The following is a 72,089-nucleotide window of genomic DNA, read 5'->3' as shown; positions in this document are numbered from 1 at the left end:
GACTTAAAAGAGTTTTTCTTAAGACCAAACATCTTCCCATAGTGGAACGCTTCTTGGATGAAAGGATAATAATGTTTAGCACACCCCTTAGAGAGCAAAGAGTATGTATTATGATAAAAATATGGATACGTATCGAGCTGATTGTTATCAATGAGCTCTACATTGTTCCAAAATTTGAGGTGTAGTAATTTGTATAAGGGATTGATTTCACCATAGTATAAACATGGATATATATCGAGCTGATTGTTATCAATGAGCTCTACATTGTTCTAAATTTGAGGTGTAGTAATTTGTATAGGGGATCGATTTCACCATAATATATAAGCATGCTTAGTTTTTTAAAAATGACACTACTCTATAAGGTAACCTCAAGGACATGCAACTGCTTACAAATTGCAACCTAGGGCGGAAAACAACGCAGAATCTTACCGTTTTAGGTCAAATTAGTAAGGCGTCCGTTGCTCCGTTGAAAGCACACCAAACGGATCTCGAGGATATGGTAGGCCATATCCAGAATGCGTGGGTTGTTGAGGGTGCATCCTTGACAGCTGTCGGTTGACGTTCTGCGTCCCAGCTTGAGATCAAACGAAAGGTGACTCCACACCTTATTTACACTAGACTGAAAAAAGCTTACGAATGATGCTACTTTCATATCCCTCTTTTGCAGACTTATCTGCATAAAATAATAACGTCTTTGACTGCGCAACTTGTTTGAAATGATGGGGTTCTGTTGTGGCCCAATGCCACCATGCACGAGATCTATGTAAAGTTCTAGTTAATTTTCGTCTAGAGAGACGATGGGGATCCTTGAATAGGTATGAGCACGCAGACTCCAGAGAGATGATGCATATCTATGACCATATCTATGATGATGTAAAATGTCAATGGCGCCTGTAAAACTCCCACCTTAACATGGGAAATTTTCAATATTTCCCATTGTGGTAAAACTCTTCTACATACATGGATACATGCACTACATAGTAAGTTACTGCTATAGTACTAGTATTAGAGTAAAGGTGTCATCATTCATACACATACTACACGGTAAAATATCAGTAGTAGTATGTTAAACTTTAGTATGTATGTTTGGAAATGGCATATCCATCCCTTTCAACTAGTATTAATTAAATGCCCACCAGCCACCACCAAGCGATGCTTGAGAATTCAACACCTACACGGTCTGGTCAGCTAACCCCAGCCGCCCACCTCCTCCACACACCCATCCTTTTCTCGCAAAAGTTAGTTTGAAAGTAATGATGCCATCGATTGTGCTGCTCCTCTGTAGGCGCCCCCCACAGAGTGCAGGATCGTGCACTTTCAGGATGCTTCAATCATGCCCGCCTTCCCCTCCTCCTTTTTGCAAGGGAAGGGAGCTTTGATTTCTAGACCCACACACAACCCTCCGCTTGGCCTATATATGTAGAGCAGACCCCCTCCTCTTAGCCTCAAGGAATTCAGACTCCTTCCTCTTAGTTTTTCGTTTCTCTTCTCTCATCTCTTGCTGTATTGTGCTTCAATTTGCTTCATTCCAAGCACTTCATTAGTACAACTGCTGGCTGAGGTCATGACTCATAACTCATGATGAGTCGGCGGCTGCCAAAGCTACGACTAAAAGCACGAATAAGGCTATCATCACCATCACGCTCTATCTTGCTGCAGAAGAGAGAGAGCACAGCCCTAACATACCGTTCTGCTTACTGCAGCGGTTCCCTGCCCAGTCATGTCAATTACGGTAATTAGGGCTGTGTTCCCTCTCTTCTGCCGCAAGCACTAGCGCTTCTGGCTATTGCTGGTTTCGACTAGACATTAACAACTTCTGTGCAGCCGACGGTTAACTATGAGGTTTTATTTCTTGGTTCCTATTTGCCCCTTCGCCTGCAGCATGGTATCTACTCATCTAGCTGCGTTGTTTCCCGCTAGGGTTTGTCTCTATGTGGTTCTGATTTGGTTTATGTCTTCCTTCGTCTCTGCAACGTCTTACCTAAGCGGGTCTACAGTCCTGTTCGAACACTCCAAGGAGCCGCAAAGGAGACTCGCTACGCCGACACCGTTAGCTAGCAGTCCTGTATCTCTGCAGACGACGATGTGGTATCGTATCTCTAACATGGCGCATGCTTTAGTCCTAACCCGTGAAGTACGTTATCTAGATTCCTTCCACCTTATGGCACGCTCTGGTACATTCCTAGTCATTTAAATCAATTATTTTTTCTAACCATACCCTCTCTCCGAGTGTATGAAAACGAAGCATGTGGTTTTTTCGCCACGCGCCAGCAGGCAACCTAACATCGCTCTACGAGCTTTGGCGGGATATGGACAATGAAACGAGCTCTAGGTGGACTCTGTCGGAAGACGTGACTCTTTCATCAACAAGGCCAACTGCAAGGTTTTAACAGTAGTGTGTAGTCAGGGCTCGTTATACACATGTTGAAGCATGCGACTCGTTTCTCACCCGATACCGGTCTAAACCTCTTAAGCATGTCGTGCTTGTAATTACTGCGTAATTCTTAGCTGTGTGAAGTATTTCCACAAATGAATGTTCTTTTTCGAGGTTCGGAGTACAGTGATACTTTCTAAAATAAAGACGTCGATTAATGCTGATGGTTTGTTGACTCGGTAGTATGATATGTTTGTGTAAGTTCAGTTTTTTAGGGTTACTTTGCTCTGGCTCTGAGTTGTAAGGGCCCATCCTTGTTAGCGGTAGTTTTTTTAGAACTTATCTTATGATGTTAATTCTACTGCATATCATTCGAGATCTACGATTATTAGAAATCTCAGATTCAAACTCTGCATATCATTAGAGATCTTGGATTGAAAACCTGTGCACATTGATCTTTCAAAACCTGTGCACCTTGATATAGTTGAGCCCTAGCGTAGTTTTGTAGAACATGTCATATGATGTTATTTCTACTGCTGATTATTAGAGATCTAAGATTCAAAACATGTGCACATTGATCTAGATGAGGCCTCGTCCCCTGATGCCTCCTTTACATATTGTAGCAAAAGGTTTTGAGAGAAGGTGATTAATTTCATAGAATATACCTTGGAGAAGTATTCTCTCTTCCCAACTTCAGGCGTCAAAGCCATATGAGTGTATTTTAGACCTGCAAAGGGACGACAAAGCCATTGAACCTGTCTAATTACTTTCCATTATATCTATACAGTCACGCTATGTTTCCACAAAGGGATCACTAAGTTTCCACAACCTCTCTTCTGATCACGGTATGTTTCCACAAAAGGACCACTAGCCGCTCAACCAATCTAATCAGAGTTTGATAGTACATGTACAATCTAGCTATGGTTTTTGCTTTTGCACAAGCTGCATAAATTGCAACGTCTGATTTAGCTTTTGCTTGCAGCCTTCAATAGTACAAGTTCATATGTTTTAATAGGGCAAATAGTTACTTTGATAAAATCCCATCACATTACATTAACTATTACGTACATCTCTACGTACATCTGTCTCGTCTTCGGTGTCACTCCGTACAATGTGACGATATTAAGTCACAAAATGTGCTACTAAGTCGTAATTTACTTTTGTCGTGTCTCTCAAGCTTTAGTGTCTTCTATTCTAGATTGTAACTTTTCTGTCTCCACTTTAGAGTTCGATTTTGGAATGCAAGGAATATTTGGTCTTAATCTAGGTATAGAAAAAATGGTGTGTGTGGTAGTGTGCGTGCTCACATGTGTGCAAGGAAATTAAGTAAATTGCACACACTGTTTTCTGGAGTTTTCTAATGCTTCTGTTTAAATGTTCTCTATTGCGCCTTTTCTTTTAATGTTTTCTAGGTTTTGTAATGCTTTTCTTTCATTCTTTCTTTAAATGTTCTCTAGAGTTTCCTATTGCTTTTGTCAGAATATGCATGTCTCTAAGAGACTTGATTTAGAAATGGAATCATGTTGTTATATTGTGGAGGGTTGGGCTATGATCAATAAAGATTTCAAGTTAACTTTTTGGAAAGTTAGGGCACATACGTAGCATTTCTTTGGAGAAAGATATGAAACTACTAGCAGTAGGACCTGTCTATAAATATTCAACTTCTTTAGCAAAAGAGGGGTACACATCTTTTGTTGGTTCATACATAACAGTTTTTTTCGAGAAAGACATGAACTACCATCTGTAGGTTATGTCTATAAATATTTAACTTCTTTAGCAAAGAGGTGTACATATTGTTTGTTGGTTTTATGAGTTAAGAATCTTGTTGTAGTACTCAATATTTACAAAAGAAGTTAATAAGTTGATATTTTATTTGACTACAAATGGTAAGCCAATCACATGATTCCACTTGAGATTTAAAAAAGATCATTCTTGGTATATGGTAATCTTCTTAGTTTGTTAATGCTATAGTTGGAGAGGGAGTGGCTCAAACAGGCTTGATTTTCAAATGTAATGAGGTTGTTGCTATCTAAGAGTCAATTTAAATTACCAATTGTAATACCTATAAGTGCTTGAATTCCTATATTTGCCATCTATAAGATCTATTTGTCAATGGTTAAATAGAGTGTGTGGCTCACAGAAGCTTGGATTTGAAATGTAACGAGGTTGTTATCATTTGAGAGTCAATTTTGTACTACCATTTGTAAAACCCATCTATGAGTGCTTGATTTTTATATTGCCATATGTAAGATCTATTTGTCAATGGTTAAATGGTTACAATTTGTAAGACCTATCTACCCTTTTATTACCATTTGTTAGGAGTGTTTAACTAGTTGGTTTTATGAATGTATGAATTTGAGTTTCCATTTGTATGAATCTTTAACTCTTATAGTAAAAATATTTACACATATTTTTTGTCTTGTTGGTTTAGTGAGGCTAAAGAATATTTGTGAGTGTTTGGACTAGTCAATGGTTAAATGGTTATGATTTCTGTAAGACCTATCTATGAGCGCTTGACTCTTTTAATTACATTTGAAAGATATATTTGGGAGTGTTTGGACTAGTTTATTAAAGTGTGTTGACACATCTTTAATGACTTGTTGATTTTATGAGTGAACTTGAATGTCCATTTGTAGGACCTATCTATGGATGTTTGCTTGATGTAATAAAAATCACATATTTTTCTTTGTCTTGTTGGTTTAGTGAGTCAAAAGTTGTGTTGTTTAAGTCTATTACAAGGAATATATATGGTGGTGTTATGATTTTATTCTATTTGACTACAACTAGTAAGTACAATAAGGTTGGGTAGATGTGGGTTTGATGTGATTTATCCAATACTAGGATTTCTAAATGTTTGTATGGATTGAGTGTAAGGTTAGTAAAGGTTTGTACGGATTGAGCATAAGGTTAGTAACGGTTTGCACTAGTTGTACCTTAATCACCCATGTTTATTTTCTACATAATCATTATGGTCCTTAAGAAATTCCAATGCTAAACTTATGTACACAACTTGTGAATTTACAAGCTCTTTTGAAATAAGTTCTTTAAGAATTAAAGCATCTAACACACTAATTGTGTTTAAAATGGCACACTCCATGCCTTTTAAATTTACACACGAGGTAATTAAACTATTCCTTTTGATCATTAGATAGTACTATGCAACATGACTTTTTATGATCTATCTTGTCTACACTCTTTATGATCCATCGTTATCCCCAATCTATACACAAGATTGGTAGGGTCAAGCCCATGGAAATTAACTGCGTAATTTAGAGTGATGAGGGGTAGTGCTGCAAGAAGTGGTTATCGTGTGCTATGAACACGATTTTACAAGTGGTTATTTATGTGGCTGTATGCATGGTTATACATGTAGCACTATCATCTTGATTTATTAGCCACAGTTGTAGAATCAAAATCATGGGAGAATCTCCCAAACCCAAGAACATAGCTGTGAAACCCTGGAATGATCTCCCAAACTTCAAAGCAAAGAGCAAGGTTTTAAGCAATACATGACACTTATTACTACACAAATTCTACTTAAATTTTTCAAGCCAAAAATTACTAAAAGTTATATAACAATGAAATAAATTTAATGAACATTAGTTTAGGTTTCGTGTCATGGATTGTATCTTGAATCAAATCCGTACATGCCAATGAGTCTTCTGTCCATATCCATGGCCATAATATCAACTATAGAGTCTATTCCACTAGTGGATTATAATCCTACACATCGCTAGCATATTATGATGCGTTTGCTTCATCATCTTGAACGTGGTACTTGATTGGTAATAGGTGGTATCTCATGTTCTCCAACTTCATCCACTAGCTCGTCCTCCATGAACTCCACAAGCTCCTCGTTTTGAAATATCATTCTTGACCGAGGAGAAATTTGTATGATATACCACCACTTGACATCATTTAGGTTCGGTTGAAGCATACCCTAGTTAGAGGATCATGAAGATCTTTGGTTACATATACATACAGAATGTTTATTAGAACCTTCACTTGAAATTTGTTTGATCATCTTTAGTCAATCACTAATTTCCTCTTTCCTTCCTCTATATTCACTCTATCCTTCCTCTATATTTCCTCTTTCCTTCCTCTATATTCACTCTCAATCCCCTCTTCCCTCTTCCTTCCACAAGTAAGCAACAAATCGTATACCTTCCTTCCCCTCTCTTATCTAATCCCCCCCCCACTCCCCTCTTATTCTCTCCTATCTAATCCCCCTCCACTCTATCAAGAAAGCAAGTAAGATCCATCAAGCAATCATAAGAGCAAGGCAAGCACTTAAAGATTTCCTCTCCATTATAGATCTATGCATCCCTATATGTATGTACAAATAGAGAATACATAGTACATACATAGCATGCATTGAGCATAGAGCATAGAACATACATGGCATGCATAGAGAATAGAGAATAGAGCATAGAGCATAGAGCATAGATAACTCTATGTATGCTCCATATATGTATAAATAGAACATACATAGAATGCTATGTAGAGCATACATAGAGCTATGCATTGCTCTATTTATATGTCTATTTATTGGACAAACACATAGATGGCAAAAAGTATCAAGAAGTTCTTATCTCTCTACATGGTCCTTATGTTTATGCATGAGTAGATGGCAAACAACCTACAGTGAGATGTTGCACATGAAGGAGGAGTAGATATCCCTACAATTTTTGTAAGTATATTACATCAAACAACCTATAGTGAGATGTTGCACATGAAGTAGATATCCCTACAATTTTTGTAAGTATATTACATCAAATTAGAGTTTATCTTTTTTTTTAAATATTATTTTATAACAACTTAAAATTAATTAATGTTCATTTGAACATATTGCTTGTAGCTAGAAGCAGTGGAGACTAGGCCCCTTTGCACTTTATTATTTTGTGCCTCCTCCTCCTCTTTCTCATGCTCGTCCTCACCCTCTTATTCTTCTACCTCTTTTTCCTACTGTGTATAATAACCCTCCTAAATACTCATGGATTTTATCTATGGTTTTCATAAAGAGTCTTAGTTTAGGTTAGCTCTTGCTCACATCATTAACAATGTTTGTGTAAGTACTTGAAGGAATAACCACCTGAATGATGAACTTGAACGCAGACAAAAACATAATACTACATGGTTGATCTAAAGATAATTGTGAAGCTCAAAAAAGTTGGGAAAAGTGGAGCTTCCTACATGTACGTGTGGTAAGAAGGTATAATAGAAGTAATAAATCTAAGCTTATTAGAAGTAATGATCCTCTTTATGAATAATGCAACGAGAAATATGAGCTTGATAATTGAAAAGTCAATGAGTGGGGAGTGAGCAAGAACAGAGTGAAGAAGAAGAAGAAGACAATTCATGTCGTATTGATTGTTTCTTCATGTCACTAAAGAAGAAGATGTTAATAAAGATGAAAAAGAAAGAATAAGGTACAAGAGATCTCTTCTTTTTCTTCTTCTTCTACTTCATAATGAGATTAATAATTTCAAAATCAATGAAGGGGAGTGATAAAGAACAAAGACAAGAAGACAATTCATGCCATACTAATTTTTTCTTCATGTCACCAAGAAGAAGATGTTAATAGAGATGAAAAAGCAAGATGAGGGTATAAGAGATCTCTTCTTTTTCTTCTTCTTCTACTTCATGACTCAATTTTCTTCTTGTTCTTGTCATTATTTATGTTTCCATACTTGTACTCATCATGAGCATTCTTCAAGTTATAAATAATAAAAAATAAAGAAGAAGGATAAGAAGAAGATCCTCTTCTTGTTTTCCTTATTCTTCTTGATTATTTGTTTTATTCTTTTTCTTGGTTCATCTTCTTACACTTTTGTTTTAGGACATGAAAAAGAAAAACCATAGGAATAAGAATGAGACAATTTCACGAAGAAGATCTTCTCATTCTCCTTGTATTCATAGGAGAGGGAGAAGAAGAATCTCAACCACATTCTCCTATTACTCCACTTTATCCTCTTTACTATGTCCTTACTCCTACTCATTAGCCTCTTTCTTTTCCTAGTAACATTCTAGTATTCCTCCTCCTCATTGACCTCTTCCTTTTCCTCCCTCTCATGTTCCTCCTCTTTCTCCTCTTCCTCTTTGCTTTTCTCTTAATATTTCTCTTTCTCTTCCTCTTGTTTTTTCTCTCCCTCCTCTTCCTTCTCTTCCTCCTCCTCCTCCTCCTCCTCCTCCTCAACATCATCATCAGTACCAAAATTATTATATTGTTCCTAATAAAATAATTATCCCAAATATTTATTGGTATTTCCTTTGGTTTTAACTAAGGATATTTGTCTTCTCTTGAAAATGTTGGGGTAGTGGCCAACAAAGGTGATGCCATCATGTGGCATTCACTCATTCTTAACGTTTTTTAATTTACGTAAAGGAAGAAATTATGAATGATACACTAATAATCCATTATATTTCGTATCTTTTTTTTCTAAAACTAAGTGCACTAAAATTTAAAAATTACACTAAGTGCTCTAACTTTTGTTGGTAATGGTTAATATAAGTGGACATAAAAAAGCAATAGGTATTTATAGGGAGCTTAATTGATCTAAAGATGATTATGAAGAATCTTGAATTTAGTGGAACTTTCTAGAGTGGTGGACATGATAAGAATGATAATAGTAATAACAATAATGAATGCAATGGAAAAATGATCTTAGCAGTCAAGCACCTTTTAACAAAGATGTTATCTTTGAAAAGCTATTTGCATCAAACATATTTATATGCCCAAGATGTTGTATTTTGAAAATTAATTACATTAAACATACTCATATCCTCAAAGATGTTGCCTTTGAAAAGTTATTTGTATGTGTAATAATGTTATTGCTAGATTTCCACAAACTATAAAATAAGCTATATATCTAAGAAAGGTAATAATAGTAACTTTCTAGAGTAGACACGATAAGAAAGGTAATAATAATAACAATAAAATTGAAACTCATATCAATAGTACAATGGAAAAATGATCACTATATTGTCAATCCTATTAATCTCAAATCCAATGAGTAGGAAGTGAGATAGAAAGGATTGCATGGTGATTTTGACTTTGTTCAATCTGCATTTGTGTACCCATATAGCTCCACTGGTACACTTGCTCTGCATAATCAACAGTGGCCCTCAAGTATCGAAGTGTGCGTCACACACTGTCAAGATGTGGTTTGCATGGAACCTGCATAAACTGGCTCTCTAAAGCCAATAGTGTAGCTCAAATCTGGTCTGCTGATTGTGACATAGATTAGACTCTCCACAATCTTCCTGGACATAGTGGGATCCTCCAACACATAACCTGCATCCGTACACTAAACTTACCATTTTGATCTAATGGCACTGAGATTGGCTTACAATCAGCCATCCCATACTTGGACAACATGTCCAATGCATACTGTCTCTGTGTGATAGCCAAATACCTTTAGGTGTGCGAATGACCTTAATTCCCAAAAAATAGCGCAGATCTCCCACCAAATCCTTCATCTCAAACTTCCTTTTGAGAAGACTTTTCACATGCTCAATCCCTTCCAAGTTGTCACCTCCCCAATATCTATATATATGGTGATGATCACAATACCCTTATCACTCCTGCACACATACAAAGAGTGATCTGCATTTACTATTATATGAAAACCAATAGTGACAAGATACTCACCAATCTTGTCATGCCATGCTTGTGGAGCTTGCTTCAGCCCATACAAGGCCTTACAAAGCTTACATACATACTTTGGGTGACCTGTATCCTCAAAATCTGGTGGCTGATCCATATACACCTCTTCTTGCAAGTCACCATGCAAGAACACATTTTTGACATCCATCTAATGTAAAAACCAGCCTTTATCTGCAGCCACCGCAATCACAACTCTCACAGTTGCCATCTTTACAAACTGGGGGGCAAATGTCTTCTCATAATCAATCCCATGTGTTTGCACATATCCTTTGGCTATCAATCTAGCCTTGTACCTGCTTATGCTACCATCACTATTATATTTCACCTTATATACACGCTTATAGCCAATAGATTTCTTGCTTTCAGGCAATGGCACTAAAGCCCAAGTCTCATTTCTATACAATGCATCCATCTCCTCATCCATAGCTTTCTCCCAACACACATTTCCAATAGCCTCATCAAAACATGTGGGTTCTACAACCTGCAGAACTTTTGCCATATACGCATAGTGATGTGTCACATAACCATCATAAGGCAACCTCTGCACATGATTTTTTATTCTTCCAGATCTTCTTAACTTTGCATTCATGGCTTCCATTATAGCCTTCTTCACACCAGGTGTCCTGATTGCTGGAATCCCAAGCTCCTCATGAAGGCTCATCTCCGAGCCACTAGAATCTCCATCAACAAGAGAATGCCCTATAGAAATGTCAAGCATACCAAGGGGCTCAACCACTTTCTCTATATCTTTATGTGATGTAGCAACTACATTTTCAGGACTGGTATTATGACGTAGCTTGCCACTCAATGGTCTATCAACAGAACCGCTCGATGAGGACTCTCCTGGTCCACTCAATGACTATGATTGCTGACTTGCATTTTGTGCAACCACATTTCCACTTACATCAACCCTAATAGCATCCTTTTCAGTAGCATACCAGCTACTCATCTCATCAAATACAACATCCCTGCTTACCCTCAATTCATGTGTAGTAGGATTATAACATCTATATTCCTTTTGCTCAAGAGAATACCCAATAAACACACATTTTTCTGCTTTTGGATCCAACTTGGTACGTAACTCATCTGGCACATGCACATATGCAATACATCCAAAAACTTTCAAGTGAGATAAATCACGTTTCTTGCCAGTAAACTTCTCCTCTGGCGTTAAATCATGTATGGCTGCAGTAGGAGTCATGTTCATGATATAAACTGCTATAGACACAGCCTCAGCCCAATAGCTATGTGGCATATTCTTCTCAGCCATCAATGCTCGTGCTATCTTTGCAATGTGCCTGTTTTTTCGCTCGGCAACTCCATTTTGTTGCGGAGTGTATCTACATGTAAATTGTCTCTGAATGCCATTCTTTTTCAAGAATTCAGAGAACTCATTGGAGAAGTATTCTCCCCCTCCATCAGACCTTAGGCACTTCACATGACTTTCCTGTCTGTTTTTCAGCCATAACTCTGAAATTCTGAAAAATGAGTGAACACTTCACTCTTCTTCTTCATGAAGCACACCCACAATTTCCTTGTGTGGTCATCAATGAATGTTTCTTAGTACCTACAGCCACCCATAGACATAGTCTTCGTAGGATCCCATACATCTAAATGCACTACATCTATCACATTCCTGCTCACATTTTTGTCATGTGGAAATACATGTTTTGTTTGCTTTCCAAATCGACATGCTTCACAAACTTTCTGCATACCTTCAACTTTAAATTTAGGTAGCCCTATCACAATTTGTTTAGTCTGCATAGACTTCATTCTTTGCACATTGACATGCCCAATTCTCTTATGCCAAATGTTTGCATTTGCAACAATTCTTGAACCATTTGCAAACATTGCAATACTCACTTCAAGCATATTTACATTTAATGTAAACATTCTGCCTACTCTATTGCCTTTTGCAACCAACTTGCACTTATCTTTGAAGTCTTCTACATAACAGCCACCATCAAGGTTAAACCAAACTTGCAAACCCTGCTCAATCATTTGGCCAACAGAAACCAGATTCTTTGTAATGTTCGGAACATGAAGTACATCTGTAAGGTACTTTACTTTACCGTCCTACGTAGACAATGACACATCTCCAACATGGGCAATCGGATGAGTAGTGTCATCCCCTATTTCAACAAAACCTGGACTTTCAAGACTCTTCATTTCCTTGAACTACTCACCATGATTTGTCATGTGGTTCGAAGCACCTGAATCAACATATCATACATCATTCTTACATGTGCGGCTACATCATTTCTAGACACAGCATTAACCACATGTTGCATAACAAACAACCTCTCATTATCCTCATTATTTTTTCTAGAGGATGCATAGTTGTTTTGCTGCACTTTTCCATTTCGCATGTCACTCTACTTCTTATAGCAATCTGCCTGCACATGCCCAGGCTTACCATAGTAAAAAAAGCCTCGTGTATCATTATGCTGCCTTTGCCAATTACCATGATCTCGTTGACTCTCCTTGCCTCTAAACTAGCCTCTTCCACCTGTATGTTGTTGTTGTGAATCCTGGGATTGTTGCTACTGGCTGACCATAATTCTGATTACTTGTTCGGCCACCACCTTGGTCACGTCCATGACCTCTACCTCGCCCTCTACCTCAACTTGTGTAGAAGGCATGTTGCTCTGAATTTTTTTTGTTTTGTGAAGACTGTTGATCTTCACCCAAGTTCTTCTCTTCAATGATCAACATTGACACCAAATCTGTGAAGTTGGGAATGTTCTCCCGAGTTTGAATAGATGTCTTAAATGCCTTGTATTGTGGCTCGAGACCATGCAAACACACTTCCACCTTATCATCATCATCCCCCCATAGAAACACCAATCGATGCAAGGGATTCCACAATGCCCTTGATTTTCAAAGCATAATCATTCATGGACATATTCTTCTTCTCCACAGTATAAAGCTAATTCTTTAACTGAATTTTTCATGCCTTGGTGTTGGTTTCATACAGCTTCACCAAGGTGTCCCAAGCCTCCTTAGGTGACTTGGCATCATATATATGCCCAATCATAGTGTCCTGTATGCTGATAGAAAGCCAATACATGAATTTCCTTGCTCCTTGATTCCAATCCTTGAACTCTTTTATATTTGCAGCAGTTGGATTAATCTCCGGTATCTTCGGTGCCTCCTCATGTTCACCTTCAATGTAGTCCTAGTAACCTTTTCCCATCAGGAAATTGGTCAATTTAAACCTCCAAGCATGGAAGTTGTTCTTGTCAAGATTCTCTGCAAACAATCTGGTTTATCCCATCATTTGACATCTTTTCTACAAGATAAATTTACCAGTAATAGCACTCTTGCTTGACATGCACAAACTGTTGTATCGTCTGCACAACGGTACTATACTACACCCAAACTATCACAACCAGTGACCTTACTTTGCATACATACACCCAATGGCAACTTTGAGACCTCTTTGCAGCACACAGAGTGTCGGCACAACCAATCGCCCTTTTTGCAGTTTTAAAAATAGATTTCAGCAGAGAATCGAAACTTACCCGCAGTGCTTGTGAATGGCTGTGAACTGAAAAACGAAGGTCCAAACGCGCCCAAAACATGTTTGTAGCTCGAAAAATACTATCCAATAGGACAATATAGTTTCCCTGTAGCTTTCCTCTCATGAAGAGAGCTCCTCAATCGGAGTTTGTTTGCCGGTGCCTCCCGATGAGCTCCCGACAAGGGTGTAGTAGCCAACACAAAGAGGAAAGAGTAGATGAAGCTCTTACCCTCAGACCGCTTCCTGTGCTTCTCTTGCTTGCTGCTCAGTCCTTAGCACACGAACGTAGCTTAGATACCATGAAAAGATGCAGGGGAGAAGAAAGCTTGAGCTCTTGCAAGCACACGCACACTCACACAAACCCTAGAAGAGAGCACACAAGGTGAGAGGCTGAAAATTCTTCTTCTTCTTCACACAACAAAAGAGGTCTACAAAGAAGATAAAGTGACTAACACACATAATAGAGTATATACAAGCGGTCCATAATGTGAACATGATAAGAGGAGTGGGTAGATGTGGACTAGTCGGTGTAGTCCAACTGTAGAATCTTTGGCGAAGATGTCAGTGCCAGCTACCAAACCCGCCAGTAATATAAATGTTGAATGATCATGCAGGCACCTCGTGAGTGTCAGCTCATGTTGAGCTTGACATCTTAACAATCTCTCCTCCAATGAGTCTCTCCCTTACATAATAATAATTCACCTCAATGTTCTTTGTGTAAGCATGAAACACTAGGTTCCTCACAATGGCTAATGCACTCTGGTTTGTTAGTGAAAGATGCGGGACTACTGTCCACCAACACCAAGATCTACCAAAAGGCATCTAAACCATATATACTCCACAGTCACTATAAGAGTTTGCCTATACTCATCTTCACAGCTCGAAGTTGCCACCATTCATTTGAACTAATGTGGTATACTTACATATTTTTAGGTGAACCCCCAAGGGCCCTAACTATACAAACTGGATAGTGGTCATAATGATAAAATATCAGCATGTGGCTAAATAAGTGAAGTAACTCCACGTGAGACCACAAGCAATAAATATGTGCTCTATTGCATACATAACACTGCATCCATACAATATCCTAGTCGGCTCCATCATAGTGGCTCTATTGGAGTCGCCTCATAGTGGCTCATACAACGTCCTAGTTTTCTCCATTGTAGTTGGCCCCATTGAAATAGCCATGTCTTAGTGCTCATCACATATTACTCAAAACACCTATGGTAGTTACACCTATTACTAAAAAATGCCAACCATGTCAGTTACATACAATTAATTAGGCTCCTCATCATCATCAATCCCAACATGCCACCATATGATAGGAACAAGCATACGCACCAATAACACTACCTTAGTATGTAACATGGAATCACTCCCAATACCCCTCTTCTTGAAAACATGGATCAAGATCTCCTAAAGATAAAGTGACTTCCTAAGATGACACTAATCTAAGGTGAATAAAAATGAAGAAAACTCATGATGAGTGTGGGCTAATTAAGGTTTAGACTCAAGTACAATTAGACATCAAGATGAATTAGCTTGGATACATAAAGAGAATTCAGATAAGTCCAAGTGATATTTTGGATTGCTTGAAATGACCCCCTTTTAGATGAGGGGAGTACAATATGGATTGTGTAGCTTATGTGGGATAAATCTGGCTTGCTCACATGGCATCAAACTCCTTATCCAAGCACTCTACTCATGACTTGTCCTATCTTGTGCCCAAGGCACTGCAAATCTCAACACCCCCCCTTGGTGGCTTGATGTATAGGCTATTGTAAGGTGGTTGGATGCAAGTTACAAATGATCCATCACCCCCCCTTAGTGTACTTAAGGTGATCAGGTGTGGTGTCATAAACTGTCATCACCCCCCCTGGGTGCATAAATTTCTACTCTCAGGTGTGGTAAAGTGTGGTAAAGGAAAAAACAAAACTAGTATTCATTTGGTGACCTTTTACAACTCATGGGCTAAGGTGGTGAGGCTTGTCGATGCTGGTTTGGTTCTTAGAGAAGTGAGTCACTGGAGTTATGTTCCTTGCTCGAAGACTCCTTGGTGCTAGCTTCATGCTCCTTCTTTGGTCAGTCTCATCCATCTTATTGTGGGCTACTTCTTAGCTCTTGGTCTTTGCTCCTTAGCTTAACTCTTGGATCTTTGGGAGCTCCTTTGTTGTTTGGTGCTTCATGCTTTCTTCATTGAATTCTTTTGATGTAATATGTGTGGATCACATGCTTTGAAGTGCGCTCATCTCATACACTTGTGCTTTACACATGCTTAAGAGTATGCTTACTGCACCTTTCATATGCTTTTGATGTTTGCTCGCATACTCATGTGGTTGCGGTAATTTTACAAAGGTTGTACTCTTCTTCTCACACAGATTCATGGATGCTTGCTTATATTGGTGGCTTACAATGGTTACAATTTTTGGTGAAAATATTTTGTTAATGATGTCTTCAATGGTGCCCATGATGATTATGAACTATGCCTTGCTTGATGATTTTTATGTAAAAGTGAGATGCCCATGTGAACAACCTCTTGTTTTGGGTCCTTTTACACCAAAATTCTGTAGCTCCAAAGGTTGATTACCTTAAAAAGTAAAGATCTTATCTATTTCGGTTCCGTGGATCTGGAGATGACAATTCTTGTGCTACCCGCTACTCTTCCTTTGACTGTAGAAGCTTGCTTACGTTGCTGAAAACGGAGCTATAGTTCTACAATTCACGCTCTCTTGTTTGACTACGGATGCTATATCTATGATGCTCTTGTGCGCCATTTTTCCGCATGAAGTGTTGCTGAAACGATTACTGACTTCTTCTGCTTTGATCCCCAAGTGCTCCCCTTTGCTGCAGCAAGACCTCCGATATTTTGTTGTGTCTATCTGCTTACTACTGCTGTTTCCCTTCTTATGACTACTTGCATTGCTAGTTTTGGCTTTGTTTGGTGCGAATGTTGACCTCAACTACCATAATTGTAGCAGTAGGCATTGAAACTTTGCTTTTTGCCTAGAGGACAGAGCCTTTGCGAGCTGACTAGGGTTTTTAGCCGTTTGAAGCTACTACAAATGAGTCTATTGAGTTGAAAAATAGCCGGTTGAAAAGTTGTGTGCTTGTCTTTGTGTCTTCTTCAAGACTCTAGCAGGTGTGCCATTGTGGACATTGTTGGGCTTCTCTCTCTCACCAATGAAACTTTCAGATGCTTGTGCTCTCATAGGAAACAAACAAAAAAATCCTAAAACCTAATGAACATGATGGAGTAAAAACTTAGAATGAGAAGAAATCCTAATGACTTCCTAATGTCTACTGGAGATTAAGCTAATATATCATAGTCTTTAGCTAAGCTAGAGGAGCTAGACCTTGGCTGTGATACCATGTTGAAAACAAAGATCAAGCTCTCCTAAAAACAAAGTGACTTCCTAAGATGACACTAATCTTACACTAATGGTTGCACTAATCTAAGGTGGATAAAAATGAAGATAACTCATGGATGAGTGTGGGCAAATTAAGGTTTAGACTCAAGTACAATTAGACACCAAGATAAATTATCTTGGATACTTAAAGAGACTTGAGGTAAGTGCAAGAGATGACCCCCTTTTATATTAGGTGAGTATAATATGGCTTGTTTAGCTCATGTGGGATAAATTTAGCCTACTCATGTGGCAGCATACTCCTAATCCAAGTCCTCTACTCATGCCTTGCCTTATCTTGTGCCCAAGGCACCACAAATCTCAACACCTCTTGCTAACAAAAGTGGTAAACCATGCCACTAAAAGTCTTCCCTCTAGGTCTCATGTTTCATTTATAGTTTCCTTCTTATTGAGAAAGAGTGTTACCAATGTAACTAAGTTATGCCGAAGATAGTAGCTATTTGCAACATAGATAGTGCTAAGAAATATGGTTTATTATCATACACGATATGATGGACATCATGCCATTTTTAATGCAATCATATTTATCTTAGAAAGTGTGATCTTAAATTTATTATGCCATGCATCTAACTAATATGCAATAACCTCAAAACTCTTTTAAAGATAAAATTAAAGTTATGTATGCCATCTTTAAATACTAATTTTTTAATGAAACTTTTCATTTTCTAAATGTCACAAGTGTAGTTTTGATTTTTCTTTCATCTTAAATAAATTTTTTTGTTTCTAGGTTTTTATTGTTCTCAACATCCATTAGGTTGACTAACTCTAGGCTCTACTGTTCTTAATATCCATTAGATTGACTAAGTCTAAATCCTAGTCTTCAAGTTATGACTCTCTTAAACTATTTGCTATCTATAACATATAATTTGGATGTAGATATTTAATTACAACAATCTCTTAGTTTTTTCATTAAGTTCAATATTCTTATAGATAATTATAGTTATCTAAGGAGTCATGCTTTGAGTTTAATAAGTTTTTAGCAAAGATGATTGGATTGCTATTTATAACTAACCTTGTGGGATTTCTCACAAATTTTTAGATAGAATACAAGCTCACTAATTAAATAGTAAATGGATCAAGTTCATCTTCATCACCTTATAAAATCCTAAGTGAAAAAATATATAGGTTTATACAGGTCCAAGGAAAAAAATAGGGGCTATTTATAGCCCAATGGCTATTTTTCAAGGGTATTTAAAAACATTTGGCTATTTTACAAAAACCATCTGTCAAAAGATTCACCCAAATTTCCCCAATTTTTGGGGGTTTTGGAGAAAGATTCGCCAAAAATACACTAGAAACTACCATTTTGTGTGAAAAAAATGAAAGATTCGCCCCAAATTCTATACTTCTAGGCTTATTGGGAAGATATATTCGCCAACCCATCTACACTTAAACATTCTTGAAGGTCCCTTATTTTTTACCCTGTATAGGTCCAACTTCTAAATATAATTTTCTGGGATCAAATGTTTTAAAACAAATACATATATCTATTTAGTGCTATATATTTAGAGAAGTAAGTGATCACGAAATCATGAATAATAATACAAGGAAGGGAGACAAAGCCCAATGGTCATTCTACTATAAATTTGAAAAATGTTTAATGCCTTACAGAACGAATATACTATCTGTGTAAAGACCTAATATGGTTCTTGAGACAATAAAACTCCAAATTAAGATTAGGTTTAAATAAAACCAAAAGATAATGAAAATTTAACCTTAAATATCCAAAAGAATTAATGTAGACAAAAAGGCTATTGATGCCCCATGTACACATGTCACGAACTCTATTAAATTTCTTTGGAATTGGTTGGTGGTTGACTTCTTGCTCTTGAATTGGTTGGTGGTTGACGTCTTGCTTTGAATTAAGCTCGTAAAAGTTGAGTATTCATTTAGTTGTGGTCTCAAACTATGTAAGCTATCATAAAAATAGCTTCTTTTTATGCATTATGCATATATATTTTCTCTTGAACAATAACTGGCTACATAGAGTTTACTATTGAAGTGAGAATTTAAGAGAAAACTAGAGAGGTAAGGAAATTGAAATGCGAGGATGTAAGCTATCCTAAGCAACAAAAACTCCCAAATTATGCATAAAAAAAGCTTCTTTTTATGCATTATGCATATATTTTCTCTTGAACAATAGCAGGCTACATAGAGTTTACCATTGAGAGAAAACTAGAGAGGTAAGGAAATTGAAATGTGAGGATCAAAATTTTTCCCTTATCTTTTACTTGACATGGTGAAATAAATTTGATGCCTTTTCTTGAGTTGAGAAACCTATCGTTTGTGTAAGGCCAATAGGTGACAATATACACCAAGTCAAGTGGTTCGAGTTATGATAACATCGATCATAATTTAATTGATTTGTAGGAGTAAGCTTTTGGATGATGTAAAGAGCGAGGATGAGAAACATGGAAACCGGTGATATTTTCTTCATTTTACAGGTTCATGTCGAAACTCTATGCGAAAACCTTCTCTTTTTCTTGGCCTCCCACCTATGAAAAGATGTTTTTTTGGGGATTTTTCATACTTGAAAAATCTCAATATATAATAAATAATGTTTATATCGATACCTTAAACCTTGTGCTAATCCCAAAAGTATAATTAAGAAAACTTCTATTAATAAAAGAAAAATTTGCACCTTTTTCTTAGGAGTTGGGCTCATTGTGCTCACCAAATGCTGATGTATTTGCATATAGGAGACTTCCAAGACAAGGTTAATAAACACCCTATCAATATATATCTTAAAGAGATGCCCTATAGAAAATTTTGTTATGATGAATAACCTGCACCGTAAAAGAAATTTCATTTTTTCTCATGTGCTAAACATGTGGAAGCCTTGAGTTGAGAGTTTTACATCCTCAGTTCCGTGCCTTTGCACTTCCTTCTGTTTTGTGCAAGGGTCCTCCATAAAGCCTTCCTTTGTACTTAGCCTCATTTGCCAAGCTTTTAAATTTTCGTAATACGTTGGCTCTTATACCAATGTCAAGATCTTGGTACAAGGATAAATCTCTCATGACACACTTACTTTCAAACTAGAGGAACTAAATTTGTAAATAAATCAACTATGGTAAACCATGGTAAAGGCATGAAGAAAAATAACGTAAGACAAAGCATTGGGTGCAATCCCTCCTTCCCCTGCAACATTAATGGCTCCACTTCCCATATGTGGGTATTTTTATATCACTTCCAAAATAGCCCAAGGAGCCATGTGTATATTTTCTTACATAAATTTGGGCTTATCTTTTACAAAAATAACCATAAGTCTTGCAACTAAGATTGCAACCATAAATGATTACACTCCTAACTATATAAAATGGACAGCAGCACATGGCGCCCAAATAAATGAAGTAACTTTGCATGATACATCAAATGACAAATATGAGCTATGCACAACATGCACCCATACGGCATCCTATCAATTCTATCATAGTACTCAAAAATACTAACCATGTTAGTTACATACAATTAATTAAACTCCTCACAATCAATCCCAACACACATATAATTAATTAAACTCCTCACAATCAATCCCAACACACATATAATTAATTAAACTCCTCACAATCAATCCCAACACACATATAATTAATTAAACTCCTCATAATCAATCCCAACGTAGCATATGATAGGCACAAACATAAACACCAATAACACTAGCTCATCACCTATTACTCAACAATGCTAACCGTGTTAGTTACATACAATTAACTACACTACCCAATCCCAACATGACAACATATGATAGGCATAAACATAAACACCAATAACACTAGCTCATTAGATATCACCAAATTACATGTAATACTAGTAACATTAGCATGGCCTTAAATGTACATATACCAATAACACTAGCCCAATACTATTTAAAAGTGGAATCACCCACGATACTAACTACCAATATGGTGTTGTGGTATTTCAAGCATCCCTAAACTACCATAGAAGGGTCGAGCTAACAATCACCAGCATGGTGCAGTGGTATGCAATGGTATTTCAAGCATCCCCAATCTACCATAAAAGGATCTAGCTTACAATCACAAATGGTAGTGTAATGCTTGTAAAATAAACACCCTAAATCATGTTAATATTAGACCATCGAATTTCCCTTATAGAAGATTGAGACCCTCTTAGAAAACCTCAACCTAAGGAAAAGGAGAAAAAATAAGCTCCTACGTTTAAGAGTAAAGAGAAAATGTTAAACCTCAAGAGGTCAAATGTAAAATAGTTTTTTTAAAATAAATTGCAAGCAAAGATCATAGTGGTAAACTCATAGAACAAACAAAAACAAAACTTCAAATAAAAAAATAAACTTCAAATTGCAACTAAAGGTCTTACTAGTAAACTTGTTACGTACAATAATAGATTTCATGCAGTAGAGGATGTGAACATGGACCAAAAAAAAATAGGCACATAAAATAGATGCGAAATAGTTTGAAACATATATAGAGATGTAAACTACATTCATATGTGTTCTTATATAATATATGTTCTTGAATGAGAAATGAGAAAGAAGAACATCCCATCAATAGTCACAACATTATGGTCTCATGGTGCAAGACTTTATTGTGTATGAACATGAAGAAGATAGAAATGAGAAAGAAGAACATCTCATTAATAGTCGCAACATTATGTTCTCATGGTTCAGGACTTGATTGTGTATGATCATGAATAAGATAGAATGGTGGTGGTAATCCACTTTTATAGTCTATTATTTAATGGAGCTCAATTAAGCTTAATTATTTAATGGTGGTGGTATTCCACTTTTATAGTCTATTATTTAATGGAGCTCAATTAAGCTTAAGTAATTAATTTTTCTCAATCAATCTTTATTTAGTTATAATGAAATATGATTGATTCATGAGCCAAATTGAGCCTAGATTGAGTATCATTGGATTGAGTTCAATTGAATAAAATGAAATAGTTGATGTAAATTGAGCATAGATTGAACATCATTGAGCTTAAGTGACATTGATCAACCTCAATGAGATAAAATTTTGGCCAATCCAACAGTTTGGACATTCAATGGCCTAACTTTACTTAATTGATCTCATTTGGGACCAACTAACATTAATTGAGGTCATTGGACCTAGACCTTGTTTGGATTTATTCAATCTCAATAGAGTCATTTGGGAACACCTCATTTGTATCAATTGACATCAATGTTCTTATCAACTTTGATTAGGTTCATTTGGGCTTGCTTTTTTGTAGTTATTGACTTGAAGAATGATGATTTCATCCCATTGGGTCTAAATGGTGTTTTTTCGTCTCTGAATGAGTCGCTAAAGAAGAGACATAGGCAATAGATAGATGAGATTAACCATTTTATGTATCTAAGACCAAATTTCCTATGAGAAATATAGAGACAAGTGTCTGATTAGTTTCATATATTGACAAGTTGGGGGAAGCTCTTCTATGCTCTCTAGAAAGTTATGTGAACTTTGTTACCATGTGTACATGCTTGCCTTAATCTCTATATCTCCTATTGAGGCTATCCCATACATCTCAATCAAGGATATATTGTTGTATATTATTGATGATACTAACTAGCTTTAAATCACATATGCAATGCTAGGAGTTTCCTTAGAATCTTCCATTGGTAAGCGGGCTACAAGAATTGGTGCCATGCTATGTGGCACCCACTTATCTAGCCTAACCTATAAGTTGAGATCATATTTGTGTACCTCTACATAACATATACTATCAAAATAATGGGGAGTATGTACAACAGAAGCAATAGTTAATGGCAAGATAGAGCAACATATATGAGAGAAAGCAAGAACACAAGATGTATAGAAAGCTTCTATATTACCTTCTATTTCAGCCACCCCAAAGTTGGCTTAACCTTCACCTTCAAGTGTTGTGTTACTTGTGTTACAAAAAGTGAGGCCTCCTGCCCTTTATATAGGGTTCACCAAGGGCTAGGGTTGGGCTAACCCTAGATCCCTTTTCCACCCACATGCCCACTTTATTTGGGGTGTGTTCAAACTTACATGACCTCTTTCTCTCACCCTTTATCACTTGTACATCATATATTTCAACACCCCCTCTCAATGCCACCATGGGACAATGCCAAACATGGAGCAAGGTGAGCATTGGACATACAAGAACAAAATGACCCCCTCTCAACCATAGGATAGATGACAAGGTAGGTAGCCTTTATAGATTAGGCTTTTACAAAAGTGATGAGTTATAGAGAAATGTGGTTCACTCCTAATTCTAGCAAACATGCTTCACTCTTCAACTAGAAGAGTTGCTTATCTGGAACATTTGAGGAATTTACAAAATTCCCCTCAACCTTAGTAACATCTTTGGTACCTTCTCTTCCATAGTGGCTTTGTGTACCACCCTTGTTGATCCTTCATTTTGATGAAACCATCTTCTTGCAAAAGAAAAACTTCAAGTGGGATTTGGCTGTACCAATATTCATTACATTGGCTTCATTGGTTGCATCTTCGTGCTTCTCCAATCCTTTCTCATGGTAGACACCCTTCATATGCGTACATGTCTCCTTCCAATCATGCTAGCTTCCTTAGTCCAACTACCACATAGACTAACACAAGGCTGCCACACCCATGTTTCAATAGCTTATGCATGTGCTTCTCAATATGCTTCTTGCTTCCACCTTCCACTTCATCATGATGCATAAACACATACACCAATGTGAACATTGATTTAGGAAAGGTCTTACCACTTGTTTATTAACACAAGGGCAGTGTCTAACTCCATTATAATACGGTAGATGACTTCCATGCATATAAGTGCATCAAAAAAATTTAGGATCAGATTTCATGCTTGATGCGATTGCTTGGTTTCAAAAATTATGCATACCTTGTACTTCCCAAGCGAGAATGGCAAAAATAATTTCTTTCTTCGCTTGCCTCGAGCTTGAGAGAAATGAGGGATCTTTTGGCAATGGAAGAGAGAAAGGTTCGAAAACCTTAAGAAGGTTTTAGATAAAACCTTAGAGAAAGGGTAAAGAGAACCCTTTGAAATACAGGTAAAAGGAACCTTAAATTTTTTTTGAAAAACACAAGGGTTTTTTTTAAAACCTGCGTAACCTTTTTTTTTGTGAAAGCCTGTGTTACGTCGGCACGACGTTGCTGCTATGTGCCAAACTATCCAAGCATAGCCAAGCTTTGTAGCCAAGCTTACAAAGCTTGGCTTACCACCATACCAAGCGGCGGCAGCAGGCAGACGGATTGTTGCTTTTTTCTTTTCTACTGAGAAAACGCGCCTGCGTTTTTGTTCGCTATTGTGATGTTGCGTTGCGATGATGCGCCACGTTACTCGTTGATGGATGCGCTACTCATCACTTTGCTTTGCATGTGGTATAGCAAGCAAGGCTTGCCAAAGCACTTGGCTAGCCACCATACAAGGTGGCATCCATGATACTAGCTAGTGATGGTGAGACAGAATGTTGGACGGCGATGGAAAATGTTGTAGTGGATGGATGACAGCAAACGAAAAACTAGAAAAATTGAGATGGCGTGCTGCGTTTTTTGGATGTGCCTTTTGATGTGATGTTGCCCTCTTTGATTAAGAGAACACACCCAGCACACCTTCCACTTCTTTAAATGATCACAAAAGAATCTCCCATGCACCTTCGAAGAAGATCCATGACGAAAATATATCGACGAAATTTCTTGATGGAAAAAATAAAAAATTTACCAATTTGCTTGTGTTTTCGTCTTCTTTTTCCTCTTCTTCTTCTTCTTCTTCTTGTTGTTGATGGTGAGGATTGTCTTCTTCTTCCAAGCTTCAAGAACTTGTTGATGATGACTGAATCTTCTCTTTGATGAAACTCTTTTGTTGCCTTCCTTCTTGACACCTTTTTGTTTCTCACCTTCTTCTACCACATCCTTCTTGATAAGGATGTGAATGGCTTATAATAGTGAGAGAGAGATAAAAGGAGATTGAAGGGGAACTTAGCCTTTGCAAGGCTGTGATACCATGTCAAAATAATGGGGAGTATGCACAACGGAAGCAATAATTGATAGCAAGATAGAGCAACATATATGAGAGAGAGCAAAAACACAAGATGTATAGAAAGCTTCTATATTACCTTCTATTTCAGCCACTCCAAAGTTGGCTTAACCTTCACCTTTAAGTGTTGTGTTACTTGTGTTACAAAAAGTGAGGCTTCTTGCCCTTTATATAGGGTTCACCAATGGCTACGGTTGGTGGGCTAACCCTAGATCCCTTTTCCACCCACATGCCCACTTTATTTGGGGTGTGTTCACACCTGCATGACCCCTTTCTCTCACCCTTTATCACTTGTACATTATATATTTGAACATATACCCCCAAAGGAAGTTTTATGACTTCAAAGGATGTTTATTGTAGGCTTTGCAAAAGTAGAAAAAAATATAGTAGGTGAAAAATGATTGGATACTTCATGACACCATTGCCATTGGCATTGGGAATTGCATGTGTGCATGTGATAGATGATTTCTCATTCTTACATATATAACTTATATAGTAATTTGTGGAAATCTAGCAATAGTGTTAATAAGCATATAAATTCTCTTACAATGCATATAAGAATATGTTTAATGTAAATACATCTTTGAGAATACGAGTATTCTTAATGTAAATAACTTCTCAAAGATAACATCTTGACCATATGTTAAAATCACCATGCCATCCTTTCTACCTCAAAGAAAACATCTTTGAGAGGTTATGTTTTCATTGGGGAGTGCTGCTGTGACATGGAGCAGCAAGAAGCAGCCCATAGTTGCCTTGTTAAGTACAAAGGAGTTGCAATGGTGGCAGCATGTGAGGTAGCTTGGTTACGCAAGCTAATTGTTGATTTGGGGTTACGTGGAGAGAAAGGTTGTCATATATTGTGACAATCTTAGCAGTATACAATTGGCCAAGAACCCGATTTTCCATGCGCGAACGAAACACATTGAGGTGCATTACTACTTCATCAGGGAGAGAGTCTTGGCAGGCGACATCGACTTGGTCTACGTTAGCACATAGGATCAAGCTGGTGACATCTTCACGAAGGCCTTGGGAGCTGAGAAGCTCCACAGATTTTGAGATATGCTTGGAGTTCATGAGCTGGAGTTGAGCTTGAGGGGGAGTGTTGAGATGTCAAGCTCAATATGAGCTGACACTCACGAGGCACCTGCATGACCATTTGACATTTATATCACTAGCGGGTTTTGTAGCCGACATCGACATATGTTCGCCAGAGATTCTACAGCTGGACTACACCGACTAGTCCACATCTACCCACTCCTCTTAACGTGTTCACATTATGGACCGCCTGTATATACTCTATTATGTGTGTTAGTCACTTTATCTTCTTTGTAGACCTCTTTTGATGTGTGAAGAAGAAGAAGAATTTTTAGCCTCTCACCTTGTGTGCTCTCTTCTAGGGTTTGTGTGAGTGTGTATATACTCTATTATGTGTGTTAGTCACTATATCTTCTTTGTAGACTTCTTTTGTTATGTGAAGAAGAAGAAGAATTTTCAGCCTTTCACCTTGTGTGCTCTCTTCTAGGGTTTGTCTGAGTGTGTGTGTGCTTGCAAGAGCTCAAGCTCTCTTCTCCCCTGCATCTTTTCAGAGATTAGTTGGCTTATGTCTCTACACATGACAATGTGGTAGATATGTTCATGAAGGTTCTCTCACAAGAAGTTCAAAGCTTTTTGCAAAGCTTTGAGCTTATTTCCATTTGGGATTAATTAGCCACATGATGTATGTAGATTTTCACATCATCACTAAGGGGTGATTTTGCTTTAACAAATACACCCATGTGTTCCTTGGTGTAGTCATCGTCGATAAAAGTACAAAGTAGAGATATCCCGGATCGATGGTGTCCTTAGGAACACACATATCACTACATATCCCTATAGTCCATATTTTAGGAATGATATTCATTGTATCTTATCTAAAATACACCCTCACATGCATGTTTGATAATCTTTAGCAACTATGACACTAGCTCTTATCTTTTAAGGCTCAACAAACTACCAAAATTTAAGTGCCCAAAGTAGGCATGCCATAGCTCCACATCACTCATACCACACGTGGTAGTAATTATATGTCCCAATCTCTCATATATGTTAAACCTATAAATCTTGTGGTTTGGAGTACTAGATACCACATTCTATCACTCCATTCATGAACTATACACATATCATCAACAAATCTGACCACTAGGCCTTCCCTAGCAGTTACAAAGGCTAACCACTAGCAATGGAAAGAGTAATAGAAAGTTCTTTTTAATGTCTAAAAAAAGAAAGACTTTCGAGAGAGTGATCGTCTCACCATTTACAACAGTGAGCACAACCTTGCCAACTCCTTTCACTCGATATGAGGAGATGTTTGCACATGTGACTGTGCCTCCTTGAGGAGAAGGCTCAAGGGAGGAAATCACATTGAGAAGTAATGTGCTTGCTTGCACCACTATTAAAATACCAGACATATTGATCTATCACTGACATGGATACATCATGAGCAAAAGGGTCATAATTATAGTGCACAATCAGCATAATTCACAGACTCCATCTTTTTAACACTTGGTGCTAATTCATAAGCCATAGCCATGCCTCACTCTTTCTTTTTATCTTTCTCCATCGTTTTAGCACTTTTGGTGCTAATGCATAAGCCATAGCCATGCCTGACTCTTTCTTCTTCTCTTTCCCCAGCCTTTTCTACATTCATTGATATAATGGCTTAGCTTCTAACAATAATTACATTTCCTTTCTTCTTAGGCTTATCACCCCTCTTCTTGGTACCCTTGCCAAAGGACTGGGCTGATGGTGCCTTATAGTCATTTTGAGAAAAGGCTTTGTCTTTAGTTTTTTGATTGGAAGGGTGGATATACCTAATCCACACACATACTAGTATAGTTTTGCCAAGACCTCTTCTTGTAAGAGCACTACAACCAACTCAAATGTAAGGGTATCGGGGTTACACTTTATCATGAGTGGAAGTGTGGATGTAAAACCCTGGCATGAATCTTGTAAAGCTATGAGAACAATAGACACCAATGAACTATCCAAATGAGCCTCATTAATGCATGTAAATTGCTAGCTAAGATCTTTGATCCTTGTAATAAACTCATCCATTAGGTCTCCCTTCATATTCTTGGACTCTAACCTCTTATGCAAGTAGGCCACTCGTGTCTCATTACGTAACACCTGGTAAAGTGTAGCAAGCTTATCCCAAGCCTACTTGGTAGTTTTACATGAGTGAATATGAGTAATAATGATCCTTTTCACAAAAAGTTCCACCAATATATGTGCATGTACATGTACATGAGTGAATATGAGTAATAATGCTCCTTTCCACAAAAAGTTCCACCAATATATGTGCATGTGCATGTACATCCCTCTCATCCCACCTAACTTGTTCCACTATGGGAGATGCAAAGGCGGAGAAATAATGCAGCAGCTTCTTTTAAGGGAAAGTGCCACCAATTTATGTTTATGTGCATCCGTGCCATCCCTCTTGACTTGTTTCAATGTGGGAGGTGTGGAGGAAGATGCCACAATTATCTTTGGACTAATATCACCATCTAAAGTACATGTATTATCCTATGTTGGTGGGATAAGGCATGTCACACTACCAATAACAATATTCCAAAACCCTTTGACAACGAATACATGACACATCGTATAGGACCACAATGGGTAGTTGGTCCCATTAAGATTTTGTGGAAAGCATCCCAAATACATCACTACCTGCATTTCATCCTACAAGTAACGAATTTGTGACATAAAATACAAATGTCCCAACTACCTAGAGGTATTGTCAATGCCCCACTAGATGCAACTGCTATTATTAGTAGATCATTGATGATGAAGAAACCTGCAAAAAGTGTATACAAAATGATAGAGTATAGAGTGTAAAAATGTTATTAGCAAGAATGTAGAAATTGATGATAATGAATGTCGTTGAAGCAGTTAATGATAGCTCAAAGATAGATGCGATGTCATCCCTATCCATACACACCAAATGTTTGATGGTACAATGTAGAAAGCCTAATATTGAACAAATTCAATTCAACTTGAAATATCCTCACGATGTGTGCAGAAACCTTACAACATGCAAACGAGCCTTGAAATGTATCCAAAACGCCCCGAATGCATTAACATAATTAAATTGTAGTTAACAGCACACTATAGGGGACATCTTCTCCATCTAAGAGAATAACTCAATCTTATACAATCAAAAGAGTAGCTCAAAGAAAACAAGGGGGTGAGGGCCAAGAGAACCTTCTCTCTTATACCAATTGTTAGAGTGGTGAAAAAGGTAGCAATACACACATAGATAGTATAACACTCAAAGTAGATTAATAAAAATAAGTAAAGTACAAGTGAAGTGACATGATAAGGTAACTTACACACACTCGTAAGAGTGTGTACACACGCTTGGGAAAAAAAACTCCTAAAGAGAGAAAAAGTGTCCCAGCCCATTATTAACCTATGTCCACACATCACTACCATATAAATGGCTACACTTTGTTCTCCTTTCCTGTAGGTGGGTTTTTTCCAATGGGTCTCAATATTCTATGAGGTTATTCTTAACTTGATGGTCTAATTTCCTATAATAACAATTTGATTTAGGGTGCCTTTTTTACAAGATTTGTCTTATCATTATTATGACTCTTAATAAATCACTCCTAGTTCAAGAATTCTTTCTCTCAAGTTGACTAGAGTTAATGGGATGTAAATTCTTCTTATCCTCTAGACCTTGACCTAAGGGATGGGATTTCAAATATATTATCCATCATCAATTCATATGGTAAAGGAAAACCATACATTTTACAATGGAATCTCACTTATTTTAGACTTTCTTACTCTCAAGGAATAGGCAAAATTGGACATTTTTTGTGATACCTTTTCCTCATGCACCAAAGACATGTCTTGGGCTTTTGGTAGCAAAAAAGCTACTAGATAGTAATTCAATGCCAAATAACTCACATCCTCTATCCCATTTTCTTGGGCTTTTGGTAGAAAAAAATCTAGTAGATAGTAATTTAATGCCAAATACCTCACGTCCTCTATCTCATTTACCTTGAATTCAATGCCAAATACCTCACATCCTCTATCCCATTTTCCTTGAATTCTCATGTTTTCTTTATCCATGATCTGAAGTCATTAATTTTTAAGCTTTGAGAAATTTTGGAAACTACGAGTTTGTTAATTAAGAAATGATTTTAAATTGAAGAGTAACTAGAGGAAAAATGATAACAAACATGTGTATTGGCCTTACCTTTAGAAAACAAACATGTGTCTCAACCTTACCTTTAGAAAAGTCTACTTCATTGATTGAGCAAGGTGACTCTAGCAATGGGAGATCCATGGCACTCCCAAATTTTTCCTCCTTCAACACTTGCAATATTCCCATTAGCTTTCTCATTGCCTAGTTTGTTGCATTCTCCTTCACAATGTTTTTATTTGGATTCGATTTCTCATGACCTTTGCTTGTTTTATTCTCCTATCTTATAACTAAGGATTAGATTTCTCATGACCTTTGTTTGTTTTCTTCTCCTACCTAAGGATCCGCTTACTTTGTTCTCCTATCCTATACCTAAGGATCCACTTATTTCTCATGATCTTTATTTGTGATATTCTCGTTGTTTGAGCTTTCTCACACACCATAAATTAATAAAAGGAGGAAGTATGTGAAGCGAAGAGACACAATGTTGATTAAGAGATTTGATGGCCCTTAAAATCCATGTGGGTGGATTACTTGATGAGAGAAAGATGACAACTTTTCTAAAACATGAGAGAATCTATGTAAGGCTTGAATGGAGTATTTCAAGTGTATAAAGGTAACCATGTGAGAATATATCAAAGGCTTGAGTAGAACATTTCAAGTGTAAGGATGACTTGATCATAGAGGTAACCTTCCTCAAGTGTTGACCTACCACACCAAAGCCAACACTATTGAACTTATCTAGAAGTTAAAGATATTCGAGGGAAAAAAACTTTACATAGTAGAGGAGCTTACTCCATCACTACTAATGGAGAAACTTGCATAACTCCATCACTACTAATGGAGAATCTTGCATACCTCCACAATATCTAGGAATCTCTCTCTCTCTCTCTCTCTCTCTCTCTCTCTCTCTCTCTCTCTCTCTCTCTCTCTCTCTCGTGCATCCCCCCTTTCCTAGACGAAGTATTAGAACAAATCAAAGAGGATTCTAACTAGACTATATGTGTGTTTCATCCCTTAGCTACCCCAGTATATCTAATGAAAACATTGGTACCATCACTGCACTAAGTTATTCAACCAAGATTGTATGTTGTGGTAGCATCACCACATGTATGAGATACATTAAAATAGCTACCAGTATAGCCCTCAATTTCTAAGGGAATAGAATTTTCCTAGTTTCTATCTTAACATGCCCATGCATGACTTGAGAACTACAAATAACTTGGCATCTATCTATAGTCTCCACGCTTAATGAAAATCCATAAGGTTAAACTTTATATCTTCTTCTAGGGTTTGTATATAAATTGTGTATAGACAATGCAAGCCTATTTAATAAGGTCATTTTGATTTTTACCCATGGTTACAACATTGTTCTCATTTGTGATGGATTACATATTGCCCTCATCAAGGTTAAGCGCAACACATAGGTAAGCCTAAAGCGAGCCATGGAGAAAACTAGAAACCTTTCATTTACAAAAGCCTTGGCCTTACCAAGATCTCCCACCTCATTCAAGGAATCATATCACAAGTCAAACTCATGAAAAATGCACATACTCCAATGTGTATCGCGTACTTTGAAGAGAAGGGTTCCACATATGTCTATATGAGATATTCTATTAGTTGTAATACTTACTTTTGTATCTTTGCAAACTATAAAATTTTAAAAAACATTAAACTTTGAGCTTTTTGTTTTGTTCAATACAAGAACATTATCTATATTTGTTTTTCTATACACTAGTTTTTCTTTTGTAGTGAAGTTACTCTGTTGCCACTTCAATGAATTTTTATTCATCCTTTAACCTAAGTCTCCCTCCATTTTTCTTGCTTTTTCTTTTGCTTGTTCCCCACTACAATCACATCCATGTGAATTTTGTACATCACGCAAATGCAAAAGTTATGCCAAAAAGTCAAACAAAGAAGAGTAATTTATATTATTTGTTGTGAAAACTTAGTGAAGTGATAGTCTTGCTTGAATATCTATTTTCTAGACTAGTTTATTAGTAGAATAAATTTTACTTATTGGTTTATATGCTTCTAGTCATCATTGTTTGGATTTCATGCCATAGATAGAAAAAAGTGCATGAAATCACATCATCAACTTTTAAAAAGTACTTATTCTTTAGTAAAGAAAAATACTTAAAGACTTGAAGCATAAAATAACTTTTACCCTTTTTTATGATCATGATCTTCACAACTGTTAAATTTTGAAAGAGTTTTATTATGAGTGAAATGTTGCTGCTTATGTGTGTATGTATGCATTACAATATTGTTTCATTAAAAGTATTCATGAATCTTAATTTATAGACCTTGTCTAAGAAATAGTTTAAGCCATATTACATCCTTTTATGTTAGACCTCTCTCTCTCTCTCTCTCTCTCTCTCTCTCTCTCTCTCTCTCTCTCTCTCTCTCTCTCTCTGCATGTGCAAGCATACATATTTACATACATGCCCCTTGAATGCATGTGTGTGTATGTGCATACATGCATACATGTGTGTGTGTGTGTGTGGAAAGATAATTATCTTTTCCACCTTCATTACAGAGATGTATCCCATCTTTGAGATGAAACCACTTTTCCTAGACCTTCCCTTTACCACTATCCCTTTGTTATATTCTTTGTATCCTCAATACCTATCATTGTCTCATCAACCATATTCGACCTTGTTAGATGGTCATATATTCTCTCTCATGGCCCATCATTTATTACGTTCCATAGGTTCCTTTTTGTAGATGGTCATATATTCTCTCTCAGGGTCCATCATTGATTGGGTCTCATAGGATCTGTGTGTGTGTGTGTGTGTGTGTGTGTGTGCACATGCAGGTGTGTCTCTATGCATGTATGTGCATAGTTATGGCATATGCGAGAGATCTAAATAGGTTTCCTATCTGTTCCCACGGTGGATACTTGACTTATACATATAAATAAGAATGAAAATCTCTCACCATACCTAGGAATATTAGCACAAAAAAGAAAGAAAATCTATTTTGTGTCTTTTTACTAACGTCCCATTTTTTAAGCAGAAAATGTCTAAATGTTAGTCTAGGTGCTTCATATAGTGACCTAGAAAAATAGTGTCTATATTCAACGATTTAGATAAAAGGTATTTTACCAAAAATATTAGAGCTAAAATATTACCCCCCAAAAAATCTATTTTGTGTTTACTTACATCCCATTTTTAAAGGAGAAAAAGGTATAAATGTTAGTGACCCAGAAAAAAATAATGTTTGTATTCAACAAATTAGGTAAAAGGTTTTTTACCAAAAATAATTAAAACTAAAACTTATAAAATTTACAAGATCTTTTTGTTTGACAATGAAGGAATTCCTTTGAAAATCAATTTTTATTCACACGTTTAATCATTAAGCCTCTTTCAGTCCTACTTTGTTATTTCTTCTTATCCCTTAGTAAAACCTAATAGATATAGAGAAACTTGTGAAAGAAATTGAAGCCCGATCAAGTTTAACTGTAGGTAAGAAATAAGGATTATTGTTGAAAGTTGATGTACTTGAGTATCTTTTGAAAAAGATTATTTAAGTTATCTCAATACTAAAATCATAGCTTAAGTAATTTTCTAGGCAACTTACTTCTAACTATTATGGTTATAATTTTGATTCAAGGATTAAAAAATAGCATAATATTAGTAAATCACATCTATACATGTACACACATAGATATATATGTCTAGTCGTAACATAGATACACATGTCTAGTCTTAACATAGTATCTTGCACATTTTAACCTTTCAGGTTGTGAACATAAATTGTGTTTTAATATATTTATAGGTATGATGTCTTTGTGATTATGAGTGGATGTGAATGTTGATACATTTGCACATATTATGATTTTCCATCATAATCTTGCATGAAAAAACTCTTTCATTCTCTCCATGTGGCATCATGGAGACCCATGCCCACCACATAAAGATAAGATATTAGCCTTAAGGTCACTATGTAGAAACCCCATATAGCTTGTATGTTTGAAGGGTATAAGAAAACTCCCTATTTATGGATTTTCATGTTTGAATACACACTTTCTATAAATTTGAGATGATAATAATAACCCTTGTATGTGGATGTTTCCAATTTTAGAATTCAAGAATTGCTTGTGTATGTCAACTTATGGTATCTTTAGAAGAAACTTAAACCCACCTTCTATTGAATTCATGTGCTAGATTACATGCATTTCAGTGACCCCGCTATGATCTTAGCCATATTGCTACCAAAAAGAAACTTATGTAACCTATTATCACCATCATGCCTCTCTCTCTCTCTCTCTCTCTCTCTCTCTCTCTCTCTCTCTCTCTCTCTCTCTCCACACATTAATGTATTAATCTATTTGTTATCCATTTATGTATCTACCAATATACCTATTTGTGGATCTAATTTTCTATATCTTTCTTGTTTCTTATTTTTCTATTTCACTATCTATATATGTATCAATTTATCGATCTATATAACTATATATATCTATCTCTCTATATACTTGAATGTATCTATGTGTCTAATTATCTATGTATTTATCTAATTTCTTATTTATCTATCTATCTATTTATCTATTAATAGATATATCTATGTGCATGGGGGAATTTCGTGTAAGAGCATCAATGGTAATAGTATGGCAGTGATGTATGGCAATGAGTGTGCAACAACAAGATGCACAATTAGTGGTTGCATGACCACAAGCCTTATGTGGGAGTGCAAGGTATCATTATGTAGCAAAAAAGATAGAGAAAGTGATGTATAGCAATGAGTGTGCAACAACGAGAGGCACAAGTAGTGGCGGCATGACCACAAGCCACAAGTGGGGGTGCAAGATATCATTATGTAGCAGTAAAGATAGTGATCATTGGTGGCAATGCCACTGCTACCATAGCCAAATAAGGTGTAGTGAGTTTCCTATATCCTCCCATGCACATAAGGGCAATGTAGATAAACATATCCCAATGTGAGGGTTTGTAGGAATAGTATCTACTCTATTCTATGTACCAAGTCTAAAAGAAAAGTATTATGTATTTTGTCTACCATAGATTTCTTACATCATTATTTAAGAGAATTTATAATGTACATTTAATTTTGTAAAAGTTATATACCCCTCTTTATTTTATAACAATGTAGCCGAAGTTCCCTACCCTTTTCTATTCCCCACTTAAAACCATTTTGGCTGTGTGTGTGTTGAGAAAATAGGTTCCCAAATTCATCACATGGAATATCTTAAAAATTAAAGTACACCTATGGAGACGACATGTGCAGTACACATTATCATTATGTAGACATCCAAGAGTATAGTATCAAACATCATATGATACATATGCATGTTTGGGTTTTGTTGGGGTTTATTTCCCTTGATGTATTATCCTCTTCTTTATCTTGATCCTCAATATGATGTTTTGTAATATATTATACCATCAAATTTAAAATGCAGATTTGCATTTTTTAGAAAAACTTCTAGGAGCCATTGTTCAAAGTTTTCAAAGGTAGACGAAGCCCATTTTTCCTTTTAACTTCCATTATAGGTAGCTATAATTTTGAAGGCTTTGAAATAGAAAACATGCTTCAAACATTTAAGGAAACAACCAAGAGTAAGGTTTAACATTAGCCATGAAAGTTAGATCCATCCAAAGGCTTAAGGGACAAGTATAATCTTGAAGGGAAGGTGTAAGTGGGACATTCCTTTTAAGACATGGTCACTAGTGCCCTTGTTCTATAAATATGAAAACATATAATATTTAACAAACCTAAGGACAAACTGTCACATAATTTACGATATTTGCTAACATGAATTTGTATGTTTACTAACTAATCAAACTCTCCTTTCCTCACTCATAGTGACTAATTTTGTAGTATTTCATCATCTACTTTTTATGTATGTTTTCCTTCTTAAATAACCTATCCTTCTTGGAAGTGTTCATCAAATATTCAGTAGGCTTTAAATTCCCCTAATTTTCTCCTCCGAGGTGGATTTTAACAAGGCGTCTTGTCCCAATTCATATTAAGAGGCTACATAAAGATAATGTATGGAGCTTGAGGGAAACGTCCTTTTTTGTGTTATTAGTTTGGGAATTTTATATTGAACCCTTTCGATTGCCATAGAAAGGCTTGTCCAGGAGAACTTGGAGAAAAATGCAAGGAGCCAATTGATGTGCTAAAATAGTATTAGTATAAAGAAAATACACTCATTTTTCACCAAATTAGTCCTCCTAGTTGTCTATTCATCACAACCATGTGTAAATAGTTACACCCATTTGTTGAAAGGAGCCTCTTCTAGCTTAAAAATACTTGCTCTTTATTTTGTTATGCAATGGTTTTTCTTAAAGAGATTTGTATAGAACGTTTGCTTGAGTTTTTTAAATCTTGGCTTGGATTTTATTAAATGGAATCACACTCTCTATTATTAGTGTTATAAAAATTCAAATAAATGTAGTTTTTACTATCGATTTTATTAAATTGAATTACACTCTTTATTAGTAGTGTTATAAGAATTGAAATAAATGTAGTTTTTATTATCTATTCAAATTACCAACAATTGTATGAGATTTTTGGTAAACATCAAGATTTATATGTTTATTCAAGAAAAGTGGGTTTGCTTTATTCCATAGTCATTTCAACATTTAAATATCCTGCCTTAAATTGATGATTGAAGGGAAAAATCATCCTTCCTTGAAAATGATTGGACAAAAGTATGAAAATTATACATGTTAAAGACTATCATTTTCTTTTTAGTCCATCATCATGAGAAATAAGCTTTCTATAAGAAACATTTGTGAACACTATCTTAGAGTTTTGAAATTTCATTGTTGGCATAGCTTTATGGGATTTGTTGTTTTTTAGTAGTTGCCTTTAATAATTAGTATTGGAGAAAAAATATTTAATCTTTTCACTAATAAACATCTCTCTCTCTCTCTCTCTCTACCATCTTCAAAACACTCACCATCCAGGAGTCACTTCCAAAATAGTGTCCACTATATTGAGTAATTATAGTCTCTCTTTTTTTCATGAGGTCTTATTCCATTCCTAGTCGCATATGAGAATTTCACCTGACTATACATATCATACTACTCACCAAACACACACACCTAAGTACCAAAAGGGGCCAGGCCAACCTTCCAAATATTTACCACTTTATAGGCAACGGACAAGCCGTGAGATAAACCCCACAAGTTGATCACTCAGTCGGCAAATTAGAGCGGACACCCTGCATTGCTTTGGTAGAACTAGGCATCACAAGTTGAGTCATGATCTTTGATATTCATTATAACCATTGTCTGTAACTTAGAGTGTAAGCTTGAAAGGCAAATATTGCCGTCAAGAACATCAAAGAGGAGGATATAAGTAAGCACCAAGACGATCGAACAATCACAACCTAAGGTGTGTAGATGGGAGCCTATGTGCCTACTTGTTTGTTGGTGAACACACCCTTAGTGATGAAGAAATGAACCCAAGGCCTCCCCTAGAAAGGTGAAAGCTTTATCCTCTAGGCTACCCGCCTTGGGGAAGCTATGGAAGTATTTTCCCGTGAGGTTTCTAACTATGCCAAAAGTGGCACAATTACGTTTTGACCTTGAAAACTTGGCTACAAGATTTGTCAGAATGCAATGGTGTTAGCTGTCATGAGTGGGGCGTTAATGCCTTTGGCCATGCGAAAGAACCTTGGTGATGACCAGATTTTACAAGCTCATAGATCATAGCAAGCGTGAGCTTCCATTGCTGAAGCCTCAATGTTATGTGCGTTGTGCTCCACTGCTAGCTACTAGTAGCGTTTCGATGGGAAAGATGGGACAGTGGGACCTCGTAGTTCGTACATGTGATAAAATCTAAAGGGTGAACATTGAAATTGAAGCTGAAAGCACGAGAGCCCTGGTCCCCAGGGTCACGGAGAATTTGCTAGAGGTAGAACCGCAGTGGACCCTCAGACTACTGGCTCTGGCGTGACCAGTTTTCACTAAAAACCTAGGTTTAGTGCCAATGGCAAATTTTAAAAAATAATCTTCAAATTTCAAAATAATAATTCACAAAAACTTACAAACTTTAAGGGATTTTGGTTATAATTTTGCTAAAAACTTTTAAAATTTAGAAAAAATCTACAGAAATTTGAGGTTGAAGGTTTTTTTTTTGAATTGTTGGGTAAAATGTTTTCTGCGAACACTGGGCGTGACTCGTGAGGCAGCAGGCTGGCAGTTAAAGTCTCAGAGCTGAGAGCACGCTGCACGTCCTGTCGAGGCTCGAGAACATGGATGGGGACGGGGGTACCGGCCGGCAGTTAGTGCTCGACGACGGCCGGCCCTGACAGTGACCTCTTAGCCTTTAGGGGCCGTGCGGCGTGAATCTCTCTATCTTATCTGCTGCGAGCCGCGAGTGGCTGTCGCCAACTCAACCTTGGGGCGCTCACACGAGACCACGCCAGTGCGTCCATCTAAGAGTTCCACTGTTCCACACACTTTGGGTAAAGCTGGTGGGAGAGAGGAGCCCGCCGCCCATGTAGTAGAACTGACCCATTAAACTTTAATTAGATCCCATGCTTCTCAATTTTTATATTTCTAATAATTTCTAGATCTTTTGCACTTTTTTTCTTTGCTTCTCTCTATTTTTGCATACATTGCTTACTTTTTTTTCTCTAGCTTCATAAAATGTGAATTTTCTATTAGAAGCTCTAGCTAGGTATTCAGAGTGTGGTGCGACGAGCTCCAGGATAGAGATAACCACTCATAATGCATGGCCTTGAAATGCTTGCTTTTTTCTCGAGCTTTTACATGTCAATTTCTTAATATCCTTGGTGATAACCTTAGAAGCTCTTGATCCAACTACCCATGTGGACTTACAACAAGGAGCTAGACATTTAGGGTGTTATTCGACGAGTTCTATGAGAGAGGGAGAGTCTCAGACGGGTAAAACATCAGAATTGCATAGCACAACATGGACTAATTGAACCTTGCTTTAAAAACACTAAAGCACTTCTTGGCCCAAAGCTATTTCAATTTCAACATCATTTGGTAGCGAATTTAATTCCTTCTTCGGACAATAAATCAACTCACAATAAAGTAATGTGAACCTTGGGAAGCAACAAGGTGAGCGACAACTTTCCCGATCACCTCAATGTCCTCCTTGGTTTCTAATGTCGTTCCTTTTTGGATGGACTTGCAACTCAATAAACTTTTATATCATGTATTAATCAACTCAGAACAAGTGTATGTTGTGCATGGGGTAGCACAAGTAGGAGAACTTCATCTCTTGTACTTGTCAAGTCCCATGTTGATAAAGTTGTTCTCCATATTGATAGGTGACAAATGGTGGATTGTGTTGGGCCGTAAGCACCACTTTGGTGCTTTTACAATGCTCATATCATTGCTTTTGCACCACTTACATTGGTCCTTTTTTTACACTTACACCAGTGGTAGTAAAACCTACCAATTTTTTTTGGGACAAATTGGAAATTCCCCCAATGTGCGTTATTTTCTTTCTCATTTACATCATTCAAACTTCACTACAATAGTACATAATCATTGCCTCTTGGGGTTTATCCTGGCGGTAGCACCCTTGCCTCCCACACTGTACAATCGTTTTATCACATCGACCAAGGTAAAGAACCTCACATTAATGAAGCACCCTCGAAAGTGCATAACCATAGATGCATAGAAACTAGTCTTCCACATAATGATACAATCATTTTATCATATCGACCAAGGTAAAGAACCTCATGTGCACTAGTATATGCAAAGTGAAATGAATTTTATAAGCTTTAACGACCATGTGCACATGGTCTATATGTTTTGAAGGAGAGAAACAAGGGTTTTATAATTTTTTCTCTTTAGGCAACTGAGGCTCAATAAGACACTAGTGAAATAGTATAAGTATAGATGGGTTGGCGAATGTTTTTATATATGAACCTATAAACTTTAGAAACTTGGGCAAATCTTTAAAATTTTCTATCTTATATGGTAGTATGCAATGTACTTTTGGCAAATTTGTATCCATAACCCACTAAAACTAAAAAATGTTGTGCAAATTTTCCTTTAAAAAGTTTCTAGTGTAATAGCCCGACAATATTAAAGACTCCTCTAAAATAGCCCTTGGGCTAAAAACAGCCCCTAATGTTTTCCTTGGCAACACTCCCTAGGTTAAGGTTTACCAAAATTTTAGCAAAATAATTCAGTACTCTTCTCATTAAACCTGTTATTGTGTTATGGTTCACCCTAACCCTAACCCTAACCCTCCTTGAAACACATCCAAAAAGAGATTACCTAGTGAACCACAACTATCGTGAGGATCTTTTCAATGGTCGAACTCGTAACCCTTGAGGTCTCCAAGCTCTACAACTCCTTAAGAAGCAATTCCACCACGCCTCTATGAGCGTTGTCACACTGTCGCGTTGCACTATGGGTCCTCGTCCCTCCTCTCACCTCACTTCACTTTCACACACTCACTAGCTTGCATTAGGGAGAGAGATTAGCAAGAGCAAAACTCAATTGCACAATGGGAGAGCATATTGTATTATGAGAGATATTCACTTATATACATGGCCATAAGTGTTCACACTCACTTAAACTATGGCCCGTCGGGGACTTTAGGCTCATAAGAGGCCTAATGCTATTACAATGACTACTCTCATAAAATATCCATGAAGTACATCACTTAGGACTTCATCCTAACTTGCTACCACACGCTCTTGAAGCGAGAATCGCCATAAATACTCCGTCACACCATTACGGGTGCCCGTCCGAGCTGTAGCTTTGGACACTATTGCTTCATATCTTGAATGTATGACTCTTTGGTGTATCTACCGTGGCTCCTTGATGTAAGATAATGTCGGTAGCCCTTGTTAATCCTCGAATCGGATTAACATCCCCCCCTTCCTGATGGCGATCGCGTGCTCATGATCGCGTTGAAGACCTTTGTGTGTGGGGAGAATGAACAAGCTTTGTCGATGTCTTTGATGTTGAGTGACATTCAATGGTCTTTGTTCCTCCGAAAGAAATAAGAAAAGCTAGTTAATGAATAAAGAGGTTAGTGGTGTATTGGGAATTCCGAACGGATTGGGGGGCATTTTTATATTTGTGCGAGCCCCTTTTTTTTTCCTCAATTTGTTTTTGGCAATCATCGGTAAGGTTACATGTGATTTTTGTTAGTGGGGACACTAAGAGATGTTAATAATGGGAGAGAAGAGAGGGATGGATCCGGAGGAACTTAGATATAATCATCAGAATGAGATGGTGATTATCAATTTCTCATTTGATTCATTGAAGCGACATTCATCATTTGAAGAAATTGGCCTTTGATGATGACCCTTTGTGTGGCAAGATTCTTGTTAAATGTTGTTGAGTAGAACCTGCTCCTACTTTCTTTTGCACAAGTGCTTTGTATATTTTTATGTATATTTAAGTGCTCTTAGAAAGTAGATTTACACGAAGTACAAAAATTGAGCCATATAGACTCTTATTGAACTACTCTTGTTGGTGAGAGGATTGAAAGAATTACGTCGACTTGTGAGGCTAATATAGATATCTTCACAAAGGATTGAAGATCATTGATTTGTGAAGATGGTAGCATCATTTGGAGAGGTTTGTAATTTAAAGGAAAATTCTAGGTGATGGGTTGTACCATTGACCAGGATTTCGCTCACCATGGCTCCCCCATCCAAGGATGTACCTGAAAGTTATCGATGGTGAGGCTTTGGTGCAAATGTTCTCCAGAGCATGAGTATGGATATTTACTCATGGATTAGCTGCTACATTAATTTAGCCAAAAGAATAGTAAGCAATAAGCTTAACAGATATATAATGGCTATTGAAGATCATTGGGAACGTGTTAATGCGTGATATGGCTTAATCCGTGAAGCTTAAATCGTGAAAGTGCACGTTCTTAAGCCATGAGACTATAATTCATGACAAACCTGAACTCATGAGATTACAAGTTTTTAGGCCGTTGACGGGATATTCCATGATGAGATGGCCTAATCCTGTGAAAGTGTAGGTTTTGACCTTGTGAAGTTATAGGTTTTTACCTCGATAGGTTTTTTTTAAATTGATTTTATGGGTCAGCTAGGTCATGACGTGGGCAATAGCATCTTGTGCACTTATTTCTCACATCCAGAGGGGTGATAAGAGCATTATTATTTTGTCCTTTATGCACTTATAAGTCTCTGTTGGCAGATGTGGGTATTGATTCTTGAATTTGTTACTTAGATGTTGTCGAGACAATAGGGAAGACTGCTGATTGTTTGCTTGAACACACAAGCTCTTGTGTTGGTCTAAATGCACGAGAGTGGTTGAGTGATTTGCTTGTCGTTTCTTGGGCCTCCATTCTTGTCGAACTGTAGGTGAAGCTATTGGGGTTGACGTCGGTGGTGTGGTTTTCTTCACATTGTTCAATTTTGGCAACCATATGATGGAATTATCATCATAGTATCCTTATTGTTGAAACACAGGCACAGGCACCCATCTTTGATAAAATTTATAAACTAGTGGTGGTCGATCTACTTGGTGCTGAGGCTTTATTCTTTGTGCAAGCTTAGGGGACTTTGTGATGCGCTTGGGGACCCTAGCTTTGGTATTTATTTAGTAGTACCCTTGTGTGTGCAACAGTATTTTTGGTACCCACACTTGATGACTTGGTGGAGTTTTTTGAGAGGAACTTGTATAGGCTTTTGTGGACTGTGTTGTGTGCTTTTCTTATTCCTTGGCCTCCGAGTGCTGCATTGAAGAAGAGGTTTTGACTATCGAGGCATCCAAATTTGATTGGCACCTTCATAGTAGCCTTGAGCTACAAGTAACTGTTTCTCCACCCACATCTTGATACTACTAAGATACCGTGATTGTGGTTATCTTGGGGGAGTTTTCTTTTGGGTTGATGTGGAAGGTTTGGGGCCCTCCCCTTGACTTTGGTTGGCGCTGAGGCTACAAGTTTAACACTCATGGGCATTGTTGATGGATAATGATAAGGCTAGAGTCTCTTGTGGAGTGGTTGTTGATGGCGAGGCCCTTGAGCATGTGGTTGTCTCCTTTGGTGAGGTTTGTCATCGATGACGATGCATAGGCTCCAGGGCCTTCCCTTTGAGTTCCTTGTTAGATATAGATGGTTGGGGTTGTGGGAACTTCTTCAGGCATAGATGTTGATTTGCGAGGTTTTGGCATCAAAACTCATAGGTGAGGATGGGGTTGATGGAGTAGATGCTTTATCGGAGTCGATTGTTGATGCACATGGTAGGTCATTGTGTAGGGGGGCTTTTGTGGAAGAGGCTTGTATCCTTTTGCGTTCAGCATCATAGATATCCATTAAAGTTGGATCCTCTTCCTTGCAGTATGGTATCGCCAACTTTTTGTCGTTGACCATCATGATCACTAGCAAAGCACAGTGGTGCTTGGGAAGCAATAGTCCATTTATGTCCCAAGATCAAATCTGCTTCCAACACTTAACCACAAAAAACTTACAACAAGTGAGGGGCTTAGTTTCAATATACATTGTATGTTCAAAGTACCCCAGACATGGTATGTTTGTCATGTAAAGGTAATCCTTTCAGGATGTGCCGTGAGTGTTGGTTGACCTAACAAATCCCATAGCTCGAGGGTCATGAGATTGTGTTCTCGTGTTGGATAAAGATATGCTTGAGCTATGGTGATTTTATTTGAAATTTCCAATCCAACCAAAATCCTAGGAATCTTTTTAGTAAGATATGTTGGAAGTTCTAGCTCTTGCAAGGTCTCTTCCTCCCGTAAATAGCAATTTTACATTGCTTGCAGGTGTGTTCAAGGTCACTATTTGCATGGATTCATATATTGAATACAACGATTCACTTATCCAAGTTCCATCAAGAATGACATTATACTTAAGGACTGTAAATTCCATATCGCCATGGAATGTTTGAGTAGTGTATCTAAAGTAACTTGGAACTTCAATGTTTTATCCATTGGCTCCTCTTGCAAGACTATTGTCTGTAGGATGAGTTTTGATTGTCCTAATGACACCCAAGTGTCTATTGTCACGATGTTATGACTAGCTCGAGGGCTAATCACTCCACATTTGCACTTAACATCATTACATGGTAGGGAAATCCAACCATACCATGATAGAATCTTCCAAGGGAACCATGGATGTTTTAGTTTTTGTTTCATATTCCCATTCACTTTTATTCCCTGTTTGGCTCAGCTTTTTCAAGAGTACCTAATGCATACACTAGCACACTTGGCCCTCTCACAATTCTGAATGAGGTCTATTTGGAAACTTGCAAATCATCACAGTCCTATTTTATGGAGTTTTTTATGTCTTGGTATAACTCATGTTGAGCCCTTAAAGGTGCAAGTGTTGATGTGATGCTGGCTTTATCATGAGAAGAGCATTCCTCCAAATGAGGTTTTGAGAGATTGTTTTAATCTTATAAGGGAATTATCAAATTCCTTCCATGCCTTCTCAAGCGTATAGTTCATACAAGCTATTTGAAATGACTCTTCTATAGAGAGTATGTCTTCCTCTTGAAAGGAGAAGCGGTAACCCTCTGGGCTTTGTTTTTTGGTTGCTTTTTTAGGATTGGTATTATGAGGCCCAATCACAACTGGTGACCCTATAAAACATTAAAACAAGCTAATCATGCTCTCCTAAGCTTACTTTTTGCGTTCTGCATATGTCATGTGATCACTAACATCCATTTGGGGTGGTTGGGTGGGTGGTAGTTTCTTGATTGGTCTATGTGGTGTACTGAGTGAAGAGTAAGAACTTGTTTCATCCTCACTTAGTGATGTACTAGAACTTGTTTCATTTTTGAATTTCTTTGGTTTTTCAGTTTTTCATTATGTTTACCCATGTGACGAGATCGAATTTTCTTTTGGGTTTTTGTATCCTGGTGTCGCACATATGGGTGTTGTGATTTGTGTAGTGGCTTTTGATGTGGATGCTTCTGCATCACGTATAGCTTTTGGCTCTTTTGTGTTTATGTCTCCTTCTGGGTTTATGTCCTCTACAGGCACCTTTTCCCTGCCCTTTAATTCAACTTTGGTTTCTATAGTTTGTTGTTCCTTGTTTTTCTTAGGTTTATAAGGTTTTGCCTTTTCTTTTGGGTTCTATTTTAAAGCATGTTCTTCTACCCATGTTGAGGTATTGTCTTTTGCGTTCCTTTTGACTATTTCTAGTGCTTTGGCTTGTAAGCGAGTAAGCACATTCAAGTGTACCGTGGCCAGTTGCCCATTTTGTACACTTAAGATGTTAAGAGTTGTATTAAAAGAACAGGTGCCTTGTATGCACAATGAGGATTGGGATGGTCGTATAGTGATTGCACTCAACACAATGCATTTCATTCTTCACTTGTAGAGGCATTAAGGATATCCAGATTTGAAGGATTTCATTCTCTCTTAGAGACGTTGGCTGTAAGCTTTTAAGCAAGGCTGTATAAAATTCTGGGAATATCAATTCCGAGATCGATCTTTCTTTTGCCATTGCTTCACTTGGTTTAGATGAGGAACACCTCATAGCATGATCATCTTCTAGCATGTTCTCATCTAAACGTATTGCTTCTTTACAACATTGATCGAATGTTTTTGGATTGGATACAATGATTAAGTTGTGTAAGTTGTTATTCTTCAAGCCCATCATGAAATATCTCTTCAATTGAACATCGTTTAATTTTTTCCATGACTCACAATGTGAGTCCAAGAGTTTTATCCGAAGGATAAAATCTCTAATGGATTCATTTAGTTGACGCTCAATTCAATAGAGTTCCGTTGTTGTAGTCCACCGATCACCTTGTCTAGAAAAGCCATGTATAAAGGCTGATTTCAAGGTTTTGAAGTTGGTCTTGATCGCAGGCATCAATGTGATGAACCATCGACTAGATTTTTCCTCTAAGCATAGGTTCAACGCATGTACCTTGGTGGGACAGTTGGGATTTCCAAAGGCTTCACATCTCTGTCCAAACATTTGAATAAATTGAATAGGGTCTGTTGTTCCATTATATTTGCCCATAATTTTGGAAATGTGTACGGTCGTATTTCTGTATGAGTCACTGAGACCGTATGTGAGTGCTCTTGTTGGAAGAGACTTATTGAGTCCTTGGGTTACTAGACTATATGTGTGTTACTCTCTCTCTCTCTCGTGCATCCCCCTTCCTAGACTAGTCAATATGTCTAGGGTGTGGGCTTCTTTTTACAGAAATTAAATAATATAATATTTCAAAAATCTCGCTCCCGTGTGATAGTCCTCCCATTTGAGGAGACAACCATCCTCGGTTGTAACTATCACAACACACAAGTGATCAAACACATTAATCATTTCTACATTGGATTCACTCACAATGTCTTTTACATAATTTATTGGATTCACTCCCAATGTTAGCACACACGTCACACACGTCTTAGAGTTGATTGGATTCACTCACAATCAAACTCACATAACATTTACATGCTTCACACATGTCTTAGAGTTGATCGGATTAAGTCACGATCAAACTCCTATATTGGATTCACTCACAATGTTTTCATATGCTTTGCACGTATTCACAGAGTATACCACACGTCACATGTGTCACAGTTGGTTGGATTCACTCACAACCAACTAGGCTCACCCTCTAAAGAATCAAATTCACTCTCAATTCTTATACCACACTGGGTCACTCTCATAAAAAGTTAATCAGAAGAGTTGATCGGATTCACTCACAATCAAAATCACATATTCCTTACATGTGTCGCACATGTCATAGTTGGTTGGATTCACTCACAACCAACACCTTCATCGTGGTAGTCTTGTTCTACATCATCATCGATCATATTGAGTCAAATCTCGTTATACCTAAAACACTTTTTGAATCATGATTATTAGCCTTTTGTGAATCATCTACCTTGGTGTGAATACCTGTGTTATGGTGATTAAGAGATGTATTAAATGATTTTAGAGAAGTTTTAGGCTTCAAAAATGTTAATGTCGAGGTTTGGAGTGTCATCGATTTCTTGGGAAAACTATTTTTTAAAATAATAAAAAATTGCTACGAAAGATAAACAAATATTAAATAAAACTTGACATTGTAAAATAGAATGCAAAAGTAAGAAGGCTTACCTTGATGTATTGTTGATTACAAAATAAAAAAGTTAAGAAAAATAGAGAATTTAAACCAAGTTGTAAAAACTAAAAAATGTAAACATTCGGGAAAGATGAGGATCTATGAGCTGATAGTTGTCGGAAGCTTAACATGGCTAGATGATAGAAATCATCCACATCATGCTTACACCACACATAACAACATGATTTTCCTCATGCACAAACTCAAAACTATTACCTTCATGATTATGACATAAACTGCGTAAGAAATAATCAAATAGCCTAGAATAATGTTGTGGCCTTAAGCTAGGTGCATAACCAAAAAATTTACTAAAGTCCCAAATCCTTGCATATCTATTGGCACATCTAGAGTCGGTAAGTCCAACGTCTAAATGATGAGAGTATAACAATAATTGCTTTTTCTTTCTTTTTTTAAAATTCTTTCTCTTCTTACTTTCTTTTTCTCTTTCTCTTCTTATTCTTTTTCTTGTTCTTCTTCTTTTCCTTCTTTTTCTCTTCTTCTTCTTTTCTTTCTTCTCTCTCTTCTTTCTCTTTTTCTTCTTCTTTCTTCTCTCTCCTCTTCTTCTTTTCTTCTTTTCCTTCTTTCTCCTCCTCATCCTCTTCTTCTTCTTTCCGGCTCACCGTGTGCTACCGTTCGGCTCCTAGTATATCCCACATAGTGTCTTGTTTGCATGGCGAAAAAGATATAACATGCACAAAGGGTTAGTCTAGTCTTCAAATCGTGGGAGAGAGGGTGAGAGACTTATCCTCGTGGTCATGGATCACGCTCCTATTCACGGATCCGCAAGCGGGGTTTGGACCGACCAGTACCTTTGTGTGTTGTGAGAATCCATCGGTGTTATGGGCTACCACACCTCCAAGAGGGAACTCCACACATTCACCTAAAGGATGAGCAATAGATCACAATTATCGTATGCTTCAAACTTAAGCCCCTTGAGGCCTCTAAGCTCGCTTGTTAAGCTCCAACCTCCAAGCTCCACCTCCACGCTGTCACCATAGAGTCGCTTGCACCGTCGCATAGGCAATCACTCTCTCTCTCACTCTTCCACACAAGCATGAATCACATAAGCATAGAAGAGAAACAATGCTAGAATGCTCTTTCTCTCTCTCTCTCAAGACGACAGAAGGGAGAGGTCCCTATAAGCACAAAGGGGATTGTGTCTTTTCTTTATGAGAAAATGCCTTATATACATTTGGCCCTTATTCACACTTGGGCGCCCAAAACTTACTTACTAGGCCTTGGGTTGCCAATATTTCATAATGTACATTTTTTATAGTGCCGTTTCATGACACTTATTAATGTCCTCAATTGGAGGATTATGTTTATTAATCCAAAATGGGATTAACATCCCCCTGCCTAATGTAGGTTCTATTCATAGAACCTGTTATTGAGGTCTAAAGACCTGGTCACCAAACTCATGTCGGTAGAAGTTCCTTCTGGATGGGAGCTTTTTGAGTGTGTGTCGGGATGCTGAGTGTGATCTCTAGAATCCTGTATCCACCATGTCTTCGAAAAAGATATGCATGTAGCCTAGAAGACATCGCATTTTATGGTAGTAAAGCATGATACCTCTGTCAGATGGCCCTTGGTTCATGTTGAACTTCAGGTGTTCTGCTTCATATCCATCATAGGGCTCCTTTGGTTGTTGGTCTATCAGCACCACCACTAATTTTAAAAATCTGATACTAGCCACAATTGCGGGGTCTAGAATTCTGCACCATGCCCTTATCCATGTAAGCATTTGCTATCTTTGCTCCTTAATGTTTGCAAATGTTGCTAGTAAGAAAATTGGGAAGTTGTAGCAAACATGTGAGTCGTGCCTTTTGGCTTCCTAAAATTCTAACGGTGTCCATCTTCTTTTAACTAGCATGTATAGAGGATCTACCCGTAGTGTTGGTGGCACGCCCATATACACTTGGTTGTATTTCGGAATTTCCAGGTACTCCTTCCGCCAGTTTGGTTGTATGCCAAAGTCTTCCAATGTGTGGGGTTCTCTTCATTGGTGACTATGGTGGCGTAGCCACCTCCTGTTTGCATAGGGTTTGCTTTCCTCCACCTTAGGAAACAGTAGCTGATCATGAATGTAACGATCCGTATCTCCAGTAGATCAACTAAATGAGGGTTTGCCAGCTTTGTGTGCCTTGCCACATTCGCCCATAATCTACCCTCTCTAGCCAATGGAAGTAGTTCTTCTAATTCTGGGTGTGGAGCGCGGAGAGGGTATGGCACATTGTGTTGTTTTGTTAGAGTGATTTTCGAGTAAGCTTCTGGCATGATTCGTCTTATGGCCTCAAATGGAATTATCTACATGAGGACTTTGAACATTAACTTTGGGTTCAAAAGAGGGTTCAAAAGAGGGTTGCCAGCATGAATGAAACCCTCATACTCTGCACATGACAAAGATTCCAATATAGTATCATCAGTAAATGCCTCAATATTATCTTACGGGATAGGATGTCGTACCTCTTGAGAGTGCCATGGTGGAGATGGGTGAGCTGCCATTATCTCCTCGAGAAGAGAGTGCTAGTGGGAAAATCTATCTCTAGAGAATTGAAAGATGAGAAAATGCAGTCAGCTTGAGATGTGTTAATAGGTGGCGTATTAGGATATGGATTAAGTAACTTACTAGCAACAGCTCTAGAATGTCATCTAGGGCAAACAGCTCTAATTTTTTGACACTGTTGTCCAAAATTTCTAAATTTTGGAGAACACGACACCAACTACGAAGGTTTGGCACTATAGGATGTAGAGGGTAGAAAAAGATGTCTTGGGGATTTGTTAATGCTGCTAAGTCTCCCCTCAAAATTCCCATTATTATGGTAGGATCAGCATCTCTTTCAGTATTTTGTTTAATTAATGTTAGTTATCCTAGGCCTATATCTTCAGATAGATTAATGTCATATTGAAGTAGAGAGAGTGTTAGTGTAGAGAAAATCAAGGTAAGAGTTTGAGGAGGCAAGGAGTTACTGGCAGAGCTGACCCAACTCGCAGGCATGCTCAAGGAGGAGGCAGAGATCATCGCTAGGCTCTAGCCGCTGACTTCTATCTTGTACCACCAGCCGACACTCTAACTCTTATAGGCGGGAGTCTGTGTTGCTAAGGAAGTTTGAAATTGTTGTTTCTCAGACCATCCTTGCAGCATTGTATTCTTCAAATCTTCTTGTTTGTTGTGTCTTCCTGGGCCCGCCTAGCCGTTGCTTCTCTTTCCTGAGCTTCGGTAATCTATTGGAGCCTTTGGGCAGCCTTTGAGTGTCATGTAGTTGTGGTGTAAGCTGTGTCACTGCCTCTTGGTGTGCCAACTCTTTTCTTTATGCTTTGACATGGCTTGCACTTATGGTTTCATTAAGTTCTCTAAGCTTTTCTGCATGGGCCTTGTTTTCTTGTTCCCTTTCGTGTTGTAAATGGGTTGCCCTTTCCTCCTCTACCTTTAGCTGTGCTGTTATCTTCTGGATTTGGCCTTGCAAATCTTTATCTTTGGCCGTGGCATTGGCTTGGAACTCCCATAAAAAATCTCAAAAAACTAAACATCACCATCTACACAAGATTGGGTTGAATCTCTGCCTCGTGCATGTAGCTTCGTCTCCAAGACATGACTATTTTGATGTGTATTAAAAACTTAGCCCTTGGAGCTAAAAATATTAACTCGTACAAAATTGGGCTTGCATTTCTCAAAAATAGAGTTGTTCACACATAAAGTGTGTAAAACTAATAACCTAGTTCGCATGCGCTAATATAAATAGCGTTGCGTCCAAGTGCAAGGCGGATAAAATAATATGTAAAAATAATGGCGCATTGCAAACAAATTAATCATTGTGGTCACAACACCATCAAAAACACCATCGGGCATCTAATTAGTATCCTGTGTATACGACCATCATCACAATGCACATGTGCTCTATATCACCTACATCTCTCTTTCACATACTCACAAAGATAATCATGTCAACACCACACGAAGTTGTGAATAAATTGAATTACACACGTAGATAGTGCTGCACAAAGCTGTAAATATAAATCACATACTAATAATGATTTAGGCCCAATCGTACACCTGACGACTATGGTGTTTGATACAGTATGACCCACAACACTTAGTTCGGACCCACTCTTGCATATGCCAGACGTTCAAAAATAACAAAATCACCCATGAACCATACACATGACACACTGACTTCTCGAGCATCCCCAATGGTCGTGAAGGGTAGTGCGCTAACACATATCTTCCAATAAAACTCAACATAGTTGTTCTCTATAGTGTTTTTTTATCTTTTTTTATCATGTTGTTAAGAAAAATCTCGTGTCTATGGTTTCTTAAGGGCTTGCTAATTGTGTTGAATTCTCACATCTTATTTTTACATAAAATAAATAAAGTATATACCACCTCATTTTATATTGTTACACTTTGTGTGTGCATCCATCTTCAGAGCAATCTTGTTACATTTTCAAAATGGTCAATTGAAGTTAATATATCTTGTAGTGGTAATCTGTGAAATGGTTATGTCAAACTTTGTTAACCATTTCAATTATTTAAACCTTGATTTGAAAGCAATAAGAAAACAACACAATTTAGGTGGCTCATTTCATAGGCGATTGTTATGATTGTGAGCAAAATTTAATCATTTAGACAAATTTTGGGTGACTTTAGCTGTGCCTAAGGAATGTGAGGTGAATGCAGTGGAAAAGAATTCCTCAAAGTTTAGCCTTGAAGTTCAAACCGCTCTCAAGAAAACACGAGTCGATAGATTTGTTTAATATGAATCCCCCATATTACGTTTTGAACTTAATCGAGTAAAATTCAAATTTGACCATAGACGGCATAGCCCCTGGATTGGTGCCTCTACTCATTTCACATTCCCCACCGCCCACTAGTTGGGGATTCCTTCATTATTGCCGAAGGGAACTTGCTTGCCATGCTTGGCTTCTCTCGATAACGACCGACTGGTACCTGGCCTATAAAAGCCTTCCATCAGCCTGAGGCATCGGCAGTCTCAACACACCCTCCGGTTTCTCTTCTCTTTCCCCACACCTTGTTGTAATTGAAATCGCCTTCTCAACTTATTGTTTTTTTTAATCATAAAAGAGGGCAAATACAAGCTCCTCCTCATCTCGGCGTTCCAAGTTCAAGACACTGTTTCCAGGCACCGCTGAGTCCAGTTGCAGAAGAGAGAGAGCACAGCCCTGCTGGCTTTATTTTATGTATTATTCTTAATATTCTTTATTAAGATTTACTACCATTTCTGGCCACTTGGGCTGTGTTCTCTCTGTTCTGCAGCTGGTGTAAGCGATTTTCATTACTGCAACTTGCTCTCTCAGTTTGCATTCCAAATTGCGCAAGTTGCCTGCAGGCGGTTTCTTGCAGTGTTAAAGGTATGATGTACCTGCGCAGCAGTGCAAGGTGCGTGCAAGGCATGGTGTACCTCTTGCCGTGCATGCACTGCCTTACCCCGTGTCTCTCAATTTCTCTTGTTCTTGAGTTGCAACCTATGCCTTACCTTGTGCCTTCATTTTTTACTTGCTCTTGCGTGAGACTAGGCTTGAGATTTCAGCCGTTGTGTTATAATTATTTCCAAAGCCTGATAGATCTTAGGTGCGTCTGCAGGGTTTCCATTATGCGACGCAGAGAGATCGTTCAAATACGCCCTAATTAGGTTTTTTGGGGGTAATTTTGTAGTTTGGGTAATTTTCACAGCTCCTTTTGGTAGGGTTTTGTGCATTTTTGTGAGGGAAACCGTACTTGAAGGATGGCGGTAATTTTGCTCCTTCTGGGTTTTCCTAATTTGTTCTCCTGTACTTATTATTTCGGTACGAGTGCAGAAAGTTGTTACCATACTGGACTGGCAAAGGAAAAATAATGACTTAATGAAGAAGCTAGAGTTTGCTTTGCAAATTTTGACAGGTTTTCAGCTTGTTCCTTCGCTTATAATAAATAAATCCGACATATTTACTCTATTCGTTTTTCTCGTGTACTCTCTTTTGCAGCTTTCTTGAAGAAGAAGAAGAGTTTCGGAGGGTTTCTGCAGAGCGTACCTTGGACGCCTTGTGACCCGTGATGATGCTACATGGATGTACTGTCCAGGTTTGAGAATTCTCTCAACTCACTGAATTCAGCTCAAATTGTTTAAAGCCCTCTCTCTTTTTTCATTAAAGAAACAGTTGCGTTATGTCTAGGGCCTTTCTCGAAGAATGCATTAAACACCTCTACCTCACATAAGACTCTGCCTCTCCACTTTACATATTGAGGGGTACGGGCTAAATCTCGGTGGTGCTGCTCTAGTGTCTTTTAATTGTGTTAAAAGGGGTCTATATGCGTTCGGGACCTAGATATTGACTCTTTTCTTTTTCTTCTTCTTTTGCTCATCATTTCAACCGTGTATAGTCATATATGTTGGGTTAGGATAGATTTAAACCTTTTTTGTGAGATTGCTTTCTACCCCAAATCTTGGGCAATGGGCATTTATTGTGTTTCCATTTGGAATTGATCTAAATTCCTTTTGGTATCTCCTTCAAGCATTTTTCCAGGGAGGTGAAATTATCCTACTACCTACCATGGCTTAGTTGGCCCTTCACCTTCAAATAAATGGTAGATACTCACCCAGACAAATGGTATATGAAGATCCATTCATTAATGTGGACTTATCTTATGCATAAGCTTGCACATACTCATTGATGTCATGGGTGGAGATGTAGCACTTTGTCTACACAATGAGCGATGTAATCCATGATTTTTTGAACCTTTGTGAGGAGTCTTGTGGAGTTAAGATTGCCTGTTTATGTTTCACTCTATTGCTTATGTTCAATTTGGGGAATTACATGAACTCCCTTGTACCATTACACAAGATTTGAGGATAGCTAGCACAAGGTAACAAACTAATATAGCTACACAAGATCTGAGCATAGCTAGCACAAGGTTACAAAATAATAGTAGTAATCCAAGAAATAGCTTAGATGAAGCTTCATGTGAAGCATAGTATGTAAGGATTCATATTAGAAGAGATAGGAGCTCTAGTCTAAACAAGGATAACCTTCAAGGTTCCAACAAGCTTGTATTTGTCTACACATGGTGAGCCCTTCCTAACCCTTCCCTAAGCTCAAGCAAATAACTAAACTAATGTAATATTATTTAGATGATATAGATGTAAGTTAATTGGTTTATCATATTTCTTTCTTTCTTGAATTCATCTATAATAGAGTTTTTAAGCCTCATCTTTAGAGATCTAGCTTTTTACTCAAGTACAAGCATAAAGGTTTGTCTTTAATATCCTCGAGATCCTCTAAATTTACTCTAAACGGTTCAATAAAATTATTGTATGGGATCACCAAATTATGTAAGAAAGTAGGTTCATCATTAGGGATTATACCTATAAATATATACCTATATGTATATTTACATATATACACATATATATGTATATATGAGAAATGAGATGAAATGTCATATTAACGACTTCAAAGGCTAGAATGACCTATGAGACAAAAGTTACAACCAAAGGTCCTAATACGAGAGAGAGAGAGAGAGAGAGAGAGAGAGAGAGACTTCTACATAAAGGTTATTTAATAAAACTAAGAAGAAATATTCAGAGCTATTTTATAGGGAATTAATGTAGAAAATTTTCTTGGCTAGTGTGTATATTAACTTAGCTGTTGTATTTTTTTAAAAACCAAATTACCAATCCCTCCGTCTTTGATGAACTGATTCTTTCATTTCTACAACATGTAGTGTTTGAAATATATGTACTTTAACATATTCACATCGGTCTTTGTTCTCTTTTACCAAGTTTTGGTAGCTATGGAAGATATTGTATTGTCTCCCCTCACTTAGATTATTGTAATTAGAGACAATTGTGGAGGTTTTGGAATAAAGGATTGTTACTTCCCTTAGTGCTAGGCTTCATTATGGCTGAGTCTTCCCTGCACCTCCGGAGGTTTGACAGAAACTCAGTACGAAGGGCTTTGTGTAAATATATGCTCTTATGTGTGTGTGTGTGTGTGTGTGGAGTGTGTGTGTGAGAGCATATCTTGATATAGTGTTCTAAACCCACTATTGGGCGCACTGATGACGTTAGTGGGGATGGCATAGTATCTAGTCCATACTATGCATAGTGGAGTTGATAGTTATATAGTCTTGTGGGTTGACTACTATGAGTATATAATATGCACTTTCCTAAAAGGTGAATTTGGTCATGTTCTTGGATTCATCTAGGTATATATATAAAGGATTGTTAATTGGATCTCTTACAAGTTACTTGCTCCTTAAAAGTGTCTTAGGAAGGAGATTAGTATGCACGTAGCCTATTTATACCTAGCTAAGGTTGGGGCTACCTCGTGAAATTTGGGTGCATCTCATGGTTTCTGGCCATCTCTTGCACTGTGGAAGATACTAATGCACTCAACAGGCTAAGAAAACCTATTTATGTCCAACTAAGGTTGGGACTATGGGGTCAAATTTGGGTGCATCTCATGGTTTTTGGTCATCCCCACCCGTTGCACTATGGAAGGTGCAACTCAAAAGTGTTCCCTCACTCCCAACCCCACCCTCCTTGAAACGTAAGGAAGCCAAGTTAGTATGTGCACAGTAGACTAAGTGAACCTATTTATGCTTAGCTAAGGGTCCACCACAGTAGGCTAAGTAAACTTGTTTATGCTAGCGAAGGGTGGGCTTTGACCACCACCATTGCACCATGGAAGGTGCAATTCAAAGTGTGTCCTCCCACCTCCATGAAAATAAAGGAAGCTATCAACATGTCAATTAGTGAATGAATAAAAAACATGTGTTATTTCAGGGCCATCAATGTCCCCTTGTATTGAAGCATGTTGGTGTTATTGGACCACTCCCAATATTTGTACATGTTGGGTTGTACATCTATGGGAATTGCACTAGGAAAAGAAGCACACTCCATGAAAAGAAGTCACATGTGAATCAAGAAAGATAAACCATGATCACAAACCCTTAGGTAGCAAAATTACTCCTTTTTGAACTACAACTATGGGGAATGTAGTTTTTTTCCACTCAAATATTACCTTTTAATTCAACTTGAATAAAAAACATGTGTTATTTCAGGGCCATCAACGTCCCCTTGTATTGAAGCATGTAGGTGTTACTCGACCACTCCCAACATTTGTACATGTTGGGTTGTACATCTATGGGAATCACACTAGGAAAAGAAGCACACTCCATCAAAAGAAGTCACATGTGCATCAAGAAAGATAAACCGTGATCCCAAACCCTTAGGTTACAAAATTACTCCTTTTTGGACTACAATTATGGGGAATATAGTTTCTTTTTCACTCCAATATTACCTTTTGATTCAACTCGCATTATATTCCAAGTGACCCATCCTTTGTATCAATTTCATGTTACTAGCTTGGAAGAATGTCATCTTGGAAGTAAATGTTTACTAATTTCAAATTGGATGTTGATATCGATAAGGTCATCTCATTAAACATAGGGTTCATAATCTTGGTTACTTTTTCTACTTGATGAGTACCTTAGAGTTTAAAGTTTGGAGGATAGTGGTTACACATTATTTTTAAAATTCAGAACTAGAGAAAGGAAGAGATATGTAGAAAATAGGTATTAAATTGTGTATTGATACAATTTAAATGATACATACTTACAAATAAGACCAAAAATGTATTTGTAAATGCATGGGGATAATTTGAGGATAGAGTTACATAAGAATGTTGTGAAATCTATTACAAGTCTATCTTGAGTCAATTAGTCTTTACTCAAATAGGTGGTGTTACATAATTAGACCAGTGTGGATTAGTGGACTTAGCGACTAAGTAAAGGTTAGTGTGGGTTAGTGTGATGCCATGTGGGAGTTTATTTTGAGTGAATTTCTGGTCTTTACCGAAATAGGTAGTTATGTTCCAAAATAACTAGAGGTAGTGGCTAGCTAAGAGTAGTTGGATGTGCACTAGGAGCAGGAGTGTCCTTGGGCAGTGGTTTTTTTTTTTTTTGCAGTTCGAAGAAAGTTATTAAAATAACTAAAAGCAAAGAATTGCATGTGACCTTTTTTATTAGATTGGCTTTGTCCATATTAGCAAGTAGCTTTATTTACAAACTTTTTAATTTTACAATGGGAAAAGATCTAATTGATGACTCTTAGGTAAGATTGTTTGTAGTATGTGTAGAGGATAATTGGTTGGTTCTTGTTAGTGAATTTGTAGATTTCTCTAACTTGATTGCTTAAAGGTGAGCTTGTTTAGCAGTATATCTAGATGGTGATGGATTTGTAGTGGAGTTGAGCCAGGGAGAGCTCATTTGAAAGAGGTGAAGGAAATGTAAGCATTGGAGATCAAAGACCATCAATGATAATGTTTTGGATTTTGTCAATTATACACATTGAGAAGTTTCACTACATCTTTTTCCATTTTTTCAAAAAAGTTTTATCAATGTAGAAAAAAGACAAACTAGTCTAATCATGTGTAAACAAGAATATTAGTTTTCAAAAGAAAGAATAAGAGATTCATAGTATATAAAAATGGAAAATAGCCACATAAGAAAACCATGCATACGAAGAATTTCACCTATAAAATAGGCACATAAGAGCACCATAGTATACAAAAATTGAAAAGAGAAGAAAAGAAGAACCTACAACATGCTTATGGTGAACTTGCAGCCGTGCTTTAACCTACAAAATCCAAAGAATCAATGAAGGAAGAAGAGATTAGTACCAATAATGTGCGTGAGTACTCTTGCTTTTATTTGATATCAATTCATGCATTAAGAGTAAATTATTATGTACTTTTACACTAATCTACGGATAAGTTAGCTATTTATGGTGGCGTAGTTATTACTATGTAAGTAAGAGCTTGAGTTATTATGAGACATAGTGGTGTGGATGCACCACTAATGTTTTAGCTTGGACGAAGAGAGAAAACATGCTCATACCGTGCACATGGTGAGCATGTAGGTTAGTAGATCGGTGGATGTCGGTCGCAATTAGGAGGTGAGATAGCATGCATTTGGTTAAGGAGTAACCTTGGTTGTTTAGGGAGATTACTTTACATAAATAGGATTTCACAGAGAGGAAAGAGAGGAAAAAGTGTTATGGGTTACCACAATAGAGTCAAAACCAATTAAGCCTACAAGAAATACTAAAATTTACTGAGTTACTTTAATGAATAGTAATCAGAACACACTTGAAAATGGAAACAAAAATAAAAGCCAATATTGTGCCGAGCGCAGCCTTTCATATGTACTCCCATGCTCTCTACCCCTCCATGAGTATACGGAGATGTACGTGGATTAGAGAGCATAGAAGTGAACATAGAGAGTTGTGTTGTGAAGTCTTGAAGAGAGGAGGAGAGAGTGGGACTTTAGAGAGGGAGAGAGTTCTTCCTTATCAAAATGCATATGAAAGAAAATAAGAGAATGGAAAAAAGAATAGTGGTGAGGCAGTGTGAATAGAGGGAGAATGGATATAAGTGTCTAGTCTGAGAGAGTTTTTAAATTCTCCTCACAAGCTTTGTCAAAAATGTCGATGTGTGTTGTTTCTAGTGAGGCCTCAATCGGGTTTCATACATGTATCTTAATCAAGTCCAATAAGGCCTCAATTGGGTTCAATAGAGTCTAGCTAAGTCCTATTTAGGCTTAATTGAGCTTTACTTTAGTCCAAAATTGGAGCCTTAATAAAGTCCAATAAGGCCTCAATTGCGTTCAATAGAGTCTAATTCATTCCTATTTAGGCTCAATTGTGCTTTATTTTAGTCCAAAAGGTGAATTTGGGCATGTTCCTAGATTCATCTAGGTATATAAAATTGGAGCCTCAATTGGGTCCAATAGGAAAATTAAGTCTATTAGAACCAATTGAGTTCAAGTCCAATTGGGTCCATCCTGATTTAGGTGATTGATTCCATTTAGAGGATTATCTTGATGTAGGTAAATTCTCTTTGGACAACAAGCTACCTTACCTTCTTGATATATCTTGGTATAAGTGAATTCTCTTCAAATGATCATCTGACACGGGTTAATTCTTCCAAAGGACCATTGACCTTATCTTTATCATATATGTGATACCATTCAATTTTGAATGTAACATAAACCTATGCTACAAGTCTCCTTACAATAAGGATTACCATTTTTCTTTTACAATAGCGTAACAACATGAACATGACACATCTCAATAAAGAGCCAAACAAGTGAGCATCCTCTTTTAAATAGATAAATCTCTTCATAGTAGAATTGTTAAGCTTTTCATCCTTTCCTTCTTATACATCATCTTAAAGTCTTATCACATAATTTTTTTTTGAATTGAACTAAATTGGGCCAAATGAGACCCAATTAAACAACTTGAATTAGAGTCCAATTGGGTCAAATATAATCTTGATTTGGCCTAATTGGGCATTATGTGAACCTAATTTACCTTTTGTTATATCCCAAGAAGGGTGTTAATGGTGTCTCAAAGTAAAAGTTGAAGATTTGGTTTGGTAAATTGGAAGACCTATGTACAACGTGCATTTAAAGGGGGGGGGGAGGGGGAGGGGGGAGGGGGGTTGTACTTTTAGGAAGACCTATGTACAACGTGCATTTAAAGGGGTGCCCAAATTTTGACCTAATAAAATGACCCCTTTTTCTTTATAAACCTATGGGGTTTTTTTTTTCCAAAATGCCATTTAAAACCCCCTTATGTAAGTAGTTTTGTGTAAATTTTCTCAAACTCTTGGTTTTAAAACCCCCTCCTAATGATCACACGTAGTAGACTTACATATTTTTAAGTGAACCCCTCGAGGTCTTGAAGTGGAAGTAGAGGATCTAATTGGACCTTAGTTATGTTCCTTAATCCTAAACCATAAACGCCATGCCATAAATCCTAGTGTTGGATGGCCATAAAATTTATCGTGAATGAGTAATGAAGTCATGTAACGTTTATCCAAATGGCACAAGGTATCTTTATTGGTAGAGTTTAGGATGAAGCCTTGCAATAAGCCTCTCTATTATTTTCATTATACACCTTCCTATAAGCTTCACCCTTAGTCTTTTACAAGAATTGAAAGTGAATGCCTCCTACACAAGCTTGAGATGAATTTGACATTTTTTTGTCCTACATATGAATGTAATTAGAAGAACGATGTCTCAATGTCGTGCATCATTTGATGCAATAAGACGAATGACTTCTCAATGTCTTGCATCATATGAATGCTACATAGACATGCCAACGGTCTAAATACATATAGAATAATTTTTTATTTCCATTTATAGTGTGCTTAAAAATTTATTTAAGGTATTTTAAAACCAACTTTTAAAAATTGTAGTGTGCTTCAAAATTTATTTAAGGTATTTTAAAATTAACTTTTTGAATTCCATTTGTATTGCTTAAAATTTTATTTAAGGTATTTTAAAACTAAATTTTAAAAATTAGATGTTTTATTACAAAAAGTGTTGTTTATGTTCAATTTACCCTCTTTTTGAGGTACTCGATTGGATCCAATTTACCCTCAATTAGACTCTAATTGGATTCAATTGAGTTTGAGGGTAGTATCAATAGATTCCAAATACTATGAATATAAAAGTAAACCCTTGCACCAATCATAGACAAAACATAGAATAATAATCCACAAGGCCATTAGAGCTTACACTTGTGGGTGGAATGAACCAGCCAACCCTCATGAGTTGTTTATTATCTCGAGAGGACCCAAATTGAACATTGTTTGCTTTGGGTCAAACTAGAAATAGATTCTAGCACACAATACAAAGGGCCACTAAAGCTTGCAACAAGAGAAACTTCTTGTCTCAAGATAGGAACCAAATTGAACTTTATTCACTATGGGTCAAAACTAGTGCTTTTCCAACATTGGGCTTTTATTTTTACAAGAGTAACCTTTGATCAAAGTCTAAGGTGTTAAAAATAATAAACTCCTTGACCAGTAACTATATACAATGGGCCTAACCATATCAATTCGAAAATGATGCATGCATGTGCACTAAGCCAGAAATAATGTTGGCACCTAGACAAGAGTTCACGTTTAGTGTCCATCATCGCCATTCTTGTACTCATAGCCTATATTCATACAATCCATAACATTAGGTCACAATTAAATTGGAATCATTCAACTAAATAATTCTAGCATGTGGTAGCAATTAATTGGACTCACTCACAACCAATTATTATCATGTCAATACGTAATTGTTTGGAATCACTTGATAAGTCAACTCTCACACGTATGGTATAAGCACAAACACAACAATTTAAATCCACACAAGCTTATATTTATCATTAAGTAGTAAATAGAAACACCCATGATACTGAGCTAAATACAATGACGCAAGGCGTCTCCAGTGCACCATAGAGAGAGAGAGAGAGAGAGAGAGAGAGAGAGAGAGAGAGAGAGAGTACACATCGCATGTAACATTCCATCTTGCTTAGATTGTGGTTTGACTTGAGTTGCATGTCTTGCTGATATGAGCAGACAAGACCTGGATATTGATGGAAAAAACACTCGTGCATCTACGCATCTTCAATAGGATGGTTCTTGAAGGTCTGATGCTTGATATATACATTCCCTATTCTTGTGGTAGTATGCTAATGGTTTGCTAATGGTCAATGGTAGCATCTTCAATAAAATGGTTCTTGAAGATTTTAAGATGCTTGATATACTTCCCTATTCTAGTGGTATTCTTCTAATGGTCAATGATTGAATATAGAATAAATTATTCTTGTTCTCATTAAGAATCAAAGGAGGTTCTTCATATATTAGATGGGCAAGTAAAGGTCTAAGAAGATAGTGAAAGGAGTTATGACCAATGTGATTGCAAATCTAATCGATAAGTGAGGTTGTCAGGGGGTGCACTACTAAGAAACCTTATGTATCACGTGTGTTCAAGAAACCCCTTACCTGTGAATTTGTCATGAATAAAGTGACCCCTTTTTCTTTATGGACCTACGGGGTTTTTTTTTCAAAATTGATTAAAAAAACCCCCTTTTGTAAATATATTTCTATAAATTTACCTTTAAATTCTGAATTAAAAAACCCCTTCATTTGAACTCATGTTCTATACTTACATTTTTTAAGGTAAACCTCCCGAGGGCGAGGTTATTAATCTTTTTAATTATCTTGAATAGTCCATAAAACCTTGATGCCAATTTCACAATGAGAGGTTTCTCTACACTTTGTAAGTGTCTCTTTTCAATCCTGAAAAGTACACAGCCTGTCATCACCAGCCTAGACATATCCCAATATGAAAGGAGTTTGTTGGACTCTAGGATGCCCAAATATTCAGAAAGAAGAAGCATTGGGAATGGGGGATTATCTTGGAATACAAAGGATCACACTCCTAAAATTTAGGAGAGTTGCTATTTTTGGCTTGACTTCGATGGAAATTATGTTTGCGTCATTACGTCTGGAATTGAGCAGATACCAACAGTTGCCAAATTGCCTATGACAAATGGGCTACCAATTGGGATATTTTTAGAGAGAATGTTTATGAGAGAACCCATCTCTTAGATTGGGACATGTTGCAAGAAAGTGGATCAAAGTGAGACAAGTGGCCTCACACTTGTCATTACAACCTTCTCATGCCATTCGAGCTCATGGGAGGCCCAAATCTATAAATTGGAGCCCAAATCTATAAATTGGAGCTCTCTCTCTTCATTTGAAGAGACTCTCTTCTTGCTACACACTAGCCCCTCTACCACCATTATAGGCTGCCCTACTCTCTTTCTCTCTCTCTTGAAGTCTACCCATGAAAGAGGCATTCATCATGAAGAAATATTGAAGCCACTATACCCACTGTATCAACCACCCTACTTGCTGTACCAACCCTTATACTTACTATACTAGTCATTATACCTGTTGTACCAGCCATTATATCGATTGTACCAACCCTTGTACTTGCTATACCAACCACTGTACCTATCGTACCAACCATTGTACCTACTATGCCAGCCATTGTACATGTTGTACCGGCTGAGTGGAGGGCTATACCTACTGTTTCAGATTATATAGCTGTTGTACCTAGCTCTATTGGTGCTGCCTTGACTTGTTTTCGTTACCCATGGTGCTGCCTGACTTGTTCATGGTGATGTATATAGTATATTATTTGCGTCAGTTGAGTTTTTGACATATGGCATCTTGAAGACCATGGTGATGGTGGGAAGAGGTGGTTTACACACATTTATGGTATTAAGGGGCTTATCCTGACGATAGCCCGTGTGTTTGGTCCAATGATAGTTGTATATGGATAATCCAACATCTCCTGTGGTGGGGAGAGTAAGGCCCTCAAAGCTTGTACATGATATTATTCTCATTGGGTAGTAAAATACTCCAAGGGGGGGGAGGGGCGGCGGGGGGGTCAACCCATTCCGGCCTCTATGCGGTGTCACATGTGCAAGCTCCACTTTCAGCATTTGCGGATGTTTTGTCTAGCTTTTATGTTATATGCAAAGTGATAATGGATATGTGTGAAGGTTGTGGCCATGTTTAAATGTTTTAATATGCAATGGTGGTATCAACAAGTGTGTCAAAGGCCCTAGTCCCCTGGGCACCACGAGTTTCATCACCTTCTTTAAATGTTTGTCTTTATGTTTCTTGTTCACTTGTTTAGCATAAGGCCCTTGTGAATGAATAGCCGCAAGTACCTCTCGAAGAATAGAATGAAAATCAATAGTGAAATCATCACCCACTGGGATTTTATGTGAAATCCTCGAAGTCAGAATAGGTAAGGTTTTTCTATATAACAATCTCTAATGGTGCTCGTTGAGTGGCTGTGTGAGGTGTGTTGTTATAAGAAAATTGTCGAAGGTGAATGTAACGATCCCAAAGTTTTGGTTGAGATGATGTATATGCTCTAAGTAGATCTAGTATGGTACTATCAGTGACTTCAGGTTGACCACATGAGCTTGCAGATGGAAAGTAATCGAGAAATCCAACTCAGTACCTAAATAATCAAAACAACGTTCTCCAAAAGTGAGTACAAGATTTAGAATCCCTATCAGATACGATCACTTTGGCAAGCCATGATGTACAAAAATGTGTTTAATAAACGTATTTGCAGCTTGTCGGGATGTTAAAGTCTTCTTGCATGGAATAAAATAGGCTTGTTTGCTTGGGTGGCTCACTATGGTCTAAATTGTATCATTTTGACTAGCCGTTCTAGGTAAGCCTGTAATAAAATCCATAGATATTTTCTCCCAAGACTCCATAGATATTTAATCCCAAGAATCCATAGGTATGGTAAAGGCATTAAAAGACCTTGAGTCTTGCCCTTTTTGTAGCTCTTAATCTTTTGGCATACCATGCATTCAGCTACAAATTTAGTATTATGTTTCTTTATAGAAGGCCAATAGAATTCTTTGCCAACAACTTGAAGAGTGGAGGAAACACCTTTACGCCCATATATGGAGGTTAATGTATCTCACATAACCACATGTCTAAATGGTTGTGCTATGGACAATTTATTTTCATGAAAGAGCTGACCTTCATGATGAGAATAGCTATCTTTGGGGTTCCAACCATTATCATCATGCACACTCGTCCAAACCTTAGAGAAGATCGTGATAACTCGCGAATGTATCTTTGATAGCTTCAAATGGTTCACTCTCAATGGTAGAAATATGGCTAATGCTAGGTCTCCTAGTAAGAGCGTCAGCTACTCTACATTTTCTTTACCGGGTTGATAATGTATCATGGGTTGAAAACTCTGAATTAATGATGCTCATTTGATATATCTATCTGAAATTTGGGGCTTAGAGAGAAAGTTCTAAATACTCTGTTGATTTTAATTAGACTTTTTTATCCCATTAAATAATGTTTCCAAATCTTTAGAGCGTGTACTATAGTAATTAATTCGTTGTCATATGCCTTATAATTAGTTTGTGTTGGCTTCAACTTGTGACTCTCATAGGATGTAGGGTACCCATCTTGCAGCATAAGAACTATCCAAATGCCCTAATGCCATGACCACTAGCATCGTTTAATTAAAACTAAAAAGAAAGGTTGATCAAAATCAAGAAGTTGTAACACTAGTACATTTGTGAGAGATTCTTTCAAAGCTTGAAAAGATTTCTTGTCGCTCAATCCAACAGAACATTTTGGTCTTCTTTAGGAGTTCGGCAAGTGGATATGGCATATATGTAAAATTCTTAATGAACATCCTATAGTAGTAACTACACAAACTTTATAATGATCGAACATTGTGTATGTTACAAGGTTGAGGCCAAGTAACAATACTCTCAACTTTCTTAGGATCAACTCAAATTCCTTACGTAGAACAATGTGACCCAAGTACTCAATTTGATCTTGAAGGAAACTACACTTCTCAAGGTTAAGGAAGAGTTAGTTTTCCTTCAAAAGAGAGAATACTAACTCCAAATGTTTCTCGTGCTCTTTAGCATCTTTGTTGAAGACCAATATATCATTAAAGAAAACAACTCTACAAAATTTTGATACTTGAGGAAGATCCGATTCATCATATGATTAAAGTTGTAGAAGCATTAGTCAATCCAAAGGGCATAACCAATAACTCATAATGATCGGTTTGTGTTCTGAAAGCAGTCTAGTACACATTTTCTTCAGCCATTCTAACTTGATGATAAGGCGTTACCTTGTGAAGTTTAAGACCTATCTTCCCATTGATGCTAAATGGGTAGATGAAGAGTTCTTCAGAGATTGCCTGCATTTTCTTCAGACATATTTGGATGCTTTTCAGTTGCGGACAACTGTTTAGAAGTTGGGGGAGATGTAACCATTTGGCCACCCAATTGGTCCACCCATACTTTCTCATCATGTATGTACATTGGACTAGTGTCCATGGTAGTTATATATGGTAGTTATATATGCCAGGGATTGATGCCACTCATGTGATACTATGGAATTGGCTTTTCATTGGGACTTGTGCCTTTGTGTACATGCATGGAAATGCCTGGTGGATTGGTGTTCCATTGGGTCTGTTACCTCATGTACTTTTCTGGAGCGCATCTATTTTGGTATAATCTCATGAACGGGGATTGTCCATACTAATGCTGCATTGCATAGCATCTTTATGTGCTTGGTTGCAATTGAAATTGCATGCTGTTTTCATGCTTGCTTTACCAATGTGTAGTTCCAGGTAAGGGGATGCCCGCTTGTGAACCGTGTGTGAAATTGTCTATTGACACGGTTGTGTGGCATGTGATAGGTGTGGTAAGTATTGGTCATAAACCTAGTAGAAAGTATAATAAAGTTAATTAAAAAAACATCTAATAAGTTTACCCACCAAAAAAGAAGATTCAAAATAAAAAGTTCTTAGCTCTTTTTAGAGATAGAGAAAGTGAGAAGAAGAAAAAGACAAGAATCAAGAAGATGGAGGAGGTTTAACCATATCCTTATAATCCTACATATGTATATGATTTAATTACATGTTCTCATTGCTAATTGAATGAATGAAAAGAAAAAGAGAGGAATAGAGAAGATAAAACCTTACCTTGAGCATGAAAACTATGCTTGTGTGGGGAGTAAGGTGCAAGAAAGCATGATATGCATGCCCATGGTTGGTATATGGAAGCACTTAAAGGGAAGAGAGCATGAGTTTGTTGCTTGAGTTAGGGGAGATGGAAGGAGGAGAAATAGGTCTTTTCATTTGCAAGTTTTGGGAAGGAAGGAGAGGCAAAAAGATTGGAAAGGCAAAATAGAGTTGAGAATTCGATTTTTCTTTAGTCGATACTCGGCTATTTGGCATGGCTATAGCCGCGTGTATAGCTATATACTAGTTGTGCAGCATTCCCTAATTACAATCACTGTGTACACCCTCCCCAAGCCACGGCATTCCACGCAAAGCCTAGGGTTTTTGATTGCGGTTGGTTGGTGCTATCACTACCGAATTGAGGTCTTTCAAATGCTCTAAAAAAGGGGTGATATCTAAGGTTTCTAGATGAGGATGGTCTAGAAAAGGGTCTATATCTAGGGTTTCTAGTGAGGATGGTATTGGTGCTTTAAACTCCTTAGGAATACCATTTTTCTTCTCACAATTGGTAGCTAGAGATTTTTTAGTGTTAAGGGAATGAGGGCAGAACATATTCACTTCGGTTCTAATGTTTGGCTTCAACCCTTCTACAACTTTCTTCTTTGCTCTTTCTCCTTCTAAGTTTACCGAAATTTGTCTACATAAGAGCTGATATGTTCTCCTTCCCCAGCTTTCGAAAGATGTCCCAACTTTGCTTTTGTAGGATGGTAATAGAAAATCTATGAAAACCTTCCTCGATGTGAGATCCCTATCCCCACCATGCGACAGATTCAGGTACCAGCAGCGGAAGTAGCATTTCATGCGCGAGGCAGGGTCCCACACTCGGGGCCTCGTCCACACGGATATCTGGACAAAAGACTAATCCGTCGGTTTTTCCAAACTAAACCCGGAAAAACTTCCCTTATCCGGAAAGCACGGGCGATTCCTCCAGGATAACTTTTTACTTTAACGTAGTCAAGACCATTAGTGATTAAACTGATCCGACTGCACCTATAAAGATACTCGATCAGATCAAGGAAGAGACTTGCACTTGGATCATTGGGATCAACGCTTTTTTTCCCATCAAGAGACACAGCCGTTGATTCTTATCCATAGAACAATTACTATCCGAGATTTACTTTATCTATCGTAGTAATAGAAATTGAGTCTCGATTTACGGATCCATCAGTCCAGCCTAACCCCATCCGATCCCATGGGTTAGCCAACCACCCAACCACTGTAGTGATGGGATCCAATTTGGAATTTGGTTAGGTTTTGTCCCGGGTACCAAGGAAAAGAGTTCCAAGGCCCCCTAGCCGGAAGTTCATGCAAACATAAAACTAGTCACACCACTTACACACCCAATATGAAATTGCCTTTTTCTTAGCATCAGCTAACTTTAAAACAATCCTTTAATGAAACCATTATGTCACTGAGATGACAATCCTCAAAGTCTCTAGTTGAATCCTTATTTCCAGTCATTCATTCATCGGTATACTTATGGCATCATTGGCAACTAGAACGCTCACCACCTGTTCACTCAGGGGCCTTTTTCCTAGCTCATAGTAACCGGCAATATATTCATATAATAGAATGGAATCTCCATGGAAGATCAGCAAGATCAACCCACAGATCCATATAAAAGAGCCATGGACTCATCCGTTGAGGACCAGCAAGGTCAATCAACCAGATCCATGCCCGGTTTCAGAAAACAACTCTTACTCCTTGTTTCAATATCTTCCACGACGCACGTGTGGGTATCTTCGGCGACCCAGAGCCCGAGCACCGTATGGTCAGCACCCTCTAGGATCCTTCGCAGGTGACCTAGCGCTTCCCTCATAGGCCGCTTCCTTGGTCCCTCATCCACCGTACAGGAAGCTCACCATTTAAATCGAACCGAGGTTGGTCAAGACCTCGGTCGACCTTGCTACGCGAGACGTCCTCCATTGACTCTCCGTCAGCAGTTGCAACTTTAACAGTTAGGTCTTCATGACCTTAATCCACAAGACGGTCAAAATGCTTCCCCAGCATTCTTGACATAAAACAGTCATTTACAAACAGTCACAAAATACAGTTTCTAAATCGAACTCTCGTCTTTCCACATTATCCCTCCTTAGTCCACATTACTTATTCCACATTCCATTCAATGTGTACTCATTCTCATCCATTTCCTCATATCGACGACACATTAATTCACATACACATTCACATTCACATCCATACATCCACATCTACATGCATACATCCATTTTCACATCCTCATTTATACATCCACATCCCATATCCACATTCATACATACACATCCATATCCACATCCACATCCACATTCACATTCATACATTCACATCCACATTCCCATTCACATCTATACATCCACATCTACATCCACATACATACATACACATCTACATGCATACATCCATATCCACATTCATACATCCACACTTCCATTTCCACATCCACACTTCCACATTCATATTCATACATCACATTCATATACATAGATACACATCCGTATCTACATTCATACATCCACATTCACATTCATACATACACATCTACATGTATACATCCACATCACATTCATACAACCATATTACATCCATTCTCGTCCTAACACATCCCATATACATCTTAACACATCCTAACTCATCTTAACACATTCTATCACATCTCATACACCTCTTATGATATCTTATCACATCTCATACACATCTTATCACATCTTCTCACATCTCATACACCTCTTATCACATCCTATCACTTCCCATATGCATCTTATCACATCTTATCACATCTCATACACCTCTTATCACATCTTATCACATTTCATATCTTTTTATAGAATACAAGAGAATTCTTATATTTGATATAAGATTTCTCTACACATTTATTTATGCATAAATTCCATTTAAGGAGACTAACACCTTCGAAATAAAAATCAATCTTTTATGCATCTTCTTATGCATAAATTCAATTTGGTAGGAATTACACTTTTAGAATAAAAGAATTTCTCTTATGCATCTAAGTTATGCATAAAATCTATTTATGATGAAAATCACACTTTTAGTATAAAAGAATATCTTTTATGCATACCTCTATGCATGAAATCCAATATAATAAAAGTCACACTTTTAAAATAATCAACTTTTATGCATACCTTTATGCATGAAATTAAAATATAATAAGTCACACTTTTATAATAAAATAATCAACTTTTATGCATACCTTTATGCATGAAATCCAAATATGTTAAAAGTCACACTTTTATAATAAAATAATCAACTTTTATGCATACCTCTATGCATGAAATCCAATTATGATAAAAGTAACACTTTTACAATAAAATAATAATCTTTTATGCATACATCTATGCATGAAATCCAAATATGATAAAAGTAACACTTTTATAATAAAATAATCAACTTTTATGCATACCTTTATGCATGAAATTCAAATATGATAAAAGTCACAATTTTATAATAAAATAATCAACTTTTATGCATACCTCTATACATGAAATCCAATTATGATAAAAGTAACACTTTTATAATAAAATAATCAACTTTTATGCATACCTCTACGCATGAAATTCAAATATGATAAAAGTAACACTTTTATAATAAAATAATCAACTCTTATGCACACTTCTATGCATGAAATTCAGTTGTGATAAAAGTAACACTTTTATAATAAAATAATCAACTTTTATGCATATCTCTATGCATGAAATCCAATTATGATAAAAGTAACACTTTTATAATAAAATAATCAACTCTTATGCATACTTCTATGCATGAAATTCAATTGTGCTAAAAGTAATACTTTTACATTAAAATAATAATCTTTTATGCATACCTCTATGCATGAAATCTAATTATGATAAAAGTAACACTTTTATGTTAAAATAATAATCTATTATGCATACCTCTATGCATGAAAATCAATTATGCATAATATAAAAATCAATTTCTCTATGAATATCTTCAATTAATCTAGGATGATAATTCCTAGATTATGGTAGGAAGTCCTCTTTTCATGCTTTGAATGAAATTATTTTATGTGTAATTTTTATAAAAATTTTGCCATAGCTCCGCTGCTATGACTGATAAATCTCAATTTTTTCTAAGAGATAAAGCTTATCATTAAGAAATAATTAGAATGATCCCTAATTGGATCAATAATCCATAATGGATTGAATCATCAATATTCATGAAATACATAAACTAAAAGCATAGAAAAAAGCCATTAATTTGACCTCAAGTATAGATTAATCTTGGATTAAGGAAAAGCTTTATGAAAAGCTTCATTTGGATTGAGAATGGGTCATGAGTATGACCATTTCTTGAGTGAGAGAGAGAAATTTCATAAAAACCATTTGAATTAAGCATAAATGGAAATTTATGTAATTCTTAACTATCATTAATTAATTAACTTCAATAGCATTCATCAAATTATATAACTCTTCACTACCATTCATCAATTAACTTCAATAACATTCAAAAACCATTCCAATTAAGCTTCTTAAGCTTGAGAGGGGTTGAGAAGAGAGAAACATTGAGAAATTATAGAAAATGATAATTACCTTACAAATTGCTTGATTCTTTGTTCACGGTAGAGGCCCCCAACCAATCAATTGGTTAAGTATGTTGATGGAGCTACCAATGGGGATTGAAGAAAGAGGGAAGCTCCAAAAAACTAGTGAATTATTAATGAATTCACAGTTCTTGGCTTAGGTGGAGTAGAGTAACGATGCATAAACACTATATATTTTTCAACAAGGGGGAGGCTTCTATTTATAGGAAAAATTGAGCTCCTAACCAAACAAACTGATTCTAGAATTTTCTAAATCAGTTTGGTCAATATTTGACCATTTTTAGGTCAGTTAAGCTAACTTTTTGGAACTAGACTTGAATGAGGAGAGAGGAGAGATGAAATATCTCAATTTTTATGAGTTTAAAACTCATTCAAGCATGTGAAATATGCACCTCCTTTAAAGAACTCCCCTTCCTTACATAGGTGTCAAAATGGAATCATTATACTCAAAATATCTCATATTTTTAATATTGCTCATAGTTTTTTACTAATAAACCTTGTACATTTTGAACTCTTCATCTTATGTGAAATATGCACCTCCTTTAAAGAACTCCCTTTCCTTACATATATGTCAAAATGGAATCATTATACCCAAAATATCTCATATTTTTAATATTGCTCATAGTTTTTTACTAATAAACCTTGTACATTTTCAACTCTTCATCTTATGTGAACATTTACTCATTTTTGGATACCCAAAATATCTCATATTTTTAATATTGCTCATAGTTTTTTACTAATAAACCTTGTACATTTTTAACTCTTCATCTTATGTGAGCATTTACTCATTTTTGGGTATCTTCTTTTACAAATTGGATTTATCTCCTTCCTACACATGGATTGATGCTATTGGTCCATAGGAACCTTAATTGGACCATAAT

General features: G+C 37.1%; 1 protein-coding gene across 1 annotated transcript; it reads left to right on the top strand.

The window, feature by feature from the left end:
• Window positions 1-48,753: 48,753 nt before the first annotated feature.
• On the top strand, window positions 48,754-54,718 carry LOC147623595 (uncharacterized). Its single transcript, XM_086820058.1, has 5 exons — window positions 48,754-48,797; window positions 52,464-52,558; window positions 52,791-52,867; window positions 53,006-53,087; window positions 53,171-54,718. The coding sequence occupies exons 1-5, from the start codon at window positions 48,754-48,756 to the stop codon at window positions 53,239-53,241; spliced, it is 369 nt and encodes a 122-aa protein (XP_086676184.1). The 3' UTR covers window positions 53,242-54,718.
• The last annotated feature ends 17,371 nt before the right edge of the window (window positions 54,719-72,089 follow it).

This window comes from Cibotium barometz, chromosome 26 (genome assembly GCF_041138505.1).
Source record: "Cibotium barometz isolate CiBa-2024 chromosome 26, ASM4113850v1, whole genome shotgun sequence".
NCBI classification, from domain to species: Eukaryota; Viridiplantae; Streptophyta; class Polypodiopsida; order Cyatheales; family Cibotiaceae; genus Cibotium; species Cibotium barometz.
Note: the sequence above shows the minus strand (reverse complement) of the source record. Positions and strands in the feature narration are given on the sequence as shown.

What these genes read in the sequence shown, in the direction of transcription:
- LOC147623595 (XM_086820058.1), top strand. Translation starts at nt 48,754, where the DNA reads ATGATACCTCTGTCAGATGGCCCTTGGTTCATGTTGAACTTCAG. An exon ending in GGTTTCTTGCAGTGTTAAAG is followed by an intron (nt 52,559 to 52,790) that starts GTATGATGTACC and finishes GTGCGTCTGCAG; the next exon opens with GGTTTCCATTATGCGACGCA. An exon ending in TGCTTTGCAAATTTTGACAG is followed by an intron (nt 53,088 to 53,170) that starts GTTTTCAGCTTG and finishes TCTCTTTTGCAG; the next exon opens with CTTTCTTGAAGAAGAAGAAG.